The sequence below is a fragment of the Leucoraja erinacea genome, chromosome 38 (genome assembly GCF_028641065.1).
Source record: "Leucoraja erinacea ecotype New England chromosome 38, Leri_hhj_1, whole genome shotgun sequence".
Taxonomy (NCBI): Eukaryota; Metazoa; Chordata; class Chondrichthyes; order Rajiformes; family Rajidae; genus Leucoraja; species Leucoraja erinaceus.
This window is the reverse complement of record NC_073414.1, coordinates 10,192,299-10,264,387: the sequence shown is the minus strand read 5'-3', so window position 1 is coordinate 10,264,387 and position 72,089 is coordinate 10,192,299. Positions and strand designations below refer to the sequence as shown.

The window sequence follows — 72,089 nt, the reverse complement described above, 5'->3', positions numbered from 1 at the left end:
GGGCAGATGGGACTAGTGTAGAAGGGCCACCTTGGTCGGTCTGGGCAAATTGGGCCGAATGGCCTGTTGCCGTGCTGTGTCATCTTGTGACCATTTAATTCAGGCTGATACGGAGATTTGCATTTATATAGCAACCTTTGTTCTCAGAATGTTCACCGCTTTGAATGGGCTGAACCACAGGCTGTGGTGTAAAGCAAGCACGGAAAATAGGTGCAAGAGTAAGTAGGCCATTCGGCCCTTTGATCATATGATCGTGGCTGATTATCCAAAATCAATAAACCCCATTCCTGCTTTCTCCCCATATCCCTGGATTCCGTTGGTCCTAAGAGCTATATCTAACTCGAGAGAGTACATCAAACACATTGCAGGACAGATGGTAAGGACTCGGGAGTCTCTATTTGTATTTCCTCTATAAACTGAGCATAAAACAAAAGGTTTGCTGGCTGGAGTTACTCGTTGGAGTAATGTCAGAGTAATCTTTACCCAAGACGCAAGTGACAGCTAACAACAACTTCATTCACAATAACCCGTCAGACAAGAAAAGCAGGATGAAGAAGGGTCTTGACCCGAAATGTCTCCCATTCCTTCTCTCCAGAGATGCTGCCGGTCCCGCTGAGTTACTCCAGCAGTTTGTGTCTATCTTCAAGCAGACTCAAGACATGCTACATTTAAACATAGTTTTTCATTGCAAGATCAGCCGTGGACACTTGTTTGCAAGGTTAGCTATTGTGACCCTGCATCCAGTAACTTCCCTCTCAAAATCATTCCTATCACCAAATAAAACAAGTTCATCGCAATCAGACATGTTTAGCCTGGTACAGAAGGGAAAATTCACTGGAGCAAAGGTGTAAGACGGAACTGCAGATGCTAGTTTAAACCGAAGATAGACACAGAAAGCTGGAGTAACTCAGCGGGACATTTCGGGTAGAGACTGAAGGGTCTTAACCCGAAACGTCACCCATTCCATCTCTCCAGAGATGCTGCCTGTCCCGCTGAGTTAATCCAGCTTTTTGTGTCTATCTTCACTAGAGTAAAGTTTGTTTCCCAAAGTATGAAGTGCTGGCCATGTTCATGACAAGATAAGCTAGACACAGCTCTGAGGGCTAAGAGTTAGATAGAGCTCTGAGGGCTAAGAGAATCAAGGGATATGGGGAGAAAGCAAGAACGGGGTACTGATTTTGGATGATCAGCCATGATCACATTGAATGGCGGGTACTGGCTTGAAGGGCCGAATGGCCTACACTTGCAACTGTTTCCTATGGAATAGCCCAGTTCCCATAGTACCTCTTCTTTGTTGCGATGGTGGAGTTGGCTGCTGATTTCCTCTTGACGGCGATGATGGGATCTACCCCAGGGCTCACTGCTTGCTGCCGACACACTGTGGAGGACAGAGAGACACGGCACAGCATAACACCTCAAACCATGAACCAAGCAACCTGGCTGCCAAGGCAAGCAATCCTTCTTCCCAAATACATACATCCTGACTACACTTCCATCACCATGCTGTGCCAATCAGACCATGCACAAGTACAACAGGTAGGGCAAACGAGAAAACAGAGTGCAGAGTGCTATGGAGGAAGAGCAGATTTTAAAAAGTGCAAGTGCTGCAGTGAGGTAGGTTGGAGGATCACAAATTAACCTCGAGCATACGAGGGGTGACTTCAAGATCAAAATCTGCCGCCCACATCTCCTTTAAACTTTGCCCCTCTCACCAAAAAAATTGTGCCCTCTGGAATTTGATACATCCACCCTGGGAATAAAGGTTGAGACTGTCTACCCTATCTATGCCGAGCAAGTGATAGGTGGAGGCAGGCAAATTAAGATATAGAAAAGGCAGATGGGGGTAAGAGATGGGTAAAGGATGAGGCATTGGCCATACGATTCCCAACCACAGGTGAAAAGGCAAGCATAATAAAACTCTGAAGACAATCTGCCAATCTTTTTACTCAGAATCTACTTTGGTCTTGCAAGAAGGAAAGGAATACATTGTCACATGTGACAAGGCACAGTGAATTACATACTTGCATACACAAGGTATACAAATAGTCACCATATAAAGGACGCTGGCAAGATACAAAGTACACGGTGGCTCCTTTGTTCCCCCCCTCCCCCCACACAGTGGTTTCCCCCACCATGTCCCCATTTTCCATTGTTCCTCCCCTCCTCCCCCTCAGTGCCCCCCCCCCCCCCCCCCCACACACACTCATCGACTGCTGACCATGGGTCGAACCTCGAGGCTTCACCGCTGCCACCAAGACCTCACCGTCACCAATGCCAAGGCTGATGGCATTTGCCTAAACGTATCTCTAAAGTCAACTTCCTTCTAACTCACTGGTCCCATCCACTGCCCTCTCCTCACACTTAATTGAGTCACTGAAAGATGTACAACAATAATGTTTAACGTGAGCAAAAAAAAATAGAAGAGTTAACTTTCGAGGAAAACATTTTTCACACAGAGAGTGGTGAATCTCTGGAATTCTTGGCCGTGGAAGGTAGTTGAGGCCAGTTCATTGGCTATATTTAAGAGGGAGTTAGATGGGGCCCTTGTGGCTAAAGGGATCAGGGGGTATGGAGAGAAGGCAGGAACAGGATACTGAGTTGGATGATCAGCCATGATCATATTGAATGGCGGTGCAGGCTCGAAAGGCCAAATGGCCTACTCCTGCACCTAGTTTCTATGTTATTAATAGAAATAATATCCCAATAGTCCAGAAATCCCACCAACCCGACACCAAACTCCTGTATGTTCGTTTATCAGTGGTTTATGGATCAGTCTAGTTTATTGTCACGTGTACTGAGGTACAGTGAAAAGCTTTTGTTGCGTGCTATCCAGTCAGCAGAAAGGCAATACATGATTACAATCGAGCCGACCACAGTGTACAGATGGGGTGGAAGATTGCAACCTTCGCGTGTTTCGAATAATGCAACCAACTCGACATGCACAAACGCAAGATCAAATAGAACAAGTTGTCCAACAACTTTAGGCTGTGCACGCCACACAAAAGAAGAAGTGTACAGATTCATGATAAGGGAATAACGTTTACTGCAAGGTAAAGCCAGCAAAGTCCGATCACGGATAATCCAAGGGTCACCAATGAGGTAGATAGCAGTTCTGGACTGCTCGCTGGTTGTGGTAGGATGGTTCAGTTGCAGAATTGGAGAAGTGGTTTGAACTTGTTTTGCCAATTCTTGAAGCCCTTGTGCTCTGAACATCACGCACTTCACTGTGTGGTGAAGTCAGTTGGGGAACTGCGGAGATCGGACCACATGAGCTAAAGGATGTTGCCAGGACCCGAGGGTCTGAGCTATAGGGAGAGGTCGAGTAGGCTGGGTCTCTATTCCATGGAGCGCAGGAGGATGAGGGGTGCTCTTATAGAGGTTTACAAAAGCATGAGATGCATGGATCAGATAGACTCACAAAATCTCTTGCCCAGAGTAGGGGAATCGTGGACCGGAGAACATAGGTTCAAGGTGACGGGGAAAAGATTTAATAGGAATCCGAGGGGTATATTTTTACACAAAGGGCGGTGGGTGTATGGAACAAGCTGCCAGAGGAGGTAGTTGAGGCTGGGACTATCCCAACATTTAAGAAACAGTTAGACAGGTACATGGATAGGACAGATTTGACGGGATATGGACCAAACGCGAGGAGGTGGGACTAGTGTAGCTGGGACATGTTGGCCGATGTGGGAAAGCTGGGCTGAAGGGCCCATTTCCACACTGTATCACTCTATGACTAAGACCCCTGGAACCCGGGAACGATGGGATGGTGGGGATGGGATGCAGAGGGAGGCACCAGGATACAACGCACCTGTGGGTTTGTCCGCATGTGGAGTGATGGACATCTTCAGTCGGCTCAGCGCTCCGCTCACAAAAACTGTGGAGAGAGACAGAGAGAACTAGACATTGGAACCTCTCCCCGTCAGGTTATCACCTCCAACAGACAATAGACAATAGGTGCAGGAGTGGGCCATTCGGCCCATCGAACCAGCACCGCCATTCAATGTGATCATGCCTCATCATCCCCAATCAGTATCTCGTTCCTGCCTTCTCCCCATATCCCCCGACTCCACTATTTTTAAGAGCCCTATCTAGCTCTGTTGAAAGCATCCAGAGAACCGGCCTCCACCGCTCTCCGAGGCAGAGAATTCTACAGACTCACCACTCTCTGTGAGAAAAAGTGTTTCCTCGTCTCCGTTCTAAATGGCTTACCCCTTATTCTTAAACTGTGGCCCCTGGTTCTGGACTACCGCAACATCGGGAACATGTTTCCTGCCTCTAGCGTGTCCAAGCCCTTAACAATCTTATATGTTTCAATAAGATAGCCTCTCATCCTTCTAAACTCCAGAGTGTACATGCCCAGCTGCCCCATTCTCTCAGCATATGACAGTCCGCCATCCCGGAAATTAACCTGGTAAACCTACGCTGCACATTCACACTTTAAGAATTCAGCGATATGGTCTCACGGTGGCGCAGCAGTAGAGTTGCTGCCATACAGCACCAGAGAACTCCAAGAAGACCAAGGAGCTCATTGTGGACTACAGAAGGTCCAGGGGCGGCATGCACACCCCCATCTACATTAACGGGACAGAGGTGGAACGCGTTTCTAGCTTCAGGTTCCTGGGTGTTAGCATCTCCGATGACCTCTCTTGGACCCACAATACCTCAACTCTGGTCAAGAAGGCTCACCAGCGTCTCTTCTTCCCGAGGAGACTGATGAAGGTCCATCTGTCTCCTCAGATCCTGGTGAACTTCTACCGCTGCACCATCGAGAGCATCCTTACCAACTGCATCACAGTATGGTACGGCAACTGCTCTGTCTCCAAACGGAAGGCACTGCAGAGGGTGGTGAAAATTGCCCAACGCATCACCGGTTCCTCGCTCCCCTCCATTGAGTCTGTCCAAAGCAAGCGTTGTCTGCAAAGGGCGCTCAGCATCGCCAAGGACTGCTCTCACCCCAACCATGGACTGTTTACCCTTCTACCATCCAGGAGACGCTACAGGTCTCTCTGTTGCCGGACCAGCAGGTCCAGGAACAGCTTCTTCCCTGCGGCTGTCACTCTACTCAACAACGTACCTCGGTGACTGCCAATCACCACCCCCCCCCACAGGAAATACACACTGTATATATGCTAATGTAAATATTTATTCAAATCACATGCTATGTCGCTCTTCCAGGGAGATGCTAAATGTATTTCATTGTCTATGTACTGTCCACTGACAATGACAATTAAAGTTGAATCTGAATCTGAATCTGAGACCCGTGTTCAATCCCTACTACGGGTGCTGTCTGTATGGAGTTTGTACGTTCCCCCTGTGGATTTTCTCTGAGATCACTGGTTTCCTCCCACTCCTGTGGTGTGTTACAGAGTAGCGGGATCTAGGATGGCAGGTACATAGTTCTGCATAGTTCCCTCAAAACGACGTCACAGGTAGATAGGGTGGTAAACAAAAATGCTGGAGAAACTCAGCATATGGTTCGATGGGACATCTTGGTTGGCATGGATGTGCAGGGCTGAAGGGCCAGTTTCCATGACAGAGTTGCCAAGGAGACCATAAGTGAACTTTGACCTCCGGCAGGAGAGGCAGCGGGGGAAGCAGCAACTCCCCACCGCTGGTACTGACCGCCAACACTGCGCCGAAGCCCCTTCCTCCGCTTGACCGGGACACTCTGGTCAGCCGCATCGTCAGGGGCAACCACACGGCCAACATCCAGGCCCACAGGGGCAGCGAGCCTGTCCAAAACACACTGTGGAAGGTGACCTGGGGAGGGGAGCAAGAAAATGGAGAACCACAGGTAAACATACACACGGAGCACCAAGACCAACTGCAACCATCTTCTCAATGTCAGCGTTTAGCCCAGATCCCCGAAAACATTCCCTATCCATGTACCTGGTTGAATGTTGTTGAACTGTTGTTTTAACCAGATCGTGCTCAGTTCTGGGCACAATGTTACAGGGAAGATATTGTCAAGCTTGAAAGGGTTCAGAGAAGATTTACGAGGGTGTTACCAGGACTAGAGGGTGTGAGCTATAGGGAGAGGTTGAGTAGGCTGGGTCTCTATTCCATGGAGCGCAGGAGGATGAGGGGTGAACTTATAGAAGTTTACAAAATCATGAGAGGAATAGATCGAGTAGACGCACAGAGTCTCTTGCCCAGAGTAGGGGAATCGAGGACCAAAGGACACAGGTTCAAGGAGTCAGGGTTCTGGGCTATAGGGAGAGGGCGAGTGCAATGGGATTGGATTCACCGATTCCATGGAGAGCAGAAGAATGAGGGGTGATCTTATTGAGGTGTATAAAATCATCAGAGTCTCTTGCCCAGAGTAGGGGAATCGATGACCACAGGACATTGGTTCAAGGTGAAAATGAAAAGATTTAATAGGAATCCGAGCAGTAACTTTTCCACACAGAGGGTGGTGGGTGTATGGAACAAGCTGCCAGAGGAGGTAGTTGAGGCTGGGACTACAGCAACGTTTAAGAAACTGTTAGACAGGTACTATGACACTGTGAATGACAGTTGTAGCACCTGTAAAACTCATCTCCCAATGAGGGATTTGAACCCCAGACTCGGCAATGATAGGCGGGATGCTAACCACTAACCGCATGCACTCTCTATATTCAAATGTACCCAGGTTTGAACTGTCCACGTCCAACCCGATGGACCCATCCTCACTATGTTCAGCCAGCAATGGGGACCACAGAGCTGGAGAAACACAGCAGGTGAGGCAGCAACTCTGGAGGACAGGGATAGGTGACGTTTAATGTCGGGACCCTTCTTCACACCCTCATCCATGTCCTTCATAGATATTGCCTGACCCCACCGCAGAGTTACTCCAGCACTTTGTATTCTACACTAGGTTGCAGCACCTGCAGTTACTTGCGTCTCCACACTACAGCTCACTAACCATGCAACACTAACATTGAGGTGGTGTGTTGGGCTAGGGTCTATCAGTGGGCTGTGAAGTCGTGACTGTGTGAGTGTACCGAGGGAGGAAAGCAATAATCAAAACTAACATTGCACCAAATCTAATTAGACCCAGAACATGACCCGATCCCGACAGAAGCAGGTGTTGTCCACCCAGCAGTGGGAGACCAGCCAACATCTCTGCACACAAGGAGAATGGTTACCTTACGGGTTGGGATCCCACTTCCAGCATCCTCAACCACCCCTCCACCCACTTCCAGTTAAACAACACCCACTATCACCAGTATTCCAGGGATTCTGTATTGCTGGTGTGATAGAGGGAGGGAGGGGGGGGGGGGGGGGGGGGAGAAGTGGAAGATTTGAATTACTAATCAGGGCAAATGTGGGCGGCCACGTTGGCGCGGCGGCACAGTTGCTGCCTCACAGCGCCAGGAACCCGGGTTCGATCCCGACTACGGGTGCTGTCTATACGGAGTTTGGACATTGGATTTCCTCCGAGATCGTCGGTTTCCTCCCATACTCCAAAGACATACAGGTATGTAGTTTAATTGGCTTGGTGTATGTGTAAATTGTCCCTAGTGTGTAGGGTAGTGTCAGTGTGCAGGGATTACTGGTCAGTGAAGACTCGGAGGGCCGAAAGGCCTGTTTCCCTAAAACTTAAAAAAGTCAAATCAGCACTCATGGGGGGTGGGGATTATCCGCTGAGGCGAAATGGGTGGAACTTAGATATAAGAAAGGCGCAAGCACTCTAATGGGATTGCACCATAGGCCCCAAAAAAGGTGGTCGATAGAGGAACAGAAAGGAAGATGCCAACGCAACAGGGTTGTCATAGTTGGTGACGTTGACAGTACTGACTGGCACTTGGTCAGTGCCAATGGCTTTGACGGTGCAGAATTTATGAGGTGTACCCAAGAGTGGGTACACCTCATATGTGGATGTGGATCGTCCAACGTGAGAAGGGAACGTGGACCACCTTGTGTTGGGGAAACGAATGGGGATACAGCAAGTCTGGAGTTGGCACAAAGGCACTAAATTGGCAGGACAGGTCCACCATAGATTCTCCGGCACCCTTGGTTCCAGAGCCTTGCCGTTTTCCTGGTCCAACACAGGTCACGGCCTTGGGAGGGGGCGAGATACTGGCCGGCAAAGACTGCCGAGGAAGTCGGCTACAGGAACAGATCGGAGTTCTCGGGCCCCAGCCGCAGGGGGCAAAACCGACCCTCCGAGCCACATTTTCTGGGGTGGAGATTTCAAGTGCGCATTCGTAATTTCGTCCGGATTAAAGGAGGTGCCGTACCACCAGTTGCAGGATAATCGGTGGTGGAGATACAAAGACAAGTTACCAGGTGATTCGCCAGGAGCTCGGGAGGGTACACTGGGAGCTGTTGCTAACGGCCAACTGGGCGATTCCGGAGAGTCGATGAGGGTGCCGACCCACGGATGAGGTCGGACCACGTTGAAGCGAGGACGCCACTGCCGGGGGTGAGTAACAATGGAGGAGCTGGGGTGTGGGGGGGGGGGGGGGGGGGGGGGGGGGGGGGGGGGGGGGGGGAGGGGACTGCCATGGGGGCAAGGGGAGGGGGTCCTGGCGCGGATACTTTGCAATCACCCTATATGTGGGGATCATGACAAAAGCCTCTTCCAAGGAGCGTCACGAGGAGACGACGCGATGCACTCCAAGACTCGTCGGGCGACAATTCTGTCAACATGTTGGATGACGACAGAAGTCAACAGCGAGCTACATCGTCTGAGACACGGGCGAACTAACCAGCCCTTTATGTGGCAACTCTTTGCATACCTTGAGTATGCAAGCAAAAGATTTCACTGCAACTTGTCACACGTTGCAGAGAAAGAGGGGGGAGCACGAGGTGACCAAAACAGTCGCAAATTTTGTCACAAAAGCGGGCGCAAGGTTCAGGAAGATAGATTCAGACAGGGTCTTTGAGGGATATAAAGCCAGGAGGAAATAACTCAGGCAGGTGATTAGACTGGTTGAAAGGAGCCATTCATCATCCGCTCACACGAGTCCCATGTTATCCCACAAATTGGATTAAAGAAAACCCCAAGGATTGAGAGGGGGAGATATCAACTCACCGAATAGTGAAAGGCCTGGATAGAGTGGTTGTGGAGAGGATGTTTCCACTAGTGGGAGAGTCTAGGATCCGAGGTCAGAGCTCCAGAATTAAAAGAGATACCTTTAGGAAGGAGATGAGGAGTAATTTCTTTAGTCAGAAGGCAGTGAATCTGTGGAATTCATTGCCACAGAAGGCTGTGGAGGCCAAGTCAATGAGCATTTTAAGGCAGATATTGATAGATCCTCGATTAGTACAGTTGTCAGAGGTTACGGGAAGAAGGCAGGAGATAGATCAGCCATGATTGAATGGTGGAGTAGACTTCATGGGCCTAATTCTGCTCTTAGAACTTATCAACATGACAAAAATAGACCCGAGTTTTAGGGCATTGACGTTGTACAGGGTGTCGTGACCCGGACTCACCAATGCTCTGGGCCCGAGCGATGAGGGTCTCCGTGGTGAGGGTCAGCAGTGGGAGGTCCTCCCGCATCCTCCCCGCTGGCCCGCCACACCCCGCAGGGAGCTGGAACAGGTTGGGAGTGAAGACCACCGCCAGGTTCTGGATCCCCATCTTATTCTCCGTTGATCTAAATGAGGACAGGAAATAGCTGTCATGTGGAGCCACCATACCCCATTAAACAATAGACAATAGGAGCAGGAGCAGGCCATTCAGCCCTTCGAGCCAGCACCGATCCCCAATCAGTACCCCGTTCCTGCTTTCTCCGCATATCCCCTGACTCCGCTATCTCCAAGCACAGCAAATTCACACACGGTCCCCTTAACTCGGTCTATCAGTGGCCCTCACACACGAACTCGCACATAACAGGGCACAGGCAGAGAGGGACAGGTGCATATCCAGTCCACATCGAAGGTAGACACAAAAAGCCAGGGTAACTCAGTGGGACAGGCAGCATCTCTGGGGAGAAGGAATGGGTGACTTCAGATCAAGACCCTTATTCAGACCCGAAACGTCACACATTCCTTCTCTCCAGAGATGCTTTCTGTCCCGCTGAGTTACTCCAGCATTTTGTGTCTATCTTCGGTTTCAACCAACATCTGCAGTTTCTTCCTACACATCCAGTCTGCATCGTCTGTGAGGCTTCATTGATACAGCATGGAATCAGGCACGGACATTGAGGGCTGAAGGGCCTGTTCCTGTGCTGTTTCCCAGTTCTGTTCCAATTCCACACTTGGCCCTCGGTGCTGTTCCATTCTTGTTCGATACCGAATCTTCCCACCCGCCCACGGAGTCACTCCAGCTTTTTTTGTCGATCTTCGGTTTAAACCAGCATCTGCAGTTCCTTCCTGGATTCATGGAGTGATACAGTGTGGAAACAGGCCCTTTGGCCAAACCTTCCCACACCAGCCAACATGTCCCAGCTACACTTGTCCCATCTGCCCGCTTTTGGTCCATATCCCTCCAAGCCTGTCCTATCCATGTACAATCCTAACTGTTTCTTAAACGTTGGGATAGTCCCAACCTCAACTACCTCCTAGAAACATAGAAATTAGGTGCAGGAGTAGGCCATTCGGCCCTTCGAGCCTGCACCGCCATTCAATATGATCATGGCTAATCATCCAACTCAGTATCCCGTACCTGTCTTCTCTCCATACCCTCTGATCCCCCAAGCCACAAGGGCCACATCTAACTCCCTCTTAAATATAGCCAATTAACTGGCCTCAACTACCCTCTGTGGCAGAGAGTTCCACAGATTCACCACTCTCCGTGTGAAAAATGTTTTTCTCATCTCGGTTTTAAAGGATTTCCCCCTTATCCTTAAGCTGTGACCCCTTGTCCTGGCAACTTGTTCCATACACCCACTATCCTCTGTGTGGAAAAAGTTACCCCTCGGAATCCTATTGAATCTTTTCCCCTTCTCCTTGAACCTATGCTCTCTGCTCCTCGATTCCCCTACTGTGGGCAAGAGATATTGTGAGTACCTGATCCATTCCTCAACTACCTCCTCTGTTCCATACACCCATTGTGTGAAACAGTTACCTCTCAGATTCCCATGAAATCTTTTCCCTTTCACCCAGACCCTATGTTCTTCCTACACCCCTCTCCTCAGATGCTGACTGACCCACTGAGTATTTCCAGTGTTGGTGGCAGCAACTTTGGAAAGACTCACACCACAAGACTGCGAACATCCCAGAGGGCCAGTGATCTTCACCAAACCTCCGAAGACAGTGACATCCTCAGCGACACTATCCCTTCCCACACTGCAGTGCTGTGTGTGAGTGGTCAGCACTGAGCTTGTAATCAAGTCACCAACCAGCCCAGCTCAGACCATGCTGCATGGAACACAGAATAGCACAGGAACAGGTCCTTCGACCCACAATGTCTATGCTGAACACGACACCTGGTTAATCTAATCTCTACCTGCATGTCATCCCTAACCCTCCATATTCATGCGCCCACTAGAATCAAACAGTGGGTAGCACAGTGGTGCAGCGGTAGAGTTGCTGCCTCACAGCGCCAGAGACCCAGGTTCGATCCCGACTACGGGTGCTGTCTGTACGGAGTTTGTACGTTCTCCCCATGACCACGTGGGTATTCTCTGATCTTTGATTTGCTCCCACACTACAAAGACGTACAGGTATGTAGGTAAATTGGCTTGGGTTAAATATAAAAACTGTTCTTGGTGTGTGTAAGATTGTGGAAATATGCAGGGATCACTGGTCGGTGCAGAAGGGCCCGTTTCCACACTATATCTCTAAACTAATTAAACCAAACAGGCCCTTTGGCCCAACTAGTCCATGCTAACCAAGATGCCCCCCATCAACAATAGTCCCATTTGCCTGCATTTGGTCCATATCCCTCCAAACATTTCCTATCCATGTACCTGTCCAAGTGTCTTAAATGTTGTAATATTACCTGCGTTAACTACCTCCTCTAGCAGCTCATTCCGTTTACCCACCCTGTAAAGATATTGCTCCTTAGGTTGCATTAAGTCTTTCCTCTCACACCTTAAACGCAAACCTGCTGGATTTTGATTCACCCTCTTAGCTAAAAACCATAAACCTGTGCATTCACCCGATCTATTCTCCTGATTTTATACATCTCTAGATCACCCTCAGCCTCCTGCACTCCAAGCTATAGTCTGAGCCTGCTCAACCTCTCCCATCAAGTCCCGACAACCTCCTCTTAAAGCCTCTTGAACGCCACTATCATATCTGCCACCACCACCCCTAGTGCCCACTACCCTCTGTGTAACAAAAACGTGCCCTGCTCATCTCCTTCAAACTTTTCCCATCTCATGTTAAGTAAGTAAGTACGTTTATTGGACAAGTATTCACATACAAGGAATTTGCCTTGGTGCTCTGCCCACAAGTAACATGACATAGTGACAGTTACAAATGACTCAGAAAACACTAAACATTAATAATAATAAAATATTAATGATAAAACACCATTGATCAAGCAGATGAACCAACAAAATACCAGATCAAAGGGAGGCTACAGATTTTTTGGCTGTTGAGTAGAGGATAAAAACTGTTTTTATGTCTGGCTGTGGCAGCTTTGACAATCCGGAGTCGCCTTCCAGAGGGAAGTGATTCAAAGAGTTTGTGGCCAGGGTGAGAGGGGTCAGAGATGATCTTGCCCGCTCGCTTCATGGCCCTTGCAGTGTACAGTTCATCAATGGAGGGAAGGTTGCAGCCAATAACCTTCTCTGCTGATCGGACGATTCGCTGCAGCCTCCAGATGTCGTGCATGGTGGCTGAGCCAAACCACACCATGATGGAGAAGGTGAGGACAGACTCTACGATGGCCGTGTAGAATTGGACCATCATAGCCTGTGGCAGATTGTGCTTCCTCAGCTGCCGTAGGAAGTACATCCTCTGTTGTGCCTTTTTGACTAAGGCTAAGTCTTTGATATTTGCATGGTGGGTAAAAGGCTGTCTACCGCACCTATATTACTCATAATTCTGTACACTGCTATCAGATCTTGCCTTGCCCTCCAGCATTCCAAGGAAAACAATCCAGGTTTGTCCAACCTCCCTCTATAGCTAATATCATGTAATCCAGGGACATTTTGCTAAATCTGCACCCTCTCCAAAGCCTGTGTTATCCTTCCTATACTAGGCAGTTTTCTCTCACCCAACTGTGTGTTCATAGCTACCCAACGTTATCCTTGCAAGCTGTGCTCCTCAGCTTAGACAGTGATTCGGAATCCTGATGAAGCCACATGAAGTTGTTTCGGTTAAATTCAGCGACTTGTCCCACTGAGGTAGTCTCCCCGCTCCTGTCCGGCAGAAGGTGCGGAAGTCTTAAAGCACCAACCACCAGACTCAGGAACATCTTCTTCCCCTCTGTAATCAGGCTTCTGAACGGCCCTTCCATAAGCCAGGGTACTGTCCGATTCACCTCTCCCCCATTGCGGACATTGGACTTTGTCTGTGGAACTGATGCGCTACAATGCTGACAATTGTATTCTACACTCTGTATCTTCCCCTTTGCTCTACCTATAGTGCTTGAGTTTAGCTTGATTGCTTATGTATCGTATTATCGGATTTAGGTTTAGATTTTAAGTTGTCACGTGTATCGAGGTACAGTGGAAAGCTTTGCATGGTAGCTAAACACATCAGATATAATTTACACACTATATTTCTAAACTAAATACACTACTACACTGTTTTCCACTCCACCACGGCTTACATGGCAGCAGCAAACATGCAGGAAGGAACTGCAGATGCTGGTTTACATCGAAAATAAATGATAAGCTGGAGAGTCTGAAGAAGGGTCTCGACCCGAAACATCACCCATCCCTTCCCTCCAGAGATGCTGCCCGTCCCGCTGAGTTACTCCAGCTTTTTGTGTCTATCTTTAATCGTAAACGTGACTTTGGTTTCGTTTAGAGATACAGCACAGAAACAGGCCCTTCGGCCCACCGAGTCAGCACCAGCGATCCCTGCATATTTACGCCCCTTGGGAAACTTGAACGGAAATCTCTGGAGACTTTGCGCACTAGTCAAGGTTTCCGTGTGGTTCCCGGAGGTTTTTGTCAGTCTCCCTATTGGGCGAAAGTGGTCGATGCTAGTTGCAGGTGGTTGCCGGGGGTTGCCGGTAAGACCTTCCACTACCTGCAACCTCCGGCAACCACCTTCAGCTAGCATCGCAACTGGCTTCGACTAAAAAAATTACTGATTTTTAAAACTGCAACTTAATTTTAGTCGCGGCTGGTTTAAAATTTTTTTTTTTTTTAAATAATCGCCGGAACATAGAAGAAGCGGAAACCACTTTCGAGCACGAGGGAGACTGACAAAAACCTCCGGGAACCTTGGGTGGGGCGCAAAGTCTCCAGAGGTTTCAGTTCAGGTTTCCTAAGTGGGACAGGGACATTACACCATCCTACACACACTTGGGACAATTTACATTTATACCAAGCCAATTAACCTACAAACCTGTAGGTCTATTGAGTGTTAGAGGAAACCGAAGATCTTGGTGAAAACCCACGCAGGTCATGGGGAGAATATATAAACTCAGGGTAGACAAAATTGTTGGAGAAACTCAGCGGGTGCGGCAGCATCTATGGAGCGAAGGAAATAGGCAACTTTTCGGGCTGAAACCCTTCTTCAGAACTCAGTACAGACAGCACCCGTATTCGGGATCGAACCTGGATCTCTGCGAGGCAGCAACTCTACCGCTGAGCCACCGCGCTGCCATGAGGAAGGACCTTGCTGAGGTGCGGCAGTGAGACAGGGTGTCGTACCTGGCAGCCACGGTTTGCAGGAAGGAGAGGAGGTACCTCAGGGTGCCCACGCTGGCACTGGGTATGAGGCAAGTCAGCAGGATGGTTACGGCACTCCGCTCCTCATCTGCCAACATGCGCTGGGCCTGGCACAGGGGCCCGTGGAGTGCAGCTGGAACAATGGGCTCTGGCAACTCCCGGAAGAACTGCTTCAGCAGGCCGGCAACATCAGACACAGACGAGAGCTCCAGGGAGCAAACTCCCTGCTGCAGCTTAGCCTGGGGGGGAGAAAGGAGAGGAGAGGAACACTGAGTCACAGCCACCAGATTTTTCCATAGCCTCCCACAGGCCAAGAAAAACAATCCAAGTTTGTCCAACTCCTTATAGCTAACATAGAGTGATACAGCATGGAAACAGGCCCTTCTGCCCAACTTGCCCACACCGGCCAACAATGTCCCAGCTACACTGGTCCCACCTGCCTACGTTTGGTCCAAATCCCTCCAAACCATATAACAATTACAGCACAGAAACAGGCCATCTCAGCCCTTCTAGTCCGTGCTGAACACTTATTCTCCCCTAGTCCCATCTACCTGCGCTCAGACCATAACCCTCCATTCCTTTCCCATCCATATAACTATCCAATTTATTTTTAAATGATAAAAATCGAACCTGCCTCCACCACCTTCACTGGAAGCTCATTCCACACAGCTACCACTCTCTGAGTAAAGAAGTTCCCCCTCATGTTACCCCTAAACTTCTGTCCCTTAATTCTCAAGTCATGTCCTCTTGTTTGAATCTTCCCTACTCTCAGTAGGAAAAGCTTATCCACGTCAACCCTGTCTATCCCTCTCATCATTTTAAAGACCTATCAAGTCCCTCCTTAACCTTCTGCGCTCCAAAGAATAAAGACCTAACTTGTTCAACCTGTCCTATTCATGTACCTGTCTAATTGCTTCTCAAATATCGGGATAGTCCTAGCCTCGACTACCTCCTCTGGCAGCTTGTTCCATACACTCACCACCCTATGTGTGAAAATGTTACCCCTCAGACCCTCTTAAATCTTTTCCCCCTTACCTTAACCCTGTGTCCTGTAATATCTTGTAATCCAAGATCATTTTGGTAAACCTTCTCTGCAACCTCCCCAAAAGCCTCCAATGTCTGTGTTATCCTTCCTGAGTAGGGCCACAAATACACTTACAACTAACTCCAACCCCTCATCCCTTCGAGAGAGGAAGTAAAAGGCAAAATATACCACACACACACGCACGGGCTGGCTCGGTGGCACAGCGGTAGAGTTGCTGCCTCACAGCACCAGAGACCCGGGTTCAATCCCAACTACGGGTGCTGTCTGTACAGAGTTTGTACATTCTCCCTGTGACCTGCGTGGGTTTTCTCAGAGATCTCCAGTTTCCTCCCACACTCCAAAAACGTACATGTTTGTAGGCGAATTGGCCTGGTATAAATATAAATTTCCCCGAGTGTGTGGATAGTGTTAGTGTGCGGGGATCGCTGTGGGCCGAAGGGCCTGTTTCCATGCTGTATCTCCAAGTTTTGACCACCTCATCTATCTGTGATGCCACTTTCAAGGCACCATGTAGCAGTACTCCTAGATCCCTCTGCTCTACAACACTCCCCAGAGCTCTACCATTCACTGTGTAGGTTCTGCCCACTTTAGTGCTCCCAAAATGCTAATCCCATGGTTAATTCCATGCTAAAACCCACTACTTCAATAACATTATCACCACTCTGAAAATTACCAAATACATCAAATGGCTTCAACAACTTATCGCCATGGCAACCATGGCCGCACCCTATCAGGGATATTCCCTTTGGCCTGCCCAACAAAATGGCTTCCTAGTTCTGATGAAGGGACATTGACCAGAAACATTAACTCTGTTTCTCTGCAACAATGCTGCCTGAAGTACGAGGGGGGATCTTAGAGAAGCACAAAATTATAAAAGGACTGGACAAGCTAGATGCAGGAAAAATGTTCCCAATGTTGGGCGCGTGGGCAGATGCATGGCAGATGCAGTATAATATACACAAATGTGAGGTTATCCACTTTGGCGGCAAAAACAAGGTGACAGATTATTATCTCAATGGGGTTAGATTGGGTAAGGGGGAGGTGCAGCGAGACCTGGGTGTCCTTGTACACCGGTTACTGAAAGTTGGTGTGCAGGTACAGCAGGCAGTGAAGATAGCTAATGGAATGTTGGCCTTCATAACAAGAGGATTTCAGTATAGGAGTAAAGAGGCCCTTCTGCAGTTGTATAGGGCTCTGGTGAGACCACATCTGGAATATTGTGTACAGTTTTGGTCTCCTAATTTAAGGAAGGACATCTTTGTGATTGAGGCAGTGCAGCGTAGGTTCACGAGATTGATCCCTGGGATGGCGGGACTGTCATATGAGGAAAGATTGAAAAGACTAGGCTTGTAGTCACTGGAGTTTAGAAGGATGAGCGGGGAATCTTATAGAAACATATAAAATCATAAAAGGACTGGACAAGCTAGATGCAGGAAAAATGTTCCCAATGTTGGGCGAGTCCAGAACCAGGGCCCACAGTCTTAGAATAAAGGGGAGGTCATTTAAGACTGAGGTGAGAAAAAACTTTTTCACCCAGAGAGTTGTGAATTTGTGGAATTCCCTGCCACAGTGGGCAGTGAGGCCAAATCACTGGATGGATTAGAGAGTTAGATAGAGCTCTAGGGGCTAGTGGAGTCAAGGGATATGGGGAGAAGGCAGGCACAGGTTATTGATTGGGGACGATCAGCCATGATCACGATGAATGGGGTGCTGGTTCGAAGGGCCGAATGGCCTCCTCCTGCACCTATTGTCTATGTCTATGTCTATGATCCACCTAATGTTGCCAGCATTCTTTTCGTTAATGTTGTCAACATTACGCAGCAAGATTGTTGTGTAATTGGACAGCAGTAGCTGTTGGACTGTAGTGCAACAGTAGCTGAGCCTCTTCATCGGCTGAGCAGTGCACAGTCAGCTCCAGCAGCTGCAAGCAGTTCATTAGTTGCTGCCTCACAGCGCCAGAGACCAAGGTTCAATCCTGACCACGGGTGCTGTCTGTACGGAGTTTGTACGTTCTCCTCATGATCTGCGTGGGCTTTCTCTGGGTTCCACCCACAAAGACGTGCAGGTTTGTAGGTTAATTGGCTTGGTGTAAATGTAAAATTGTCCCGAGTGTGTGTCAGTTAAGGTCCTGTCCCACTTCCATGAGATTGCGTGCGTTTGGCGCAACCAACCAGAAGTGGAGTTCGCGCTAAGTTCGCCCGTGACGTCATTTACATCATGCTTACAAATCAGCTGGGCAGGAGGCGGGCCAATTGAATTTGGGCTTTGCATAGTGTCGGGCGGTGACATCATCACGCAACACCACAAGCTAGGTGTACGCCGTCAAGACGCTGCGTACGACCGCAATGCGCCTGCGTGCATACACGGGCCGACAGGCCTTTGGCGTACGAAGATTTCGGTCACTGCAGGATTTTCGGAGCTCCGCACGATGTCGGGACCAGCCCCGCACAACTCCGTGCTTCTAAGTTGGACCGGCCCCGTACTGTGTCCGTACGCCTCAAGCGACCACGAGGGCGGGTAATTTGCGAGCCAAGGTCGCGCAAGTGGGACAGGCCCTGTGCGTGGGTCTCAGTGGGCCGAAGGGCCTCTTCTTGTACTGTATCACTAAACTAAAGCTAAACTGAAGCCCAGTGTGGCAACTTCTCGCTGTGACCCGGGTACTTTCTCAACGCACTTGTGTAAATCCTGTCTGCGTCACGTAACAACGGCACTTCCTTCCGCTTCCAGACAGCGGGCCCACAACAACAAGCCTCTGTCACTGCTCCACCTACACTACTTTGCAAAGAGGACACTTCAATTTCAAGCTGAGCAGGGACGTCGCAGAGAGGAAATGAAACCGTGCGCTCGGCACACGTCACTGCCCCTGCAAACTCAGCTTACAGCTGTGGGCACCGGTGACCCAACACTGGGCCATGCAAGCTGTGCCCCCTGGCACAGAGCTGGCATACAACATAGAACAGTACAGTACAGGCCATTCGGCCCACTATGCCAGTGCCAAACATGATGCCAAGACACTAATCTTATCTGTCGACACATAGAACACAGGACAGTTCACTACAGGAACAGGCCCTTCGGCCCAAATTGCCCATGCCAGTCCAAACTATCATCTGTTTCACCAACACTCCTTTGCAAGTGGGGACAGTATTTAAGTGGAAATGTTAATGTTATTCCCTTTATCCTGTATCTGTGCACTGTGGATGTCTCAGGCTGCGGAGACCAAGTCAATGGGTTTTTAAGGCAGAGATTGACAGGTTCCCGACTAGTACACGCGTCAGGGGTTAGGGGGAGAAGGGAGGAGAATGGGGTTGAGGGGGAGAGATAAATCAGCCTTGATTGAATGCTGAAGTAGACTTGATGGGCCGAATGGCCTAATTCTACTCCTAGTACTTAAGATGTCACAGGGGTGGCTGATGCTGTTGGGAGCAGTCTGGATTGGTTAGTGTGTGTTTGTTTTGTGAATGGCACACAATGCAGGCGTGGTGCAGAGGCAATGTGCATGGTGGTGGTGGTGGATTGGGTGTCGAGCAAGTGTAGTAAGGAGCGCTAAGGAAGCTTCCCGACCACTGAAGGCAGCACGGTGGAGCAGCGGTAGAGTTGCTACCTTACAGGGCCAGAGACCCAGATTCGATCCCGACTATGGGTGCTGGCTGTACGGAGTTGCCACAGAATGCCCAGCCTCTGACAGACACAAAAAGCTGGAGTAACTCAGCAGGTCAGGCAGTATCTCTGGAGAGAAGGAATACTGTAGGTAGCGTTTCGGGTTGAGACCCTTCTTCAGACTGAGAGTCGGGGGAAAGAGAAACAAGATATAGGCTGTGATGTAGAGAGACATGGAACAGATGAATGAAAGATACACAAAAATGTAACGATGATCAAGGAAAGGCAGAGCCCACAATGGTTCATTGTTGGCTGTGGGGCAGGTGATAATGAGTTTTACAGACAGTGTACGATGACTCGGGTGGGGGAGTTCCAGAGATGCTGCCTGACCCGCTAGGCTACTCCAGCACTTTGTGTCCATATAACAATTACAGCACGGAAACAGGCCATCTCGGCCCTTCTAGTCCGTGCCGAACACTTACTCACACCTAGTCCCATCTACCTGCACTCAGACCATAACCCTCCATTCCTTTCCCGTCCATATACCTATCCAATTTATTTTTGAATGATAAAAACGAACCTGCCTCCACCACTTCCACTGGAAGCTCATTGCACACAGCTACCACTCTCTGAGTAAAGAAGTTCTCCGTCATGTGGCCCCTAATTTTATCCCATAATTCTCAAATCATGTCCTCTTGTTTGAATCTTCCCTACTCTCAATGGAAAAAGCTTATCCACGTCAACTCTGTTTATCCCTCTCATCATTTTAAAGACCTCTATCAAGTCCCCCCTTAACCTTCTGCGCTCCAAAGAATGGTTTTTGAATCTGATAGTTCCAAGTTTCTTGCTGTGTCACCCTGCTACTGTGCCAAACTGCCCCAAAGTGCAACCACTCAGCCATGCAAACTGCCCCATAGAAACATACAACACAGAAAGATAGGTGCAGTAGGCCACTCGGCCCTTCGAACCAGCACCGCCATTCAATATGATCACAGCTGATCATCCAGAATCGGTACCCCGTTCCTGCTTTCTCTCCATATCCCATGATTCTATTCGCCCCAAGAGCTAAATCTAACTCTCGAAAACACGGCCTCCACTTCTGTGGCAGAGAATTCCACAGCTCTCTGGCTGAAAATGTTTTTCCTCATCTCAGTCCTACATGACCTGCCCCTTATTCTTAAACTATGACCCCTGGTTCTGGACTCCCACAACATCGGGAACAATTTTCCTGCATCTAGCCTGTCCAATCCTATAAGAATTTTATATGTTCCAACTCAGCTGACTGGCTCTCTCTCAGGCTCAGAGAGAACAGAGAAATGTGAGGTGTTACTAACATGGTCTAGACCAACACGGTGAAAGGTCGGGCTCTGGGGAGTGTTGTGGGCAGTGGGATCTAGTAGGACAGGTACATCATTCAGAAAGTGGAGTCACAGGTAGATCGGGTGGTCAAAAAGGCTTTTGGCCTTCATCAGCCGAAACATTAACAAGTTGGGAGGTCACTTTGCAGTTGTACAAGACGTTGGTGAGGCCGCATTTACAGCATTGTGTTCAGTTCTGGGCACCATCTTTGAGGAAAGATATTGTCAAACCGGAAAGGGTGCAGAGAAGATTTACGAGGATGTTGCCAGGACTCGAGGCCAAGAGCTATAGGGAGGTTGAGCAGGCGAGAACTCAGAGGTATATAACATCATGAGAGGAATAGATGTACAAAGACTAAGGCAAATCCAGAACCAGAGAACATAGGTTTAAGGTGAAGGGGGAAAGATTTAATGGGAATCTGGAGGAGTAACTATTTCACACTAAGGGTGGTGGATGTATGGAACAAGCTGCCAGAGGAGGTAGTTGAGTCTGAAACTTGAGACTACCCTAACATTTAAGAAAGTTAGACAGGTACATGGATGGGACAGGTTTGGTGGGATATGGGGCAAATGCAGGCAGGAGGGACTAGTGTAGCTGGGACATTGTTGGCTGGTGTGGACAAGTTGGGCCGAAGGGCCAGTTTCCACACTGTATCACTATGACTAACAGAAAGTCACGATACAATCTCGCCTGCTTCACCCTGCATCCCTTCTTCCCGGCGATCAGCAGATGCAGCTCACCGCTGACTGCCCCACAAGCTCACAAGTTATAGCAGTCGAATGAGGCCATTCAGCCCATTGAGCCTACTCCACCATTCAATCATGGCTGATCTCTGCCTCCCAACCCCATTCTCCTGCCTTCTCCCCATAGCCCTTGGCACCCGTTCCGATCAAGAATTTGTCTATCTCTGCCGTAAAAATATCCACTGACTTGGCCTCCACAGCCTTCTGTGGCAATGTGTTCCACAGATTCACCACCCTCCGACTAAAGTTCCTCCTCACCTCTGTTCTTTAATTCTGAGGCCATGACCTCTGGTCCTAGACACTCCCTCGAGAAACCAAGACCAGCTCCAGATACATCTTGTCCAACAAGCCCAGTCGAGCGCATTGCCACACGCACATGTACTGGTAGAAATATTGCTGCAGCAGCATCACAGACACAGACTCCGACCACACACAAAAACGTGAACTGTACATAAATTACACAGAAACGCCACAAGACTGTGGCGAGAGGAGACAGAATGAGAACTGAAGCTGACACAAGCAACCGCAGAAGCTGGAATCTTGGGTGGAATACAAAGTGCTGGAGTAACAGCGGGTCAGCCGGCATCTGTGGAGAACATGGACAGGTGATGTTTCGGGTCGGGACCCTTCAGACTTTTCGGGTGCTGATCAGAAACATCACCCGTCCATGTTTTCCCAGAAACTGTGCATTAAGGGCATTCATACAAAAATACACTATTGTAAGACAAGTCCACAGGAATGCACGAGGTGTCCAGTATAGTTCGGTGGCCGAGGTAGGATTAGTTCTGCGGGTTGGTACACATGGAATAATAAATCAATACCAATATTATACACTTGTGCAAGATCGGGCCCGAGCCTCCTTTGTCCCAGAAAAACAAGTGCAGTTTATCCAATCTCTTCCCATAACTGAAGTCCTCCAATCCCAGGAACATCCTGGTGGCAACCAACATCAAGGACCCACACCATCCTGGCCACACACGCCCATCTCTCCGCTGCCATCGGGTGGAAGGTACAGGAGGTGGACAAAAGTGCTGGAGAAACTCAGCGGGTGCAGCAGCATCTATGGAGCAAAGGAAATAGGCAACGTTTTGGGCCGAAACCCAAAGGTACAGGAGCCTGAAATCTGCAACATCCAGGTTCAGGAATAGCTGCTTCCCCACAGCCATCAGGCTATGAAACTCACCTTCAAACAAACTCTGAACTGTAACAGCCTATTGCACTTTATCTGTTTATTTATGTGTATATATATAGAAACATAGAAACATAGAAATTAGGTGCAGGAGTAGGCCATTCGGCCCTTCGAGCCTGCACCGCCATTCAATATGATCATGGCTGATCATCCAACTCAGTATCCCGTACCTGCCTTCTCTCCATACCCCCTGATCCCCTTAGCCACAAGGACCACATCTAACTCCCTCTTAAATATAGCCAATGAACTGGCCTCAACTACCCTCTGTGGCAGAGAGTTCCAGAGATTCACCACTCTCTGTGTGAAAAAAGTTCTTCTCATCTCGGTTTTAAAGGATTTCCCCTTTATCCTTAAGCTGTGACCCCTGGTCCTGGACTTCCCCAACATCGGGAACAATCTTTCCGCATCTAGCCTGTCCAACCCCTTAAGAATTTTGTAAGTCTCTATAAGATCCCCTCTCAATCTTCTAAATTCTAGAGAGTATAAACCAAGTCTATCCAGTCTTTCTTCATAAGACAGTCCTGACATCCCAGGAATCAGTCTGGTGAACCGTCTCTGCACTCCCTCTATGGCAATAATGTCCTTCCTCAGATTTGGAGACCAAAACTGTACGCAATATACACAAGGTCTATGCTATAGACACTCTGAACTGTTCTGTATTTATTTATGCTTATGATATTCTATTGTGCTGCAGCAAGCAAGAATGTCATTGTCCTATCTGGGACCCATGACAATAAACTCTTGATTCTATTAACTCGACTCTAATGTGCCGACCAGAACTGCTGGCAATACTCGGGTGTTGCCTAACCAACAACATCCATCCCACACAAGTGCCAGTGTACTTTCTGCATTCCCAACGACTGCCCCTGGATTGTACCGCTACCCGACCTACCAGGGGCAATTTACAGAGGGCCAACCAACCTACAAACGTGCACAGCTTTGGGATGTGGGAGGGAAACCGGAGCAGCCGGAGGAAACCCACGCAGTCGCAGGGAGAACGTGCAAACTCCACACAGACAGCACCCAAGGTCAGGATCGAACCGGGGTTTCGAGCGCTGCGAGGCAACGACAGACAGCATTGGAAGTTTGGACAGAAAATAGACAATGGACAATAGGTACAGCAGTAGGCCATTCGGCCCTTCGAGCCAGCTGCCATACAATGTGATCATGGCTGATCATCCCCAATCAGTACCCCGTTCCTGCCTTCTCCCCATATCCCCCGACTCCGCTATTTTTTAAGAGCCCTATCTAGCTCTCTTGAAAGCATCCAGAGAACCTGCCCCCACCGCCCTCTGAGGCAGAGAATTCCACAGACTCACCACTCTCTGTGAGAAAAAGTGTTTCCTCGATTCCGTTCTAAATGGCTTACTCCTTATTCTTTAACTGTGTGGCCCCTGGTTCTGGACTCCCCCAACATCAGGAACATGTTTCCTGCCTCTAGCGTGTCCAAACCCTTAACAATCTTGGTGTTCTTGGTGGCCAGATCAAGGGGGGGGCAGCAGCACTACCTGCTGCGCCACTGCCCCATCCAATCACCTGTTAAAAACCAGGTGGATCTGACGGCCGTGTTGCCTCCCTGTTGCTGACGTTATACAGGCGACCTCATTACAAATATCCTCCTCTAGTTACAAAGTGCTGTCAGCATTTGGCAAAGGTGCTATAGAAATGCAACTCTTCAGGAACTAAAACCGAAGACTCGTTCAGAACAAGGGGTCACAGTTTAAGGATAAGGGGGAAATCTTTTAGGACAATTTCAGGAAAACTTTTTTCACACAGAGAGTGGTGAATCTCTGGAACTCTTTCCCGCAGAAGGTAGTCGAGGCCAGTTAATTAGCTATATTTATGAGGGAGTTAGATGTGGCCCTTGTGGCTAAAGGGATCAGGGGGTATGGAGAGAAGGCAGGTACGGGATACTGAGTTGGATGATCAGCCATGATCATATTGAATGGCGGTGCAGGCTCGAAGGTCCGAATGGCCTACTGTACCTATTTTCTATGCTTCTAGGTTTCAGACACAAGTGAAGGCAGGTCAGAGGCCAAGAGACCAAGATGGCCACTATCTGGAGCACCACGTTACAAACCAAGCTAGAAGGCACAGCGAACGCGGGCAGCACAGTGGCGCAGCAGTAGAATTGCTGCCGGTACAGAGTTTGTACGTTCTCCATGCGACCTACATGGGTTTTCTCTGAGATCATCGGTTTCCTCCCACACTACAAAGTCAAGTCCAGTCAAGTCTAGTATGTTTGTCACATACACATACACGATGTGCAGTGTAATGAAAGTGTCAATGCCTGCGGGATTGTGAAAAAAACTGCAGAACAGAATAGAACAGAATCAGTATTTACATATTAGAAAAAAAACAATACAGGCTTGTAGGTTAAATTGCTTTGGTATAAATGCAAATTATCCGTAATGTGTGTAGGATAGTGCTAGTGTGTGGGGACCGCTGGTCGGCACGGTCTCGGTGGGCCGAAGGGCCTGTATCCACACTATCTCTAAACTATAAATATCATAGAAACTTAGAAAATTGGTGCAGGAGTAGGCCATTCAGCCCTTTGAGTCAGCACCACCATTCAATGTGAGCATGGATGATCATCCACAATCAGTAACCCGCTCCTGCTTTCTCCCCATATCCCTTGATTCTGTTCGTCCCAAGAGCTATATCTAACTCTGTTGAAAGAATCCAGTGAATTGGCCTCCACTGCCTTCTGTGGCAGAGATTTCCACAGATTCACAACCCTCAGGGTGAAAAGGTTTTTCCTCATCTCAGTCCTAAATGTCCTGCCCCTTATTCTTCAGCTGTGAATTTTAATGAGAATATCGTTGAACAAACTGTCGTGGGATAAGCCAACAGTCAAAGGAAAAATTCAAGACAGGTTCTGGAATATTTGCAAGCAGGCTGCAACGCCCCAGCCCGAGGGACAATCCTTTACAGACACAAAAAGCTGGAGTAACTCAGCGGGACAGGCAGCATCTCTGAAGTGGAAGGAATGGGTGACGTTTCGGGTCGAGACCCTTCAGACTCAAAACGTCACCCATTCCTTCTGTCCAGAGATACTGCCTGTCCCGCTGAGTTACTCCAGCTCCATGTCCATCTTTGGTTTAAACAGGCAGCTGCAGTTCCTTCTTACACACATACAATCCTGACCCTTTGTCCTGGGCCAGGGAGGACTGTTGATTTGGGGGATGGAGCCAGTGTATCCCCTGCCTATGCTGGAGATTAGACACTGATCTGCACGTTCACAGTGGTGCTCAGTGCAGGCAGTGACTAAAAACTGGGTCAATTGGGCCGTCACCAAGTTGCTGAACATCACGTCACATTGCCTGCTCCCTTCTCTGAGCAGCCTTTGTCCAATCTCTTTCCCACCCTCCTGACAAAGACCGTTACTGACCTTAACAAAAGCTCCTGTACACAGAACCGTCCGTGCATGGCACTGATTAGCGAAGCAGTGACCGTTAACAGGAGAACTGGCCTGACATTAATAGTTTAGTTTAGAGATAGTGCAGAAACAGGCCTTTCGGCCTACCGAGTCCGTGCCGACCAGCGATCCCCGCACACCAACACTATCCTACACACACTAGGGACAATTTGCTCATTTCAACCACAGCCAATTACCCATCAAACCCTGCACGTCGTGTGTCTGTGGGTCTGTGGGTCTGTGGGTCTGTGGGTCTGTGTGTGTGGGGGGGGAGAGAAACTCTCCAAAGCCTCAATTTCCTTCCTGTAAGGGGGCGACTGGAAGCGTCAACTCTAAACAAAACCGTACAAAGCCCAGTAAACCTGAAGCAGACACTTGGTAGCAACTTTGGACACTGTACCCCCTTAAACAATGATGTGCGGGTCTCGGCAGCCAACGAGGTCTAAAAACTACACTTGTTCCCTGGAAGTGGACAAGACAGGCAATGTCCATCCGCCCCCAACTGCAGCTGTTTGTGGCCACACCCCAGACCATCACACAGACCAACCTCCCTTCCATTGACTCCATCTACACCTCACGCTGCCTCGACAAGACCAGCAGCATCATCAAGGACCAGTCGCACCCCGGCCACTCCCTTCTCCCCTCTCCCATCGGGCAAAAGGTACAGAGTGTGAAAACACACACACCTCCAGATTCAGGGACAGTTTCTTCCCAGCTGTTATCAGGCAACTGAACCACAACTAGAGAGTGGTCCTGAGCTACTATCTATCTCATTGGAGACCTTCGGATTATCTTTGATCTGACTTTACCTTGCACTAAACGTTATTGATGTTATTCCCTTAATCATGCATCATATTGTCTTTCCAGTTAGTTAGTTAAACCAGTTAGAGGGTGGCAAATGATGTGCCTCTTTTCAAAAATGGCTGCAGGGAAAATGCTGGGAACTATAGGCTGGTGAGCTTAACATCTGTAGTTGTAAAGTTACTGGAGAGTATTCTGAGGGATTGGTTATACAGGCATTTGGATGGGCAAGGGCTGATTAGGGATAGTCAGCATGGTTTTGTACATGGGAGGTCGTGTCTCACAAACTGATTGATGTTTTGAAAACGTGACCAAAAAGGTTGATGAGGGCAGAGCTGTAGATGTTGTGTACATGGATTTCAATAAGGGGTTCGACAAGGTTCCACATGGTAGGCTGTTCTGGAAGGTTATAAGCGATAGGAGCAGAATTAGGCCATTCGGCCCATCAAGTCTACTCCGCCATTCAATCATGGCTGATCTATCTCTCCCTCTCAACCCCATTCTGCTGCTTTCTTCCCATAACCCCCGACACCCGTACTAAATGGGTGTGTGAGAGAGTGAGGCTAGGGATGACTTCACTGCAGTGTTGCCTTCCAACTCCATGTATCGTAACGCAAAGCCTACAAGGCCAACTTTCCTGCATCCCAATGACCTGGGCCTCAGGATCCTTCCCGAGTCTCCTTGTCCCTGCCGTAGGGTGCTAAACCAGATGGCCAGGCACATCAAGCTTGGAGAGTCAACCAGCGCAATGGTAGAGTTGCTGCCTCACAGCGCCAGAGACTCGGGTTCCATCCCGACTACGGGTGCTGTCTGTACGGAGTTTGTACGTTCTCCCTGTGACCTGCGTGGGGTTTCTCCGGGTGCTCCAGTTCCCTCCCACACTCCAAAGACATACAGGTTGTAGGTTAAGTGCCTTTGGTAAAAATTATAAATTGTCCCTAATGTGTGTATGAAAGGGCCAGTGTGCAGGAATCGCTGGCCGGCACGGACTCGGTGGGTCGAAGGGCCTGTTGCTGCACTGCATCGCTAAAGTCTGAAGTAAAATCTATCGGGTTCTTGGACCAAATTGTATAACTCTAATCCTACCTCGGCAAGAGTAAAGTCTAAAGTTCATAGTCTTTAGTAAACAGTAAAGGTTAAAGTTCAATGGCAGGCCGAGCTCCCCGTCACACGCCACACCCCCCCCCCCCCTCTGCCCCAAACCCCCCCCCCCCCCCCCCACACATCCACCCCCCCCCCCCCCTCCACTCACCTCCCCTCCCCCCCCAACCTGCCATCTCCACTCACCTCCCCTCCCCCTCCCCACCCCTCTCTCCCTTCACCCCAGTTAACACATTCCCACCCAGGCCACCCCTCACCACTTCCCCTTCCCCACCCCCAGCCGCTCTTCCTGCCACATTCCCAGCGACCTACCCTCAGACTCTTCATCCGGAGGGCCGATCCGGATTTGCGGAAGATGCCCTCTGTGTGGACGTGCTGGCTGAGGAAGCTGCAGGCCTCCATCAGGAACCTGCGGGGGAGCGGGCAACAGTGGCATCAACAGACACATGGAACACACCAGAGGCTGCACCAGGATGGGCGGAGGTGGATGGCCACTCAATTATAAAACGCTGCCTGCTGGAGGAACCGCTGATGGGCACCGCAGCGGTAGAGCTGCTGCCTCACAGTGCCAGATACCCGGGTTGGATCCTGGCTACGGCTGCTGTCTGTACGGAGTTTGCATGTTCTCCCTATGACCTGTGTGGGTTTTCTCCGGGTGCTCCGGTTTCCTCCCACACTCCAAAGACGTACAGGTTTGTAGGCCAGTTGACTTTGGTCAAATTTGTCCCGTGTGTGTGTGTGTGTGTGTGTGTGTGTGTGTGTGTGTGTGTGTGTGTGTGTGTGTGTGTGTGTGTGTGTGTGTGTGTGTGTGTGTGTGTGTGTGTGTGTGTGTGTGTGTGTGGTCGTGTTAGTGTGCGTGCGGTGGATCACTGGTCAGCACGGACTCGGTGGGTCGAAGGGCCTGTTTCCGCTCTGTATCTCTAACCTAAACTGTTAGGTCAGGCAGCATCCATGGAGGGAAATTCTGTTCTATCATAGTCTGCGGTCCTGAGCTCCAAGGAGAATCTCGGACTATCTTGGTTCAGACTTTACTCAACTTAACCTTGCACTTTCCCTTCATCGTGTATCTGTACACTGTGGACGGCTCGATTGTAATCATGTATTGTCTTTCCGCTGACTGGTTAGCACGCAACAAAAGCTTTTCACTGTACCTCGGTACACGTGACAATAAACTAAACTCAGTCAGAGTGGTGAACACTGCCCGGTCCATCGCAGGCTCCGACCTCCCCACCATCGAAGGGATCTACAGGACTCGCTGCCTCAAACAGGCAGCTAGCATCGTCAGAGACCCACACCACACCTGGCCACACTCTCATCTCACCCCTGCCATTGGGAAGAAGGTACAGTACAGGAGCCTGAAGAATGTAACGTCCAGGTTCTTCCCTATAGCCATCAGGCTCATGAACACTACACAACGCAAACCTCACCAACCAGTTTAATGTATTGATATGTGTGTCCTATTGTGAACAATGAACTTCAATGGATTGTCTTTGGTTGCAGGAAGAACATCAGCTTTTCTTAAAATCTCTCTCTCTTGCATTGCATGGATTGCATTTAGGGACTTGCTATGCTGCTATGAATAAGAATGTCATTTTTAGTTTAGAGATACAGCGCTGAAACAGGCCCTTCAGCCCATCGAGTCCGCTCCGACCAGCGATCCCCACACACTAACATAATCCTGCACACGCTAGGGATAATTTACATTTATATTAAGCCAATTAATGGACAAACCTGCACATCTTTGGAGTGTGGGAGGAATTTGAAGATCTTGGAGAAAACCCACGCAGGTCACGGGGAGAACATAGAAACATAGAAAATAGGTGCAGGAGTAGGCCATTCGGCCCTTCGAGCCTGCACCGCCATTCAATATGATCATGGCTGATCATCCAACTCTGTATCCTGTACCTGCCTTCTCTCCATACCCCCTGACCCCTTTAGCCACAAGGGCCACATCTAATTCCCTCTTAAATATAGCCAATGAACTGGCCTCAACTACCTTCTGTGGCAGAGAATTCCAGAGATTCACCACTCACTGTGTGAAAAATGTTTTTTTCATCTCAGTCCTAAAAGATTTCCCCCTTATCCTTAAACTGTGATCCCTTCTTCTGGACTTCCCCAACATCGGGAACAATCTTCCTGCATCTAGCGTGCAATTCCAGAATGTGCAAACTCCGTACAGACAGCACCCGTAGTCCGGATCGAACCTGGTCTCTGTTGCTGAAAGCGCTGTAAGGCAGCGACTCTACCACTGTGCCACTCCTGCGGTTGGTATACATGACCATTAAACAACATCAACTCCGTCTCCCGACTCTCTCGGCAACGTGGCGCATCTTTAGGAGTGGCGGAGAGGGGAGTAACGGGATCTCTCACTGCTACTCACCTCGGGATGCTCCCACTTCCATCGGGCAGCGAGTACTGAGGCAGCGCGTGCAATGAGTTACCGAACACCAAGCCACTCGACGGTCTCCTCTCCTGGAAACAGCAACAGAGGGAATCGATTATTTGAGGGCATGCCGAGCATGCTGCTCACACTAAACACTTTTTAGTTAACGGTCGTTGTATGGAAAATAACCACAGTTATGGAAAAATAGTTTGCAGCAAGCAATATTTCCAGTCACCTTGCAATAACATTTTAATGCAAGCTGCCACAGTCAAAGAAATGACTGCAAACAATTCAGCAACGTCAGGTGTGGCACAACGCCAGGTCCCCAGGTCCAAGTTTCCCACCATGGAGATATTTGACCAAGAAGATTTATAAGGGAAGCTTTGTAGATGTTACCTCCATGGACTTTAGCAAGGCCATCCACAAGGTACCACATGGCAGGCTGACCTGGAAGGTTAGATCACCTGGGATCCAGGGCGAACTAGCTAAATGGAGGGACATTGGTTATGAAACACAAGATACACGAGACATAAAATTAAAGTGACGAGTGGAAAGGCTTGGGCGGTGTGCAAAGATTGGGGAGGGGTGGGGGTGGCGGAATAGTCAGTCTCAGTCTACGCTTTAAAGATTTGGATACAAATGGAGATGGCGTGGCTCGAAGCTTGTGGACAACACTAACATAAGTGGTGCATTGGACAGTAAAGGTGGTATCTCAGATGACCAGGAATTCTTGATCCACTGGGACATTGGGCTAAGGAATGGCACACAGAGCTCAGATAGAATTTCACAGTTAAGAATCTCATTGTTCTATCTGGGACATACGATAATAAAACACGCTCGAATCTTGATAGATTTAAGCAAGAGACAGATTGCTGATTAGTGTGGGTTATAGGGGGAAGGCAGGAGGATGGGGTTAGGAGGCAAAGATAGATTGGCCATGATTGAATGATGGAGTAGGCGGATGGGCCAAATGGCCTTATTCTGTTCATATCACACGACCTTATGACATGCTGACAAGGTATAACATTTTGGTAAAGACAAACCAGACCTGGACTTGCATAGAAACATAGAAAAAGGTGCAGGAAGAAGCCATTTGGCCCTTCGAGCCACCACCACCATTCATTGTGATCATGGCTGATCACCCCCAATCAATAATCCGTGCATAGCTTCTCCAAATATCCCTTAACTCCACTAGCCCCTAGAGCTCTAGCTAACTCATTCTTAAATCCATCCAGTGACTTGGCCTCCACTGCCCTCTGTGACAGGGAATTCCATAAATTCACAACTCTCTGGGTGAAAAAGTTTCTCACCTCAGTCTTAAATTACCTCCCCTTTATTCTAAGACTGTGTGGTCCTGGTTTCTGGACGTGCCCAACATTGGGAACATTTTTCCTTGTCCAGTCCTTTTATAAGTTTCTATAAGATCCCCCTCATCCTTCTAAACCAGTGAATACAAACCTAGTCTTTTCAATCTTTCCTCATATGACAGTCCCGCCATCCAAGGGATCAATCTCGTGAACCTACGCTGCACTGCCTCAATCACAAGGATGCCCTTCCTCAAATTAGGAGACCAAAACTGTACACAATACACCAGATGTGGTCTCACCAGAGCCCTATACAACTGCAGAAGAAACACGGTAAACAGTCAGGCACTGGGGCATGATGTAGAATAGAGAGACCAAGGATTGCCGGAGCATAGTTTCATGAAAGTGGCCACACTGATAGACAGGGAGGGGAAGTTGGCGAGTTGGGCCGAATGGTCTGTTTGCATGCTGTATAGCTGCACAACCAAAGGACTCATTCATTTTTAGATACAGCTTAGACACAGCACGGAACCAGGCCCTTCGGCCCACCGAGTCCACGCGACCAGCAATCCTAGCACGCCAACACTATCCTACACACACTGGGGACAATTTTACTTTTATACCAAGCCAGTTAAAGTACAAACTGGCACGCCTTTGGAGTGTGGGTGGAAACCAAAGATCTTGGAGAAAACCCACGCAGGTCACGGGGAGAACGTGCAAACTCTGTACAGACAGCACCCGTAGTCAGGATCAAACCCGGGTCATAGAAACATAGAAAATAGGTGCAGGAGTAGGCCATTCGGCCCTTCAAGCCTGCACCGCCATTCAATATGATCATGGCTGATCATCCAACTCAGTATCCTGTACCTGCCTTCTCTCCATACCCCTGATACCTTTAGCCACAAGGGCCACATCTAACTCCCTCTTAAATATAGCCAATGAACTGGCCTCAACTACCTTATGTGGCAGAGAATTCCAGAGATTCATACGTGTGAAAAATGTTTTTCTCATCTCGGTCCTAAAAGACATCCCCCTTATCCTTAAACTGTGACCCCTTGTTCTGGACTTCCCCAACATCGGGAACAATCTTCCTGCATCTAGCCTCTCCAAACCCTTAAGAATTTTGTAAGTTTCTATAAGATCCCCCCTCGATCTTCTAAATTCTAGCGAGTACAAGCCGAGTCTATCCAGTCTTTCTTCATATGATAGTCCTGACATCCCAGGAATCAGTCTAGTGAACCTTCTCTGTGCTCCCTCTATGGCAAGAATGTCTTTCCTCAGATTAGGAGACCAAAACTGTACGCAATGCATGCGGGTCTCTGGCACTATAAGGCAGCAACTATATCGCTGCATTGTGCAGCTTCAGTTTCCTATACATAGGCTGGCTGGGTGGATGGCGGATGTAAATTGACCCCTAGTGTTCAGGGGGCGTTGATGGGCAAGTGCAGGGAATGAAATGGGATGCGTGCAAGTGGGTACTGGATGGTCGGTGCGACTCAACATGTGGCCGACATGTCTTAGATAAATAACTAACTTGCGAATATCAAGGCGTTTGTGCAAGAAGCAACAGCAAACAGACACAAAATGCTGGAGTAATTCAGCGGGACAGGCAGCACCTCTGGAGAGAAGGAATGGGTGACGTTTCAGGCCTCTAACTTCAAGGAGAAACATAAAAAATAGGTGCAGGAGTAGGCCATTTGGCCCTTCGACCCAGCACCTCCATTCATTATGATCATCCAGAATCAGTACCCCATTCCTGCTTTCTCCCCATATCCCTTGATTCCGTTAGCCCTAAGAGCAAAATCTAACTCTTGAATACATCCAGTGAATTGGCCTCCCCTGCCTTCTGTGGCAGAGATTTCCACAGATTCACAACCCTCAGGATGCAAAGGTTTTTCCTCATCTCAGTCCTAAATGGCCGACCCCTTATTCTTAAGCTGTGACCCCTGGTTCAGGCCTCCCCCCAACATCGGGAACAATTTTTCTTGCATCTAGCCTGTCCAATACCTTAATTTTTATATGTTTCTATAAGATCCCCTCCCATCCTTCTAAATTCCAGTGAATATAAGCCCAGTCGATCCATTCTTTCATCATATGTCAGTCCCACCATCCTGGGAATTAACCTGGTGAACCTACGCTGCACTCCATCAATAGCAAGAATATCCTTCCACAAATTAGGAGACCATACCTGCACACAATACTCCAGGTACAGTCTCACCAGGGCCCTGTACAACTACAGTCGGACTTCCTTGCTCCTATACTCACAATGCTGGCCAACGTGCCATTTGATTTCTTCACTGCCTGCTGTACCTGCATGCTTACTTTCACTGACTGATGTACAAGGATACCCAGGTCTTGTTGCACCTCCCCTTTTACTAATCTGACACCATTCAGATAATAATCTGCCTTTTTGTTCTTGCCACCAAAGTGGATAACCTCACATTCATCCACATTATGTTGCATCTGTCATGCATCTGCCCCCTCACCCAACCTATCACGTCACCCTGCAGCCTCATAGCATCCTCCTCCCCAGATCTGCTCAGCAGAGCAGAGAGAATCTAGTCGCACATCTGTACACCAGCAACTAGGAACTGTGGACACAAAATGCTGGAGTAACTCAGCAGGGCACCCATCCTTCTATCCAGAGATGCTGCCTGTCCCACGGACTTACTCCAGCATTGTGTGTCTATCTTCAGTGTAAACCAGCATCTGCTGTTCCTCCCTACACACCTGTGAGCTGTTTACAGCGTGGAGCACACAGGTGGCACATGCACCCTCACACACTGGCATACAGCGTTCACTCTCAGCCCAGTGTTAAATCCCTGTCCCACTGTACGAGTTCATTCAAGAGTTCTCCCACGTTTGCCCCGATTCGAACTCGGAGATTTACGGTAATGGCCACTCGTCGGTACTCAGGGCTCTCGTGGACATTTTTCAACATGTTGAAAAATCTTCACGAGTCTTCCCGAGCTTACCGTGTTTCCCCGAGTACCTGCCGTTAGCGTTACGAACCGCTAAGAGACTTCCCCGAGCTCCGACGTACCGGCTACGTACATTCTACGTGCCCACCATGAGTTTGATTTTGTTTTACTCTTGAATTAACTCGTACAGTGGGACAGGGCTTAGAGTGTAGGACAGACTATATGGAGTGAGATAAACACAGGAAAGTCAGAGGTAAACTCCTTCCAACTGAGGAAGGATCTTGCTGTCCTTAGCATTGGAGTCAAGGCCTTTATCTTTTCTGTAGGAAGGAACTGCAGATGCTGGCTTAAACCGGATATATAGACACAGCAAGCTGGAGTAACTCAGCGGGGCAGGCAGCATCTCTGGAGAGAAGGAATGGGTGGCTTTTCGGGTCGAGACCCTTCTTCAGACCCAATCCGAAATGAAACGTGACCCATTCCTTTTCCGCAGAGATGCTGTCTGTCCCGCTGAGTTACTCCAGCTTCTTCAGACTGGTTAGGGATAAGGGAAACGAGAGATAGATGGTGATGTGGGGAGATAAAGAACAATGAATGAAAGATACGCAAAAAAGTAATGATGATAAAGGAAACAGGTCATTGTTAGTCGTTTGCTAGGTGAGAATGAGAAGCTGGTGCGACTTGGGTGGGGGAGGGATAGAGAGAGAGGGAATGCCGGGACTACCTGAAGTGAGAGAAATCAATATTCATACCACTGGGCTGTAAGCTGCCCAAGCAAAATATAAGATGCTGTTCCTCCAATTTGCGTTTAGCCTCACTCTGACAATGGAGGAGACCGAGGACAGAGAGGTCAGTGTGGGAATGGGACGGAGAATTAAAGTGTCCAGCAACCGGGAGATCAGGTTGGTTCAGGCGGGCTGAGCGAAGGTGTTCCGTGAAACGATCGCCCAGTCTGCGTTTGGTCTCGCTGATGTATAAGAGTCCACATCTTGAACAACGGATACAGTAGATGAGGTTGGAGGAGGTGCAAGTGAACCTCTGCCTCACCTGAAAGGACTGTCGGGGTCCTTGGACAGAGTCGAGGGAGAAGGTCTAGAGACAGGTGTTGCATCTTCTGCGGTTGCAGGGGAACATACCTGGGGAGGAGGTGGTTTGGGTGGGAATGGATGAGTTAACCAGGGAGTTGCAGAGGGAACGGTCTCAGCAGGAGGTGGAAAGGGGTGGAGATGGGAAGATGTGGATAGTGGTGGGATCCCGTTGGAGGTGGCGAAAACTTTGGAAGATTCTGCGTTGTATGCGACGGCTGATGGGGTGGAAGGTATGGACTAGGGGGACTGTCTAGAGGGGGAGGGGGAGCAAGGGCAGAGCTGCGGGGTACCGAGGAGACACGAATGAGGGCCTCATCCATGATGGGAGAGGGGAACCCCTGCTCCCTAAAGAATGAGGACATCTCGGATGTTCTAGTATGGAACATCTCATCTTGGGCACAGATGCGGCGTAGACGGAGGAATTTGGAGTAGGGGGATAGAGTCTTTGCAGGAAGCAGGGTCGGAAGAAGTGTAGTCGAGATAGTTGTGGGAGTCAGTGGATTTGTAATAGACGTCAGTCCTGAACCCATGCAGAACTCATGGACTTCATCACCAATTTTCATCCTGCACCCAAATTTAATTAGACCATCTCCGACACCTTCTCCCTTTCTTGATCTCACCGTCCCCATCACAGGAGATAGACTATCGACTGACAATGTTGCTGTGGGCAGAGAGATGTAAGATAGTAAGATGTCATAGAGGGAGTACAGAGAAGGTTCACCAGACTGATTCCTGGGATGTCAGGGCTTTCATATGAAGAAAGACTGGATAGACTCGGCTTGCACTCGCTAGAATTTAGAAGATTGAGGGGGGATCTTATAGAAACTTGCAACATTCTTAAGGGGTTGGACAGGCTAGATGCAGGAAGATTGTTCCCGATGTTGGGGAAGTCCAGGACAAGGGGTCACACAGTTTAAGGATAAGGGGGAAATCTTTTAGGTCCGAGATGAGAAAAACATTTTTCACACAGAGAGTGGTGAATCTCTGGAAGTATCTGCCACAGAAGGTAGTTGAGGCCACAGTTCATTGGCTATATTTAAGAGGGAGTTAGATGTGGCCCTTGTGGCTAAAGGGATCAGGGGGTATGGAGAGAAGGCAGGTACGGGATACCGAGTTGGATGGATGATCATATTGAATGGCAGTGCAGGCTCGAAGGGCCGAATGGCCTACTCCTGCACCTATTTTCTATGTTTCTATGTGATTTCTGGTCTCGACCAGAGACGTCACCCATTCCTTCTCTCCAGAGATGCTGCCTGTCCCGCTGAGTTACTCCAGCATTTTGTGTCTATCTTCAATGTAAACCAACATCTGCAGTTCTTTCCGTGCATCGGTGAAATGTATACAGGGTGCAGCTCAAAGGCAGCACATGCACCCTCTCACACACTGTCAAGGAGTTGCCTGTGTGGCAGGGAGTGGGTTAAGGTTACCACCAGCCTCCTGCACACCTTCAAGCGGTCGAAAACAAAGCAGGGAGAAGCCACAGGGTGGGCGAGGCCACACTAACAAGACAAACGAGAGAGTGAGTCACCTCGATTCCCAGCGATGCCGTTTAGTTCAGGTTAGTGATACAGCGTGGAAACAGGTCCTTCAGCCCATACCAACCAGCGATCCCTGCACATTAACACCATCCTATACACACACACACACACACACACGGGACAATTTACATACAAACCAAGCCAATTAACCTACACGTGTTCAGAGTGTTGGAGGAGACCAAAGATCACAGAGAAAACCCACGCAGGGCACGGGGAGAACGTGCAAACTCCGCACAGACAGCACCTGTAGGCAGGATCGAACCCGGGTCTCTGGCGCTGTGAGGCAGTAACTCTACTGCTGCGCCACCCCATTTGCAGCACTAGTTGTTCAGAGTAAGAGAGTGTGCCAATCTAAAAGCCTCTTATACACATCTATCATATCTGCCTCCACCACCACCCCTGGCAGTGCGTTCCAGGCACGGGAGAAACAAAAATCCTGCCCCGCACATCTCCTTCAAACTTTGCCCCGCTCACCTTAAAGTTACTCCCTCTAGCCCTTGCCCTTTCCAACCTGGGGGGGGAAAAGGTTCAGACTGTCTACCCTATCTGTGGCCGTCATCATTTTAGATACTATCTGGTCTCCCTTCAACCTTGTGCGTTCGGGAAAAAACAATCCCAGTTTGTCCAAACTCTCCCAGTAGCTAATACCCACTAACCCGGGCAGCATTCTGGAAAGATATACGCAAAATGCTGGGGTAATTCAGCGGGTCAGGCAGCACCGTTGGAGAGAGGAAATAGATGACATTTGGGGTTGGGACCCTTCTTCAAAACACGACCAGAAACATCACCCATCTTTTTTTCGCCAGAGATGCTGCCTGATTGCTGTATCGCCAAACTAAACGAAAAAGTTCGATCCAATATTGCCTTGGTCATACTGTCAAGTCAAGTCAATTTTATTTCTATAGCACATTTAAAAATAACTCTCGTTGACCAAAGTGCTTTACTTCAGTGCAGGTACTAACGTTCTACATACAGTGGTACATAGATCTAACAATACACACACATAAATAAATACATACAGCGCTCCCTCAGAGGACCTCAAGAAACGCTTGCGAGTAGAAATAGGTTTTAATTCTCGACCAAGAGTCGATGGAGGGGGCAGTTCTGATGAGAAAAGGGATGCTGTTCTACAGTCTAGGAGCTGCAACCGCCCGAGCTTAGACCTGGACCGTGGGATAGTCAGTAATCCCAAGTCGGCCGATCTGAGGCACCTGGAGGTGGTATGGTGGGTTAGCAGATTTTTGATGTAGGTTGGGGCAAGCCATTAAGGGCTTTGTATACATAAATGAGGAGCTTGAAATTGATTCCGATGATAGAAATAGTCTTATATCCTAACCCATGGTGTTCTGCAAGGATCAATAATGGGACAACAAACAGTACATGGATCCAGGAAAGATACATTTCAAGAGCTAGATTTAGCCATTAGGGCTAAAGGAATCAAGGGATATGGAGAAAAAGCAGGAACGGGGTACTGATTTTGGATGATCAACCATGATCATATTGAATGGTGGTGCTGGCTCGAAGGGCCGAATGCCCTACTCCTGCACCTATTTTCTATGCTTCTATGAAATATGAATTGGATGAAAAATAATGAGCCTGTCTGCAGAGGATGCAGAGTTGAGTGGATTTGTGAATGGTGAAGGTAGTCAAGAGATAGTGAATGGTGGTGCTCTAGGAAGTATTGTGGAGCAAAGGAACCTAGGAGTACAGGAACATTGCTCCTTGAAGGTGGCGTCACAGGTAGATCGGGTGGTCAAATAGGCTTTTAGCACACTGGCCTTCATTAGTCAGAGTACTGAGTATAGAAGTTGGGAGGTCATGTTGCAGTTATACAAGATGTTGGTAAACATGCAGGTACAGCAGGCAGTGAAGAAAGTAAATGGCATGTTGGCCTTTACAACAAGAGGAATCGAATATAGGAGCAAAGAGGTCCTTCTGCAGTTGTACAGAGCCCTGGTGAGACCACACCTGGAGTATAGTGCGCAGTTTTGGTCCCCTAATTAGAGGAAGGACTTTCTTGCTATTGAGGGAGTGCAGCGTAGGTTTACAAAGTTAATTCCCAGGATGACGGGATAGTCATAATCTGAGAGAATGGAGCAGCTGGGCTTGTACACACTGGAGTTTAGGAGGATGAGAGGGCATCTCATTGAAACATATAAAATTGTTAAGAGCTTGGACACGCTAGAGGCAGGAAACATATTCTCGATGTTGGGGGAGTCCAGAACCAGGGGCCACAGTTTAAGAATAAGGAATAAGCCATTTAAAATGGAGACGAGGAAACACTTTTTCTCACAGAGAGTGGCGAGTCTGTGGAATTCTCTGCCTCAGGTGGAGGCAGGTTCTCTGGATGCTTTCAAGAGAGAGCTAGATAGGGCACTTAAAAATAGTGGAGTCCAGGGATATGGGGAGAAGGCAGGAATGGGGTACTGATTGGGGATGATCAGCCATGATCACATTGAATGGCAGTGCTGGCTCGAAGGGCCAAATGGCCTTTCATGCATCTATTGTCCATTGGTGAGGCCTCATTTAGAGTATTGCGTCCAGTTCTGGGCACCATGTTATAGGAATGATGTTAAGTTGGAAAGGGTGCAGGGAACGTTTACAAGGATATGCCCAGGACAAGGGTCGGAACAAAATGGAGAGGTTCAGCAGGCTAGGACTCTATTCCTTGGAACGCAGGAGGATGAGGGTGATCATACAGAGGTGTATAAAACCATAAGAGGAATAGATCGGGTAGACGCACGGAGTCACTTGCCCAGAATAGGGGAATCGAGGACCAGAGGACATAGGTTTAAGGTGAAATGGGAAAGATTTTATAGGAGTCCAATGGGCAACTTTTTTCACAAAGGGTGGTGGGTGTATGGAACAAAATGCTGGAGGAGGTAGTTGAGGCAGGGACTGCCTGCTTGGAAGCAGTGCTTAGGATTGCAATGCTTAGGAAGCAGTTAGACAGGTACATAGATAGAAGATCGACACAAAATGTTGGAGTAACTCAGCAGGACAGGCAGCATCGCTGGAGAGAAGGGATGAGCGATGTTTCGGGTCGAGACCCTTCTTCAGTCTGCAGTCTGAGGAAGGTTCTCGACCCGAATTGTCACCAATTCCCTTTTGTTATATTCCGGACAGCAGAATGAATAACAACTTACACGCAGGTTGCCTGGATCACAAGAGAGTTGTATTACCCAACATCCACTAGTTATATACAACACCAACTCATTAGCATATACATGAATATGCATGAATGCATTACACCTTTCTCCAGAGATGTTACCAGTCCCGCTGAGTTACTCCAGCATTTTGTGTGTATCTGCGGTTTAAACCAGCATCTGCAGTTCCTTCCTACACAGGAACATGGATAGGGCAGGGTTAGAGGGAGACTCGTGTTGGTTGGTATGGGCAAGTTGGGCCGAAGGGCATGCTATCACACTGTATGACTCCACGATACAGAAGGTTAGTTGGGCATCTGCACCCCAACTCTGCACAAGCCACATCAACAAATGGGCCGGAGGAAATAAATGCAATATTTCCAAATTCACTGATGACACAAAACTAAACGGGAAGGAGAGTTGTGATGAAAGGCACGGAAGCTTCCAGATGTGGACACAATGAATAAGAAGGCGGTAATGTAAATGATAAATACACCATGGAAACAAATCTGTTAGCCACTTAGTAAAAAATTATTATTTGGTTTAAAGCCGTGTCCCACGGTACGAGTTCATTCCAAGAGCTCTCCCGAGTTTTAAAAAAATCAAACTCGTGGTAAGCACGGAGAATGAACGTAGCGGGTACGTCGGAGCTCGGGGATGTCTCTTAGCGCTAACGGCAGGTACTCGGGAAGGTTCGCTAACGGCAGGCAAGCACGGGAAGACTCGTGAAGATTTTTGAACATGTTGAAAAATGTCCACGAGAGCCCCGAGTACCGACGAGTGGCCATTACCGTAAATCTCCGAGTTCGAATCAGGGCAAACTCGTGAGAACGCTTGGAATGAACTCGTACTGTGGGACAGGGCTGTAAGTTTAGAGGTACAAGCCCTCAATCACCCCCCCCCCCCCCAATCATTGATCAGCCGTTCACACTAATTCTGTTATCCCTCTATCTAATCCACTCCCTACTCAAGTGGCCAGTTAATCTACACACCCGCACGTCTTTGGAATGTGGGAGGAAACCGGAACACTGGGAGGGTCACAGATAGAACGTGCCAACTCCACACAGACAGTACCTGAGGTCAGGATCGAACCCGGGTCTCTGGTGTTAGGAGCCAGATTTTGACCACTTTGAGAAACTGGGTTGAATGTGTGTCAGTGCTGGTGGACATTAAGAAGCATGGCATGCGCCTTTATTGATAGAGAGCTTAGCACGGTGACGCAGTGGTCGAGTTGCAGCCTCACAGCGCCAGAGGCCCGGGTTCCATCCTGACTGCAGGCCCTGTCTGTACGAAGTTTGTGCATTCTCCCCGTGACCTACATGGGCTTTCTCCGGGATCTCTGGTTTCCTCCCACACTCCAAAGATGTGTGGGTTTGTAGGTTAAGTGGCTTGGTATCGGTATAAATTGTCCTGAGTGCGTGTCAGATAGTGTGAAGGGGCCTGTCCCACTTGGCGATCATTTATGCGTTACGCAGACGGCGCGTGAAGATTTTGTACATCACAAAATCCTGCGACGTCGCGTGTCACTGCCTATGTCATCGCGCGCATCACGTGCGTGTTACGTCGTAAATGATGTCACGTAATTTACGTGCAAATGACAGCCAAGTGGGACAAGCCCTTTAGTGTGCGGGGCGGTCGGCATGGACTCGGTGGGCCGAAGGGCCTGTTTCCCTGTTGAACCTCTAATCAAAACTCGAGCACAAGAGTAAAAATGTCTAATCGCAATTGCATTTCTCTAATGAGACTGCAGCTGCAGTATTGTGTACACCTTTAACCCCTTTACCTAGACAAGGATATACCTGTACACAAACAGGGAGGGCAGTACTCACTAGATGGGTTCCTGGAACAGCAGGCTGGTCACACCAGGAGAGATCAAGTCAATTAGGGACCTCTTAGAACATTATAGCACAGGAATAAGCCCTTCAGCCCAGTGTTATAAGGAATAAGAGTAAAATTAGGCCATTCGGCCCATCAAGTCTACCCCGAATCCATGCTGAACATGATGCCAAGAACTCTCATCTATCTGCACATAATCCATATCCCTCCATATACAAAAGTTCCTTAAACACCACAAAAGTATTTGCCTCCATCACCACCAATGTGTTCCAGGCACCCACCAACCCTTGTGTAAAAACACTTGCCCTGTACACCTCCTTTAAACTTTGGCCCTTCACTTTAAAGTGATGCTTTCTGGTGTTTGATATTTCCATCCTGGGGAAAAGGTTCTGATTGTCTACCCTATCCATGCCTCTCAACTTTATATACCTCTATCAGGTCTCCCCGCAAATTCCTGTGTCCCAGAGTCTGTCTGACCTCTCCCGATAGCCAATACATCCTGTTCTCCAGAGTTGAAGGGCACTCATTGAAACACACCACATCCTTAGATGAATAAATGTGGAAAATATGTTATCCCCCATGATTGAAGAGTCCAGAACCTGGGAACGTGGTCTCAATCCGTGTACCTGTCTAACTGTTGCTTAAATGTTGCAATAGTCCCAGCCTCAACTACCTCCGCCGGCAGCTCGTTCCATACAACCACCGCCCTTTGTGTGAAAAAGTTACCTCTCAGGTTCCCATTCAATCTTTCCCCCCTCTCACCTTAAACCTATGTCCTCTGGTTCTCGATGCCCTTACTCTGGACAAAATACTCTGTGCGTTCACCCGATCTATTCCGCTCGTGATTTTGTACACCTCCATAAAATCACCCCTCATCCTCCTGCATTCCAAGGAATTAAGTCTTAGACTGCTCAACCTCTCCCTATAGCTCAGACCCTCGAGATCTGGCACCATCCTCTTAAATCTTCTCTGAACCCTTTCAGGCTTGACAACATCTTTCCAATAACATGGCGACCAAAACTGAACACAATATTCTAAATGTGGTGGCAATATTAAAGTGGTGGATCTTTGGGGTCTGCTTTCAGAAGGGCTGTGTTTAGTTTAGTGATAGAGCATAAAACAGGCCCTTCAGCCCACCGAGTCCACTGCAACCAGCGATCCCCGCACACTAACACTATCCTACACACACTAGGGACAATTTACATTCATACCAAGCCAATTAACCTGCAAACCTTCACATCTCTGGAGGCTCCATCACTGACCGATTGGCCAAGTAGAGGTTGGCTCCAAACCCACCTGCCCCATGCATAGAGGGTTTGGGGGGGGGAGGGAGAGGAGGATTCTATTTTCTATATTTCAGCCCACTTTTTTGACATTCCTTTTCCTACAAACAGCCTACTCCAACCAACAAGCGGATTTCTTTCTCATACCCTCAAAGTTGGCCTTCCCCAATTTACTAATTCTGAACTTGTAGGGAAGCACTGGACATGTGGCGACTCTCTATACTGACTGAGTGTAACCTGCTATTCCAACACTAATCGAGTTTAGAGATACAGCGTGGAAACAAGGCCCTTCGGCCCACCGAGTCCGAGCCGACCGGCGATCCCTGCACGCTAATACGATCCGTAAAACCGGACAATTTATAATTTCGGCAAACTCGTTTGTCTTTGCAGTGCAAGAGGAAACCAGAGCACTCGGAGGAAACCCATGCAGACACAGGGAGAAGGTACACACTCCGTACAGACAGCACCTGTAGTCAGGATGGAACCCGGGTCTCTGGCGCTGTGAGGCAGCAACTCTACCACCATGCCCCTTGTACTCGAGTGATTATACCCTTGTATAGCAAGACTTTTACTGAGCGGGATGCACACAAGGCGTTTCACTGTACCTCAGTACATGGCAATAAAGTGCCATCACACATACACATCATATATGTATTTATATGTATATGCAAGGATGTGTATATATGCACACACTATTCTTTCTCTCATGTATTATTTTGGTTACAGTGTACCATGTTTACACATTCTGTTGTGCTGCTGCAAGTAAGAATTTCATTGTCCTATCTGGGACATATGACAATAAATCTCTCGACTCCACAACAAAAATGAGGGCACTGATCAGAGCAAAGAACCCCGTTTAGTCAGAGGGTGGTGAATCTGTGGAATTCTTTGCCACAGAAAGCTGTGGAGGCCAAGTCAGTGGATATTTTAAAAGCAGGGATTGATAGATTCTTGATTAGTACGGGTGTCAGGGGTTATAGGTAGAAGGCAGGAGAATGGGCTTAGGAGGGAGAGATAGATCAGAGAGAGGGAGATTGATTGAATGGTGGAAGGTAGACACAAAATGCTGGAGTAACTCAGCAGGACAGGCAGCATCTCTGGAGAGAAGGAATGGGTGGCTTTTCGGGTCAAGACCCTTCTTCAGACCCAATCCAAAATGAAACGTGACCCATTCCTCTCTCCAGAGATGCTGCCTATCCCGCTGAGTTACTCCAGCTTTTTGTGTCTGTCTTCGGTTTAAACCAGCACCTGCAGTTCCTTCCTACACATTGAATGGCGGAGTAGACTTGACAGGCCGATTGGCCTAATTCTGCTTGTATCATTTAGGTAATGAAACATGTCGGAGATGAAGGCAAGTACCTGCTACTGATGTTCACTTGAATCAACATTTAAAATCCAACACTGGTATTTCAGCGCAGAGTTTCAGTTCTGCTATCTGTGAAATCACCCCTTCACCAAAAGCAGAGAAACTAAATCATTAAATGACTACCCAATGGAAGAGTCTGCCTTTAGCACAGTTTCAGAATGGCTTGGTTCATGAAAATAATGCCGTTGCAAGGCACAAGTGAACGCGGTGTTGATCACAAGGCAAGGGGAAATTCCCCCTCAGTCTCAGAGTATGAACACATTCTCAGCTATGAACGTTCCCTTGCTCTGCTTATCTCCCCCCCCTTCTCCCTCCCTCCAATACCATTTCACTGGAATTCACTGCAACGACCTATGACGGGTGTCAGCAGTCACCAAAAAAGTTGCGTAAGTGGGACAGGCCCTTTATTTTGCATGTGGAATATGGCTATCAAGAATTACAGCAGAACCTTGATCAGCCGGGTAAGTGGGCCGAGCCATGGAGTTTAATGCAGATAAGTGTTTTGGAAAGTCAAACTAGGGCAGGACCATCACAGTGAACAGTCGGGTCCTGGGAGTGTTGTAGAGGAGAGGGTGAGCTCGGAGCATTGCGTTCAGTTTTGGTCACACTGCTAGTCTTTAAACTAGAAAGGGTGCAGAGAGGATTTACAAGGATGTTGCCAGGATTCAAGGGCCTGAGCTACAGAGGGATGTTGGGCAGGCCAGGAACTAATTCCTCCAGTGACCTTGCAGAGGTGTACAAGAGGACGAGGGAAATAGATTGGGTCTTTTCTTCCCCCAGGATAGGAGAATCAAAAGCTACAGGGAATAGTTTGAAGGTGAGAGAGGAAAAGATTTAACACAAACCCCAAGAAGCAACTTTGTCCACTCGGAGGTGGCGGTTGTATGGAGGTAGTTGAGGCAGGAACGATCATAACATTTAGTTCAGAGGTAGACAAAAAATGCTGGAGAAACTCAGCGGGTGAGGCAGCATCTATGGAGCGAAGGAAATAGGCAACGTTTCAGGCCAAAACCCTTCTTCAGACTGATAGCTTACGGATGCAGCTTGGAAAGAGGCCCTTCGGCCCTTTGAGCCCATGCCGCCCATCAATCACCCATACACCTTGGGAGCACAATGGCGCAGCAGTAGAGTTGCTGCCTTACATCGTTTGCACCCGGGTTCGATCTGGACTACGTGTTCTGTCTGTACGGAGTTTGTACGTTCTCCACATGACCTGCGTGGGTTTTCTCTGAGATCATCGGTTTCCTCCCACACTCCAAACATGTACAGGTTTGTAGGTTAATTGGCTTTGCATAAATGTAAATTGTCCCTAGTGTGTGTAGGATAGCGTTAATATGGGGATCATTGGTCGGCGCGGACTCGGTGGGCCTCAGGGCCAGTTTCCTATCTGTGTCTCTAACCCAAACTAAAAGTTCCATCCTACACACTAGGGACAATTTACATAGAAACATGGAAACGAGGTGCAGGATGAGGCCACTCGGCCCTTCGAGCCAACACCGCCATTCATTGTGATCATGGCTGATCGTCCCTATCAATAACACGTGCCTGCCTTCTCCCCATATCCCTTGATTTCATCAGCCCCTAGAGCTCTATCCAACTCCCTTAAATCCATCCAGTGACTTGGATCCATCCATCCATCCACCATCCACTGCCCTCTGTGGCATGGAATTCCACAAATTTTGGATGAAAATTTATTTCTGACCTCAGTCTTAAATGGCCTCCCCTTTATTCTAAGCCCCTGGTTCTGGACTCGCCCAACATTGGGAACATTTTTCCTGCATCTAGCTTGTCCAGCCCTTAACAGAAGCCAATTAACCTAGAAACCTGAACGCCTTTGGAGTGTGGGGGGGGGGAGGATCCCGAGCACCCGGAGAAAACCCACACAGGTCACGGGGAAAACGTACAAACTCTGTGCAGACAGCACCCGTAGTTAGGATCGAACCCGGGTCTCTGGCGCTGCAAGGCAGCAACTCTTCTGCTGCCTTGTGAGAAGACAATTAAAATACATTTGGACAAGTTCATGGATAGGAAATGCTCAGTGGGATACAGGCCAAACGCAGGCAAATGGGACTAGCTAAGATGGGGCATCTTGATAGGCCTGGACTAGTTGGGCCGAAGGGCCTGTTTCTGTGCTGTATGACATCCCATTCTTTTTCACCAAGCCTCCAGTTCTCTGTGCCACAGTCCTCGAGTTCCTTAGCTAGATTATTTTCACTGTTTGGCAACTTGGTCCATTTTGCATCAATCCAAAATTGCATTGTTACAACAGCATTGCCCAAAGTGATACATTTAAATGCAAAATTCATTGGAATTTAAAAGGATGAGAGGGAATCTTATCGAAAGATATACAATTCTTAAGGAAAGATGCAGGAAAAATGATACTGATGTTGGGAGAGTCCAGAACCAGGGGTCACACAGTTTAAGATTAAGGGGTAGGCCATTTAGGACCGACATGGGGAAAAACTTTTTCACCCAGAGAGTTGTGAATCTGTGGAATTCGCTGCCACAGAAGGCAGTGGAGGCCAATTCACTGGATGTATTCAAGAGAGAGTAAGGGCAAAAAGAATCAAGAGATATGGGGAGAAAGCAGGAACGGGGTACTGATTCTAGATGATCATATTGAATGGCAGTGCTGGCTCCAGGCCAAATAGCATGCCTCTGTGTCTTTCACTCAGTGGGACACAGCATGTGTGATTTAGAACTCCACATGCTGGTTTAAATCGAAGATAGACATACAAATTCTGGAATTACTCAGCGGGACAGGCAGCATCTCTGGAGAACATGGATCACACGAGTCTCACCTTCTTCAGACCCGAAACGTCAAAGTCCAAGAGCGTTTTATTGTCATATGTCCAAGATAGAACAATGACATTCTTACTTACAGCAGCACAACAGAATATATAAACATAATACACTGTAAACAATATAGTAAACGAGAAAAATAATGTGTGTCCATATACAAATACACACTACACGCACACAAACAATGCAAAATGACTAAACAAATACCCCTACTCTCTCATTCAACACCATCTCCCTTTGCCTGCACTTGGACACGACCCCCTGAAACTAGGCATATATATTTACAACGCTCCCCAGCTTGTGTCTTCTTGTGTCCCCCTCCCACCATGCCGCCCCCTCCCCCCGTGTCCCTCTTCACCTCCCTTCCTCCACCCCTCTCACCGTGTGGTGTTTCATGTGTTTCACTTTGATGCCCAGCGTCTTCAGGTACTGGAGCAGTGAGCAGGAGAGCTCGGTCCCCTGATCCGCCCCGGCCCTGACGGCTCCGTGAGGGCAGCTCGACCCCGGCATTGGGTCAAACCCAGGCGCTGGAGGCCACCCCGACTCAATACACCGACACCTTCACTCTAGCGGGGAAGCTGCACGTCCCGGCACTCACTGCCTCTCTCCTCATATTAAATCAACCACTCCTCCAATTAACACCACTCCACCAATTAACTCACTCACCCACCCCCTCATTAACTCATCCCCTCATTAACCCATCCCCTCATTAACCCATCCCCTCATATTGACCGCTCAACCCCATTTTATCCGTTTCCCTCAAATTAACTCACCCCTCCAGTGAGTGGTGAATCTGTGGAACTCTCTGCCACAGAGGGTAGTTGAGGCCAGTTCATTGGCTATATTTAAGAGGGAGTTAGATGTGGCCCTTGTGGCTAAAGGGATCAGGGGGTATGGAGAGAAGGCAGGTGCGGAATACTGAGTTGGATGATCAGCCATGATCATATTGAATGGCGGTGCAGGCTCGAAGGGCCGAATGGCCTACTCCTGCACCTATTTTCTATGTCTCTATGCTCCTATCCCATGCCACACGTGCAGAGGGGCCGCGGCCGGGGATTGATGCAAGGTGGTTTGTGTTTGACAACTATGTACATTGGGCCGTGCATCCCGGGGCACGGTGTGGTAAACACGCTGCCGATACAACTGTGGGCGTGGGGACACTAACTAGCTGTGTCTGACTGCGGCGAGTGGCAGCCCGGGGCGGGTGGATGAGGGGTGGCGGCTACCGTGGGTCATGGGGAGAACCTGCAAACTCCGTACAGACAGCACCTGTGGGCGGGCTCGAACCCGGGTCCCTGGCGCTGTGAGGCAGCAACTCTACCGTGCATTCTCCCCAACATTTCAACCAGTCTCTCTCTCCCCCACCCCACCCCGCCCGCCTCCTGCCTCTTCACTCCCCCTCCCTTCACGGAGCGGACCCCAGGGTCTGTGATCCCCGCCCTGACCCGCCCCAGCAGCCGGGGGAGGGGGGAGGGGAGGGGTTGGGTTGAGTTGGGTGATAGTTCGGGGGAGGGGAGAGGTTGGGGGGAGGTGAGGGTTGGTGGGGGGAAGGGGTTAGGGGGGGGGATAGTGGAGTGGAGGGGGGGGATGGGTTGAGTGGAAGGGGGAGTGGATAGTAGAGGAGGGAGGGGGTAGTAGAGGAGGGAAGGGTTGAGTGGAGGGGGAGGGGGATAGTAGAGGAGGGAGGGGGATAGTAGAGGGGGGAGGGGGAGGGGGATAGTGGATGGAGGGGTTGAGTGGAGGGAGGGGGGATAGTAGAGTGGGGGAAGGGGGATAGTAGAGGGGGGAAGGGGGATAGTAGAGTGGGGAGGGGTTGAGTGGAGGGGATAGTAGAGGAGGGAGGGGGGTTGAGTGGGGGGGGAAGGGGATAGTAGAGTGGGGGGGTTGAGTGGAGGGGGGAGGGGGATAGTGGAGGGGGGAGGGGAGGGAGGGGTTGAGTGGAGGGGGGAAGGGGATAGTAGTAGGGAGGGGTTGAGTGGAGGGGGGGGGAGGGGGATAGTAGAGGAGGGGGAGGGGTTGAGTGGGGGGGGGGGGAGGGGGTTAGTAGAGGAGGGAGGGGGGTTGAGTGGAGGGGGGAGGGGATAGTAGAGGAGGGAGGGGTTTTGAGGGGAGGGGGGAGGGGGTTAGTAGAGGAGGGAGGGGGATAGTAGAGGGGGATAGTAGAGGAGGGAAGGGGATAGTAGAGGGGGGAGGGGTTGAGGTGAGGGGGAGGAGTTGCGGCAGAGACACATTAGAGAAGTAGCCGAGGTTGGCATCTTGTTCGGGCAGCAGCGACAGCGAGCATAGATTAATGAGCGGGCGGCGGGCAGGGGAGACAGCGCCTCCATACTTCACCCCAGGCTGTTTCGAGGACTCGGCAAAGATGAATCGCAGAGACAGCAAGAGGTGAGTGCGGGATTCAGCAGGTTCCGGCTCCTCTCCTCTCTCTCTCTGTCTGTCTGCACCGGCTACTCGCTGTTCATGTACATCTAACTCTGCATAGACCCGCTGTTGTGTGAGTGAGATGGTGAGTGTGTGTGTGACTGTGTGTGTGTGTGAGAGGGAGATGGCGAGTGTGTGTGTGACTGTGTGTGTGTGTGAGTGAGATGGTGAGTGTGTGTGACTGTGTGTGAGAGGGAGATGGCGAGTGTGTGTGTGTGTGCGTGTGGGAGATGGTGAGTGTTTGTAGCTTACAAATGGTACAACTTTTGCAGTCAGCATTCAGAAGGCAGGATGGTAAACCACACGTACAAAATAGAGGTTTGGCGAGGTTGCATAGGCAGGAACTGCAGATACTGGTTTACACCGAAGATACACAAAATGCTGGCGTAACTCAGCGGGACGGGCAGCATCTCTGGTGAGAAGGAATGGGTGATATTTCGGGTCGAGACCCTTCTTCAGACTCGAAACGTTCTCCAGAGATGCTGCCTGTCCCGCTGAGTTACTCCAGCATTTTGTGTCTATCTTCAGTGTTTGAGAGTTTGTCAGCCACTTTGACATAACATCTTCTCATGGTGGTGCAGCGGTAGAGTTGCTGCCTCACAGCACCGGAGACCCGGGTTCGATCCCGACCACGGGTGCTGTCTGTACGGAGTTTGCACGTTCTCCCCGTGACCTGCGTGGGTTTTCCCCGAGATCTTCTGTTTCCTCCCACACTCCAAAGACGTACAGGTTTGTAGGTTAATTGGCTTGGTATAAATGTAAATTGTCCCTAGTGTGTGTCGGATAGTGTTAGTGTGCGGGGATCGCTGGTCGGTGTGGACTCGGTGGGCCGAAGGGCCTGTTTCCGCGCTGTATCTCTAAACTCTGCTGTAACGCCGTGCTACACTGTGACAACTCATCAGGACACAACTCCTCCCCACAGCACCCACTTCCTCCTCTCACACCCGAAGCTCTCTCTGGTCGTTAGAGGGCACAGGCTAGAGAGCTTATCTTTAAAGGGATACTTGCAGTCTTGGATGGAGCTGTTCACAAACCAAGCTGTTATGTATCCCGATCAAATGCTTTCTCCAGGGGATGGTGACGCTCTCTCTCCCTCTCTCTCTCTCCCCACGGTGTATATAATAGGGAGTGATTTTACCAACACTGGCTGTGCAGGTGACAGGGACTTGTGGCTGCAGGCTGTGTTTGCACCAGCTGCATGTTCCCAATGCTGACCTTGTGTGTGTGTGTGTGTGTGTGTGTGTGTGTTTGTGTGTGACACTAAGTATTACAGCAACGTGTCTGTAAGGAGCCTGGTTCTACACCCAATATAACATGAGAGGCTATCTAAAGGATAGATTCCGATTCAAACTTATTGTCATTATACAGTGTACAAGTACAGAGACAACGAAATACAGTTCGCATCTCACCCAGAAGTGTGAACACAGAATAATGGAACAGTAAAATATATATATATGTGTTTATACAGTAGCAGGGGGGAGATCAGTCACTGAGGGAAGGAGTGTCTGGGAGGGGTTGACTGGCAGTCACCAAGGTCCGGCAACGGAGAGACCTGTAGCGCCTCCCGGATGGTAGGAGGGTAAACAGTCCATGGTTGGGGTGAGAGCAGTCCTTGACGATGCTGAGCGCCCTCCGCAGACAACGCTTGTTCTGGACAGACTCAATGGAGGGGAGCGAGGAACCGGTGATGCGTTGGGCAGTTTCCACCACCCTCTGCAGTGCTTTCCAGTCGGAGACAGAGCAGTTGCCATACCATACTGTGATACAGTTGGTAAGGATGCTCTTGATGGTGCAGCGGTAGAAGTTCACCAGAGTCTGAGGAGACAGATGGACCTTCTTCAGTCTCCTCAGGAAGAAGAGACGCTGGTGAGCCTTCTTGATCAGAGTTGAGGTATTGTGGGTCCAAGAGAGGTCATCGGAGATGTTGACCCCCAGGAACCTGAAGCTGGAAACGCGTTCCACCTCCGTCCCATTAATATGGATGGGGGTGTGCGTGCCACCCCTGGACCTTCTGTAGTCCACAATGAGCTCCTTGGTCTTCTTGGAGTTAAGGGCCAGGTTGTTGTCAGCGCACCATGTTGCTAGGAGCTGGGCCTCTTCCCTATAGGCGACTCACTAGGTTCATCTCTGGGAAGGATAATGTCCCATGAAGAGGGGCTGGAGAGTTTTTATAAGAAACATAGAAAGTAGGTGAAGGAGTAGGCCATTCGGCCCTTCGAGCCAGCACTGCCAGTGACCACCCAAGAAAGATGTTATCAACCTGGAATGGGCGCAAGGAAGATTTTCGAGATGTTGCCAGGACTCGAGGGTCTGAGCTATAGGGAGAGGTTGAGCAGGCTGGGACTATTCCTTGGAGCGCAGGAGGATGAGGGGTGATATTATAGAGGTGTATGAAATAATGAGAGGATAGCTAGTTTTGTATAAATAGTTATACTTAAGAGGGAGTTAGATGTGGCCCTTGTGGCTAAAGGGGTCAGGGGGTAGGGAGAGGTACAGGATACTGAGTTGGATGATCAGCCAGGATCAAATTGAATGGCGGTGCCGGCTCGAAGGGCCGAATGGCCTACTCCTGCACCTATTTTCTATGTTTCTATGAATAGATCGGGTAGATGCACAATCCTTTGCCCAGAGCAGGGGAATCGAGGACCAGAAGACACAGGTTTAAGGTGAAGGGGAAAAGATTTAATAGGAATCTGAGGGGGAACATTTTCACACAAATGTTGGTAGCTGTGTGGATCGAGCTGTCCGAGGAGGTGGTTGGGGCAGGGACTATCCCAATGTTTAAGAAGCATTTAGACAGGTGCTAAACTATCAGCCTGTGTTAACTGACTATGTGTCAGTGTGATTTTGTGCTAGCCTGCTAGTGTTTAAGGCCATCACAGTTTAAATAGGAGGGAATGGATACGCCATGTTTCGAGGTACATGGGTCAAACGCAGGCAGGTGAGAATGGTGTAGTTGGGACATGTTGGCCGGTGTGGGCAAGTTGGGACTGTTTCAATGCTGTATGACTCAATGACTATATCACTCGATGACGCTGTGCTGGAGTAACTCAGCAGATCACGCATCATCTCTGGAGAACATGGGCAGGTGACGTTTGCGGTCGAGACCATTCTTCATGCTTGAAGACCAGAAGATTGAGCAGTGACCTTTCTCATGACTGGGAGAGTTACCACCAAGCGAACTTGTTGCGTAATAAGGGGCCAGTCGTTAAAACTCTGTTACGTGGTCATTTCTTGTCTCGGAGGGTGGAGAATCTCTGAAACACTCTGTCCGTGTGGCTGGTGGTGGCCAGCGGTAGAGTTGCTGCCTCAGTCGCGGGTTCGATCCCGACTATGGGTGCTGTCTGTATTGGAGTTTGTACCTTCTCCCCGTGACCTGCGTGGGTTTTCTCCAAGATCTTCGTTTTCCTCCCACACTCCAAAGACGTGCAGGTTTGTAGGTTAATTGGCTCAGTGTAAATGTAAAATGTCCTCGGTGTGTGTAGGATAGTGTAAAGGGCCTGTCCCACTTGGCGAATTTTTTTGTCGACTGTTGGTATCATTCACTGACATATCACGTCACAGAAAAAGTCGCGGCGTGATGCGCCGTGATGACAATAAACAATAGACAAATGGTGCAGGAGGAGGCCATTCGGCCCTTCGAGCCAGCACCCGCCATTCAATATGATCATGGCTGATCATCCCCAATCTCTACTCTCCCTACTTCTCTATTCTCAGGTGTTTCCCACTGAGAGTAGGGAAGATTCAAACAAGGAGACATGACATGAGAATTAAGGGACTGAAGTTTAGGGGTAACATGAGGGGGAACTTCTTTACTCAGAGAGTGGTAGCTGTGTGGAATGAGCTTCCAATGAATGGTGGAGGCAGGTTCGTTTTTATCATTTAAAAATAAATTGGATAGTTATATGGATGGGAAGGGAATGGAGGGTTATGGTCTGAGCGCAGGTATATGGGACTAGGGGAGATTATGTGTTCGGCACGGACTAGAAGGGTCGAGATGGCCTGTTTCCGTGCTGTAATTGTTATATGGTTATTATATTATATGGTTAATCAGTACCCCGTTCCTGCCTTCTCCCCATATCCCCTGACTCTGCTATTTTTAAGAGCCCTATCTAGCTCTCTCTTGAAAGCATCCAGAGAACCTGCCTCCACCGCCCTCTGAGGCAGAGAATTCCATAGACTCACCACTCTCTGTTAGAAAAGGTGTTTCCTCGTCTCCGTTCTAAATGGCTTACTCCTTATTCTTAAACTGTGTGGCCCCTGTTTCTGGACTCCCCCAACATCGGGAATGTGTTTCCTGCCTCTAGCATGTCCAAACCCTTAACAATCTTATATGTTTCAATGAGATACCCTCTAAACTCCAGAGTGTACAAGCCCAGCTGCTCCATTCTCTCAGCCTATGACAGTCCCGCCATCCCGGGAATTAACCTTGTAAATCTGTGCTGCACTCCCTCAATAGCAAGAATGTCCTTCCTCAAATTAGGGGACCAAAACTCCGCACAACGTACGCAACGTACGTAGTGACGTGCGGCGTTTCCTCAAGTGTCGCAATATTTTTTTTGTCGGCGTTAGATTTTGAAATGTTCAAAATCTTGTCAGCGACCCTGATACGTCAGTCAATGATGCCGACAGTCGCCGAAAAACTCGCCAAGTGGAACAGGCCCTTAAATGTGCAGAGATGTTGCCTGTCCTGCTCAGTTACTCTAGCATTATGTCTCTGTCCTCGGTGGTCCTGACATGCTTTGCTCTCCCAGTTCAGTTCAGTTTAGTTTATTGTCACATGTATTGAGGTACAGTGAAAAACCTTTTTGCATTATAACCAGTCAGCAGGAAGACAATACATGATTACAATTGATCCAACGCAATGTACAGATACATGATAACGAAATATCGTTTAGTGCAAGGTAAAGTCAGCAGAGTCCGATCAAGGATAGTCCACTGGCACCCTTTCAGCCTGAAACATGGCCTGGCCAATCTCTCCACAGATGCTGCCTGGCCTGCAGAGTTTTTACTTCTAGTTTAGCGATACAGCATGGAAACAGGGCCTTCGGTCAATCAAGTCTGCGCCGACCCCGTACAACGGTTCTATTCGACACACTGGGGACAATTTACAGGGCCCAGTTAACCTGGAAAGCTGTGCGTCTTTGGACTGTGGGAGGAAACTGGAGCACCCGGAGCAAACCCACTTGGTCACGGGGAGAACGTGCAAACTCCACACAGACAGCAGCTGTTGTCAGGATGGAACCCGGGTCTCTAGCACTGCACCATTGTGCCACACACTTCCTTCTTCCAGCACTCGGGATTCCAGCATCTGCGGTCCCTTGCGTTGGCCTTTAGTCTTGGCACGGTGCCAATTTTGGGTCAACAATGTCACTGGGATTTACCAAGGGCGGTGCGATGCATGGGGGAGTAACCATCGATGTTTGAGGGCAGGTAAGGTGATTACCAAGAATTAGCACCGGGGTCAAAGTGAGTGAGCCTGGGGCAGGCTCTCACTTTCACTTCAGTGCTGTGTCACAGCAAGGAAAGGGTTAAAGTGTCTCTCCATCACACACTGTGTAGCTCCTGAACCGACCGTTTCATAAGGTCTTGAGTGATGGGAGCGGAATTAGGCCATTCGACCCGTCAAGTCTACTCTGCCATTCAATCGTGGCTGATCCCGACTGCGGGGGCTGTCTGTACAGAGTTTGTACGTTCTCCCCATGACCTGTGTGGGTTTTCTTCGAGAACTTCAGTTTCCTCCCACACTACGAAGATGTGCAGGTTTGTAGGCTAACTGGCTTGGTATAAATGTAAATTGTCCCCAGTGTGTGTAGGATAGTGTTAGTGTGTGGGGATCGCTGGTCGGTGGGCCGAGGGGCCTGTTTCTGCGCTGTGTCTCTAAGCCAAATGTTCCCAACCTGGGGTAAATTTCACCTACCCTGGGGGTAAATTTGTAGATTCTGGATTTGTACATATTTTTTCTCATTGACTGATTGTGTTTGGTTCTGGTATGTGTACGGTATCTGTTCATCATTAGTTCATAAATAAGTGAAGGAACATTGTTATGTGCTATTAAAGTTGTGTGGGGGGGGGGGGGCGGGAACGAGACGAAACAGGTTAGGAACCCCTGCTCTAGGCTATAGTTTAAATAAAAAATGTATAAGGTGTGACTAGTAGGTTTTCAGATGATACTAAAATAGGTAGTATTTAGTGTTATCTGAAGAAGGGCCTCGACCCGAAACGTCACCCATTCCTTCTCTCCAGAGATGCTGCCTGTCCCGCTGAGTTACTCCAGCACTTTGTGTCTGTCTTGGCTAATATTATCGATAGTGAAGATGGTTATCATAAAATGACATGTGGCTCTTGGTCAGCTGGGCAAGTGGTGCTGTGGAATGGAGTTTAACTAAGAGGTGTTGCATATTGGAAAGTCAAAGCCAGGACAGGACTTTCACAGTGAACATTAGGCCCTGTGGTGTCTTGTAGAGCACAGGTTCAGATTTATTATCGGCACGTACCAAGGTACAGCGAAAAGCGTTGCTTTGCATGTTATCCAAAACCGATCAGATGTACTGTACTGAGATATTATCAGGTCAAACCAGACGACAACAGCTAGAGCAAAGGGGAAGATACAGAGTGCAGAATATAGGTCTCGGCATTGTTGTGCATCAGTTCCAGAGACAAAGTCCAAGTGTCTTAAAGGACGAGTCCCCCCTCCCCCCCCCCCCCCCCCCCCCCCCCCCCCCCCCCCCCCCCCCCCCCCCCCCCCCCCCCCTACCCCCCCCCTCCCTCTTCTTCCCTTTCCCATCAGGCAAAAGATACAGACGTGTGAAAACTCACACCTCCAGATGTCAGTTTGAAGAAGGGTTTCGGCCAGAAACGTTGCCTATTTCCTTCACTCCATAGATGCTGCCTCACCTGCTGAGTTTCTCCAGCATTTTTGTCTACCTCCAGATTCAGGGAACAGTTTCTTCCCAGCTGTTATCAGGCAACTGAACCATCCTACCACAACCAGAGAGCGGTCCTGACCTCCCATCTACCTCATTGGTGACCCTCGGACTATCCTTGATCGGACTTTGCTGGCTTTACCTTGCACTAAACGTTATTCCCTGATCATGTATCTGTACACTGTGGACGGCTCGATTGTAATCATGTATTGTCTTTCCGCTGACTGGTTAGCACGCAACAAAGGCTTTTCACTGTACCTCGGTACAAGTGACCAAAGCATGGATGGGAATCTTGGTGGGCATGGATGAGATGGGCCGAAGGGCCTGTTTACGTGCTGCATGGCTCTCTGACTGGTTTTCTCACATCACTGCCAAATGTCCCAGGCACAATGCTTGGCCCGTGGAGAACCTTTGGTGGTGCAGCGGTAGAGTTGCTGGCTTACAGCGCCAGGGACCCGGGTTCGATCCCAGCTACGGGTGCTGTCTGTGCGGAGTTTGTACATTCTCCACTTGACCCGCGTTGGTTTTCTCCAAGATCTACAATTTCCTCCCACTCTCAAAAGATGTACAGGTTTGTCGATTAATTGACATGGTTTAAATGTAAATTGTCCCCAGTGTGTGTGTAGGATAGTGCAGGAAGGAAGTGCAGATGCTGGTTTAAACTGAAGATAGACATAATATGCTGGAGTAACTCAGCAGGACGGGCAGCATCTCTGGAGAGAAGGAATGGGTGACAATCCTTCATCGGACTCAAGTGATTCAGGATAGTGTTAGTGTGTGGGATCGCTGGTCAGCATGGACTCGGTGGGCCGAAGGGCCTGTTTCTGTGCTGTATTTCTAAACTAAGCCTTCATGTGGTGGTTCTGGGAGGGACTGGGAGGAGGAGGGGGGGGGGGTGGAATGGGAGCCTGTTCCCCACAGATAGGCCAAGAATCCACAGCCATGGATCAGATAAGGTCCCACTTTCTGTTTATCTTGCTGCTGAGCCCTTGGCAGCAGGGTTCCACCCAGTCTCGTGCTTCTTCTTCAATGCCAGGGATAAAGTAGGGCACAGTTTTAGTGCTGCCTTCCTGCACGCTGTCTGGAGTTCTTTAACTTGGGCGCTATCTGTTATTTGGCAGGATGGCAGGGTGGTAACACAGAGGGAGGAGGGCATTCCCCAGAGAAGCCACAGTGCCAGCAATTTCCCATCCTCAGCCCCTACTCAGTATCATTTCAAGTGGGCGCCATAAGGGCCTGTCCCACTTTCACGACCTAATTCACGACCTTTTTTACTCGTGGACATTTTTCATCATGTTGTAAAAACGCCCCGACCTACTTGATGCCACGAGTACCTACGACCAGCATCACGGCCCGCTACGACCTCGTGACGACCATGCTGCGAGTACGAGTCAAGGGCAAACTCGGCAGAGGCCGTGAATTAGGTATGAAACTGGGACAGGCCCGTTACACACCAGCGATATTAATATTGATTTCTCTAACTTCAAGTAGCCCTCTCTCTCTCTCTCCGTCCCCTCCCCCACCCAAGTCGCAGTGTATCAGCTTCAAAGTCGGCTTGTTCAGTCTCATTGTCTGTAACCCATTTTCACCTAGAACACGGCTAACAATGGCCTGTCTCCTTTATCATCATTACTTTTTTTTTGCATATCTTTCATTTGTTCCAACTTAAGAAACAACTGCAGACGCTGGAATAATCGAAGGTGGACAAAAATGCTGGAGAAACTCAGCGGGTGAGGCAGCATCTATGGAGCGAAGGAAATGGGTGTCGTTTCGGGTCGAGACCCTTCTTCGAAGGAATAGGTGACGTTTCGGGACGAGAAACGTGAATAGGTGACGTCACCTATTCCTTTACTCCATAGATGCTGCCTCACCCGCTGAGTTACTCCAGCATTTTGTGTCTGCCTTTTATTTCAACTTAGTTTAGTTTAGAGATCCAGCACGGAAACAGGCCCTTCAGCCCACTGTGGCCACGCCGACCATCGATCACCCGTTCTAATTTATCCCACATAAGATTAAGGTGAGAGGGGGAAAGATTTAATAGGAACTTGAAGGACAAGTTTTTACACAAAGGGTAATGGGTGCATGGAACTGGCTGCCAGAGGAGGTAGTTGAGGCAGGGACTATCGCAAAGTTTTAGAGACATTTGGACAGGTACATGGATAGGACAGGTTTTGAGGCAGAGGGGCCAAACGGCGGCAGGTGGGACTAGTGTAGCTGGGACATATTGATCGGTATAGAGAAGTTGGGCCGAAGGGCCTGTTTCCACACTGTATCACTCACGTTATGTGCGAGGAACCCTGGAGCACCCGGCCCAAACCCACGTGGTTATAGGGGGAACGTGCAAACTCCACACAAACAGCACCCGAGGTGAGGATCAAACTCTGAGGATCTGGCGCTGAGAAGCAGCAGCTCTACCCGCTGCGCGACTGTGCCGCCAAAAGGTTTCAGGGCAGAAAATAAGCAAGGAAATGGTAAGGGCGGGGGGGGGGGGGGGGGGGGGAGAGGGTCTGGTGTGAGGGACACTGGCCCGAGACATGGGGGTGGTCCAGAATGGAACGGTGCTCTGGACTTGGTTAGGGTCATTTGCCCTGGGTGGGATGGTGGGGTGGGGGATTGGGGTCAATAGACAATAGACAATAGGTGCAGGAGGAGGCCATTCAGCCCTTCGAGCCAGCACCGCCATTCAATGTGATCATGGCTGATCATCCACAATCAGTACCCCGTTCCTGCCTTTTCCCCATATCCCCTGACTCTGCTCTTTTTAAGAGCCCTATCTAGCTCTCTCCTGAAAGTATCCAGAGAACCTGTCTCCACCGCCCTCTCAGGCAGAGAATTCCACAGACTCACCACTCTCTGTGAGAAAAAGTGTTTCTTCGTCTCCGTTCTAAATGGCTTACTCATTCTTAAACTGTGTGGCCCCTGGTTCTGGACTCCCCCAACATCGGGAACATGTTTCCTGCCTCTAGCGTGTCCAAGCCCTTAACAATCTTACATGTTTCAATGAGATACCCTCTCATCCTTCTAAACTCCAGAGTGTACGAGCCCAGCTGCTCCATTCTCTCAGCATATGACAGTCCCGCCATCCCGGGAATTAACCTTGTGAACCTACGCTGCACTCCCTCAATAGCAAGAATGTCCTTCCTCAAAATAGGGGACCAAAACTGCACACAATAGTCCAGGTGTGGTCTGTCTGGCGTGGGTAGCTGGCTGGGTAGCTGGGGAGGGATGCTGCTGTTGCCTGGGTTAGCATTGTTTGCCCATGGTGGGATGGGCTTGGTGTGGGTTCTTTGTCCCAGGGTGGGTCAATCATTGTGATCAAGGCTGATCGTCCCCTATCAATAACCAGTGCCTGCCTTCTCCCCATATCCCTTGACTCCACTAGCCCCTAGAGCTATATCTAACTCTCTCTTAAATCCATCCAATGACTTGGCCTCCACTGCCCTCTGTGGCAGGGAATTCCATAAATTCACAACTCTGGATGAAAAAGTTTTTTCTCACCTCAGTCTTAAATAACCTCCCCTTTATTCTAAGACTGTGGCCCCCAAGTTCTGGACTCGCCCAACACTGGGAACATCTTTCCTGCATCTAGCTTGTCCAGTCCTTTTATAATTTTATATGTTTCTATAAGATAACCCCTCATCCTTCTAAACTCCAGTGAATACAAGCCTAGTCTTTTCAATCTTTCCTCATATGACAGTCCCGCCATCCCAGGGATCAATCTCGTGAACCTACGCTGCACTGCCTCAATCACAAAGATGTCCTTCCTCAAATTAGGAGACCAAAACTGTCCACAATACTCCAGATGTGGTCTCACCAGAGCCCTATACAGCTGCAGAAGGACCTCTTTACTCCTATACTGAAATCCTCTTGTTATGAGTTGGGTGTGTGTTGAGGTTAGTGTGCACTGAATTGTGAGTGTCCTAGTGTACTGAGTGTGTGCACTGTGTGAGTTGAGTGTGCCCCAGTGTGGTGTGTGCATACAGTGGAGCAGGCACTAATAGTGTGAGCTAACACAGGCCAGTTCTCGACCTTTGCTTGTGAAAATGCTGGTATTTAGAGCGGCTGAGACTCTAGTTCCTTCCTGCTTATCTTGCTGTGATCGCTGCTGCCACAGTTTCATTATTGATTGCACCAGCGCGCCCCAGATACCGAGGCAATGTGCGGTCTCTCGTTTCATGTCAGCTCAGGACCTCTGGCTGCGGCCTCCACCATTGGATATCAGTCGTGTTGGTGTGTGTGGGTGTGTGTGTGTGTGCGCGCGCAGGAAGGAACTGCAGATGCTGGTTTAAACCGACTATAGACACAAAAGGCTGGAGTAACTCAGCGGGACAAGCAGCATCTCTGGAGAGATGGAATGGGTGACGTTTCGGGTCGAGTCCCTTTTCAGATTAGTGAGGTGTCTACCCGAAAGGTCACCCATTCCTTCTTGCCAGAGATGTCTTTTATCTACCAATGTCACTTTTATATTTTTTTACCTTAACTTAATCCTTGTAGTATTATTGCTGAGGTGACCCTTGTCTTGTCAAACACATTTCATTGTACGGTTGACCCTGTGTCAATAGACAATACACAATCGGTGCAGGAGTAGGCCATTTGGCCCTTCGAGCTAGCACCGCCATTCAATGTGATCATGGCTGATCATCCCCAATCAGTACCCCGTTCCTGCATTCTCCCCATATCGCCTGATTCCGCCATCTTTAAGAGCCCTATCTAGCTCTCTTGGAAGTATCCAGAGAACTGTGAGACTGGTTAAAGGATGAGAGTGCAGGAAGCATACAAGGGGGGAGGGGAGGGGGAGTGGAGGGGGACGTCGGTAGAAGTTACTTAAAGTTAACGGCCTGTCCCACGTGGCCGTCATTTGCGACTCATTTACGCGTTATATGTAAATTAGGTGAAGCATGGGTTGCGCATGGTGTGTCGTGGAATCGTATGCGGTGGCACGCGGTATCGAGCGGGGCTCCAGGATTTAGTACAGGAACGAATCCTCGTGCGCCACCTGCATGATGTATCACGTACGCACACGCTGACGCATTGGGTATGCACGCTGACATCCCGACGTATCGCGTGGTGACGCATGGTTACGTCCCCGTGCGTCAACGTCCTTGCATCGACATCCTGCCGTGCGCCGCGGGATATCCTAATGACATCACGCGCACCAGACGGCTGTGCTGACACGTGATTTGCGCACTAAGTCGCACATCACGACGCGTCGACCTATTTTACATATGACACGGCGCAAATGATGGCCAAGTGGGACAGGCCCTTTAGAGAATTCAACGTTAGACACTGCTGGGTTGCTAGCTGCCCATGATAAATATGTGGTGGTGTTCCGATGAGAAATGTGAGGGGTATGGGTGGGTGAGGTCGGATGGAGAAGGAGAAACGTTAGCTCCCAGTGGCACATGGAACTACAGATCCTGGTTTACAAAACCAGACGAGTGGGTGGCACGGTGGCACAGCGGTAGAGTTGCTGCCTTAACGTGCTTGCAGCACCAGTGACCCGGGTTCGATCCTGACTACGGTTGCTGTCTGTACGGAGTTTGTACATTCTCCCCGTGATCTGTCTGGGTGGGATTTCTCCGAGATTTTTGGTTTCCTCCCACACTGCTGAGTTCTGAGGTAACAAAGTTGCCCGGAGTTATGGGGAGAAGGCAGGAGAATGGGGTTGAGAGGGAAAGATAGATCAGCCATGATTGAATGGCGGAGTAGACTTGATGGGCCGAATGGCCTAATTCTACTCCAATTGTTATGACCTTGTGACTTGTGCAGCTGTATCATGTTGTGACACCTTGCGTCCCTCAATGTCCGTTGTGACTTAAACCTAGAGCCTTGTTCAACCCCAACCGCCACACAGTAAAGTCCAAAATACTGTTTGCCTTCCTGAGCACCAGCAGTATTTGCATGTCTCCTCTCTGTTCAGTGCAGTTTATTGTCACGTGTACCATGGTGAAGTGACGAGCTATTGTTGCGGGCTAACCAGTCAGCAGAAAGACAATACACGATTACAATCGATCCATTTATAGTTTATAGACACATGAGAAGGGAATATCGTTTAGTGCAAGGTAAAGCCAGCAAAGTTCAATCAAAGATATTCTGAGGGTCACCAATGAGGTAGATAGTAGGTCAGCATTGCTCTCTGGTTGTGGTTGGATGATTCAGTTGCCTGATAACAGCTGGGAAGAAACTGACCCCAAATCTGTTTTCACACTTCTGTATCTTTTGCCAGCTATTAATCATCCGTTCACACCGGTTCATGAGTCATAGGCGCATTCAAGAATCTATCTCTGTCTTTAAAATATCCACTGACTTGGCCTCCACAGCCTTCAGTGGCAAATAATTCAACAGATTCACCACCCACTGACTAAAGAATTTCCTCCTCATCTCCTTGCAAAAGGAACGTCCTTTAATTCTGAAGTGTGGAACCACAGCGAGTGTTCTAGAACAGAGAGATCTGGGAGTGCAGGAGCGGGGTTCCTGAAAGTGGGGTCAGGTGGACAGGGTGGCAAAGGTGGCATTTGGCATGCTTGCCTTCATTCGGAAGGGTATTAAGTACAAAGGTTGGCACATCATGATGCATGGGTACAAGTTGTTGGTGAGACCACTCTTTCAGTATTGTGTGCAGTTCTGACCACCCAGAGTTTTAGACTTTTGCTTTAGATTGGAGGCACGGTGGCGCAGCGGTAGAGTTGCTGCCTCACAGTGCCAGAGACCAGGGTTCGATCCTGACTACGGGTGCTGTCTGTACGGGGTTTGTACGTTCTCCCTGTGACCGCGTGGGTTTTCTCCGGGATCCCCGGTTTCCTCCCATATTCCAAAGACATACAGATTTGTAGGTTAATTGGCTTGGTATAAGTGTAAATTGTCCCGTGTGTGTGTGTGGGGATCGCTGGCACAGACTCGATGGGTTGAAGGGCCTGTTTCCGTGCTGTATCTCTAAACTAAACATACAGGGCAGAAACAGGCATTTTTGCCCACAGACCATACCGACCACTGTTTTCCCCCCCCCCCCCCCCCCCCTTTTTCCCCCCCCCCCCCTCCCCCCCCCCCCCCCCCCCCCACCCACACACACCCGCACCCCCCCCCCCATCTAATACTATCCCACGCACACTATCCTACACACAAAGGACAATTTACCAACTTCTGAAGACAATTAACCCAGAAATCTGTTCATCTTTGGAGTGTGGGAGGAAACCGGAGCACCCGGAGAAAACTCATGCAGGTCACGGGGAGAACATGCAAACTCCGTACAGACAGCACCCGTAGTCAGGATTGAACTCTGGTCTCTGGCGCTGTGAGGCAGCAACTCTACCGCTGCACCACCCCAGCTGCAGGAAGGGTGTCTATGATGGAAAGGGTGCAGAAGAGATTCACCAGGACTTGCGGGCTTGAGTTATAGGGAGAAGTTGGATAATGGTGATACGCCATGGAAGCAGGCCCTCCAGCCCAACCTGCCCACACTGACCAACAGGACCCATCACTGAGGAACGGTTTCGGCCCGAAACGTTGCCTATTTCCTTCCCTCCATAGTTGCTGCTGCACCCGCTGAGTTTCTCCAACACTTTTGTCTACTCTAGGTCCCATCTACACTAGTCCCACCTGCCTGCATTTGGCCCATATCCCTCTAAACCTGTGCTATCCATGTACCTATCTAAATGTTTCCTAATCGCTATCTTTAAGAGCCCTATCCAGTTCTCTCTTGGAAGTATCCAGAGAACCGGCCACAACCGCCCTCTGAGGCAGAGAATTCCACACACTCACCGCTCTCTGTGAAAAAAGTGTTTCCTTGTCTCCGTTCTAAACGGCTTACTCCTTATTCTTAAACTGTGGCCCCTGGTTCTGGATTCCCCCAACATCGGGAATATGTTTCCTGCCTCTAGCGTGTCCAAGCCCTTAACAATCTTATATGCTTCAATAAAATCCCCTCTCATCCTTCTAAACTCCAGAGTGTACAAGCCCAGCTGCTCCATTCTCTCAGCATATGACAGTCCCGCCATCCCGGGAATTAACCTTGTAAACCTACGCTGCACTCCCTCAATAGCAAGAATGTCCTTCCTTAAATTAGGGGACCAAAACAGCACACAATACTCCAGGTGTGGTCTCTCTAGGGCTCTGTACAACTGCAGAAGGACCGCTTTGCTCCTATACTGGGCTCCTCTTGCTATTAAGGCCAACTTGCCATTCGCTTTCTTCACTGCCTTCTGTACCTGCATGCTTACTTTCATAGACTGATGAACAAGGACCCCTAGATCCCTTTTCCCAACTTGACACCATTTAGATAGTAATCTACCTTCCTGTTTTTGCCACCAAAGTGGGTAACCTCATATTTATCCGCATTAAACGTCATCTGCCATGCATCTGCCCAACCTGTCCAAGTCACCCTGCATTCTCATAGCATCCTCCTCACAGTTCACACTGCCACCCAGCTTTGTGTCATCTGCAAATTTGCTAATGTTACTTTGAATCCAAATACAATAGTAGCATCTTTATCTACAATGCGCTCTTCCCCCCCCACCCCTGGCGGCGACCAGCGTTGACGGAAGACCTCCAGAGTCCCCGTGGACACTGTGTTCCCCCTCCAGGGACACGCGGGCACGGACGTAGGCCCGGTAGAGGGGCAGGCAGCCGACTCTCGTGTGACCATTGACCGCCAGCTGCCTGGACCCATGGATGGTCCACCTCTCTCTCTCATGTTGTAGGAATTGTACAGGGGCATAAGTTGCTGCTTTGTGCATGACCCTGCATCTCCATCCCCATCACCTGTCCAGGTGTAGCTCAACCATGGACCTACCTGGCACAAAGACATACACAGTGGACACATCACCAGATGTCCATTGAAACAGTCTTGAAGATCAGAAGCACTTGAGTGGCACGGTGGCGCAGCGGTAGATTTGCTGCCTCACAGCGCCAGAGACCCGGGTTCGATCCCGACTATGGGTGCTGTCTGTACGGAGTTTGCACGTTCTCCCCGTGACCTGCGTGGATTTTCTCCAAGATTTCGGTTTCCTCCCACACTCCAAAGACGTGCAGGTTTCTCGGTTAGTTGGCTTGGTATTAGTGTAAATTGCCCCTAGGGTGTGCAGGGTAGTGTTAAGGGTCTGTCCCACTTTCACAACCTAATTCACGACCTCTGCCGAATTTGCCCTTGACTCCTACTCGCAGCATGGTCGTCACGAGGTCATAGGAAGGTCACAGGTAGGTTGTGATGGGGGTTGGACAGGCTAGATGCAGGAAGATTGTTCCCGATGTTGGGGAAGCCCAGAACAAGGTGTCACAGTTTAAGGATAAGGGGGAAATCTTTTAGGACCGAGATGAGGAAAACATTTTTCACACAGAGAGTAGTGAATCTGTGGAACTCTCTGCCACAGAAGGTAGTTGAGGCCCGTTCATTGGCTATATTTAAGAGGGAGTTAGATGTGGCCCTTGTGGCTAAAGGGATCAGGGGGTATGGAGAGAAGGCAGGTACAGGATACTGAGTTGGATGATCAGCCATGATCATATTGAATGGCGGTACAGGCTCGAAGGGCCGAATGGCCTACTCCTGCACCTATTTTCTATGTCTATGTTTCTATGTAATGCTGGTCGTAGGTACTCGTGGCATCAAGTAGGTCGGGGCGTTTTTCTAGCCTGATGGAAAAATGTCCACGAGTAAAGATGTCGTGAATTAGGTTGTGAAAGAGGGACAGGCCCTTTAATGTGCGGGGATCGCTGGTCGGCATGGTCTCGGTGGGCCGAAGGGCCTGTTTCCACGCTGTATCTCTAAACTTTCAGCCTCGCTGAGAATTTGATTAAAATGGTTGCAAAGTGGCTTTGCCGAGAAAACTGAGTGTAAACAGATTTTGTGCAGAGATTGTGGGTTAGATTTTAGAAAAAAAAAAACACTTCACGGCCTCTACTCACTGACTTCCACGAGCAAAACCAATTTAGTATCTGGCTTGCCGTCTGACTGTAGGTTCCAAGAAATGTAATCTTTTGGGCAGCTACTGTGCAGAATCTAGTCAAATGCTTTTCTAAAGGACATGACGACACCATCTATTACCCCAACACCCTCCACAATCTAATTCATGACCTTCTCAAAATATTCAACAAAAGTTGTGGGGCAGGACCTCTCTCACACACTAAGATAGACACAAAAAGCTGGAGTCACTCAGCGGGACAGGCAGCATCTCTGGAGAGAAGGAATGGGCGACTTTTCGGGTCGAGACCCTCCTTCAGAAGCTTCAGAGTTTAAAGTTGTGAGTCGAGACCCAAAACGTCACCCATTCCTTCTCTCCAGAGATGCTGCCCGTCCTGCTGAGTTACTCCTGCTTTTTGTGTCTATCTTCGGTGTAAACCAGCATCTGCAGTTCCCTCTAACACATACTCTCTCGCACTAAACTGTGCCGACTATCCCTGATGAGTCCATTGTGGCGGCCTGCATCACACTGCCACTTGGTGGTGCCGGCAGAAACCATAGTGTAGTTTGAGAAGATGTTGGATGGGCACATGGATTTACAGGCACTGGAGCGATGGTGAGATCAGATCAGCTTGGCATCAAGTCTGGCACAAACAATGTGGGCCGAAGGGCCTGTTTCTGTGCTGTACTGTTCTATGGCCTATGAAAGAGTTGGGCTGAAGGGCCTGTTTCCACTGCTCTATGACTCTTATCCAGGGAACCACTAAACTCTATCTGGATGCCCTTTAAAAGACCCCGTGTTTTACGGTAGAGTTGCTACCTCACAGCCCCAGAGACCCTGACTACAGATGCTGTCTGTACGGAGTTTATACGTTCTCCCCGTGACCTGTGAGTTTTCTCCGGATTCCTCCCACACTCCAAACACGTGCAGTTTTGTAGGTTAATTGGCTTGGTATAAATGTAAGTTGTCCCTAGTGTGAATTGAATTGAAGGGCCTGTTTCCATGCTATATCTCTAAACTAAACTAACCTATAACATATAACAACCATTTAACAATTACATCACGGAAACAGGCCATCTCGGCCCTACAAGTCCGTGCCGAACAACTTTTTTTCCCTTAGTCCCACCTGCCTGCACTCATACCATAACCCTCAATTCCCTTCTCATCCATATGCCTATCCAATTTATTTTTAAATGATACCAACGAACCTGCCTCCACCACTTCCACTGGAAGCTCATTCCACACCGCTACCACTCTCTGAGTAAAGAAGTTCCCCCTCATGTTACCCCTAAACTTCTGTCCCTTAATTCTGAAGTCATGCCCTCTTGTTTGAATCTTCCCTATTCTCAAAGGGAAAAGCTTGTCCACATCAACTCTGTCTATCCCTCTCATCATTTTAAAGACCTCTATCAAGTCCCCCCCTTAACCTTCTGCGCTCCAGAGAATAAAGACCTAACTTATTCAAACTATCTCTGTAACTTAGTTGTTGAAACCCAGGCAACATTCTAGTAAATCTCCTCTGTACTCTCTCTATTTTGTTGACTAACCTGGCCCTACCAGTTGTTCTTTAACTTGCGTGACAGGGTCTCCATGTTCCCCTCAGACCCACCAATTGCTGCAACCCATTGCTCTGCCCCCACTCTCACCCTGCCACCTCCCACCCCCCCCACACTCCCACCTTTCCGCATTCCCACCCCCAAGCCCCCCACCCCCAAACCACACCAGCTTAAAACTGTCTGTGAAGGAGAATTCATTCCAGGAGGAATGGGATTGATGGAATTGTCGTGCAGGGTCTTGATGGGCCAAACGACCTCCGCCCTCTGTCTCAGTCAGTTCGAGGGAAGTTTCTTCCAAGATGGCGCCCACCCCAGGCTGGCTAATGGCGAGCTGGCAGATCCCTTCTTACAATCGCTTCACGCTCTTAACTCTCAGCTCCTACAGAAACATTACTTGTACCCTGTAAATGGCTCGATTGGAAACATGTATTGTCCTTCCGCTGACTGGATAGCACACAACAGCTTTTCACTGTACCTCGGTACACCTGACAAACTAAAATGTAACTAAAATTAAGAGATTGGACAGGATAGATGCAGGAAAAATGTTCCCGATGTTGGGCGAGTCCAAAACCAGGGGTCACACAGTTTAAGAATAAGGGGTCGGCCATTTAGGACTGAGATGAGGAAACACTTTTTCATCCAGAAAGTTGTGAATCTGTGGAATTCTCTGCCACAGAAGGCAGTGGAGGCCAATTCACTGGATGTATTCAAGCGATATAGCTCTTCGGGCTAACGGAATTAAGGGATATGGGGAGAAAGCAAGAGCAGGGTACTGATTCTGGATGATCAGCCATGATCATATTGAATGGTAGTGCTGCCTCGAAGGGCCGAATGGCCCACTCCTGCACCTGTTTTCTGTTGCTATGTTTCAATGTTTAACTGTAGCTCCACTGGCTCACAAAGAGCTGGAGTAACTCAGCATCTTTCAGCATGTTCAGCATCTTTCCAGAGATGCTGCCTGACCCGCTGAGTTACTCCAGCTTTTTGTGTCTATCTTTGATTTAAACCACCATCTGCAGGTCTTTCCTGCACATCTACACTGGCCCATTGTGCAGCAGGTAGTGCTGCTGCCTCACAGCGCCAGAGACTCTGGTTCAATCCTGACTTGTGGTGCAGTCCGTGTGGAGTTTGCACCTTCTCCCCGTGACTGCATGGGTCTTCTCCGGGTGCTCCGGTTTTTATTAGGTGGGTGACAATAGACAATAGGTGCAGGAGTAGGCCATTTGGCCCTTCGAGCCAGCACCGCCATTCAATGTGACCATGGCTGATCATCCACAATCAGTACCCCGTTCCTGCCTTCTCCCCATATCCTCTGACTCCGCTATTTTTAAGAGCCCTATCTAGCTCTCTCTTGAAAGCATCCAGAGAACCGGCCTCCACCACCATCTGAGGCAGAGAATTCCACAGACTCACAACTCTCTGTGAGAAAAAGTGTTTCCTCGTCTCCGTTCTAAACGGCTTACCCCTTATTCTTAAACTGTGGCCCCTGGTTCTGGTCTCCCCCCAACATCGGGAACATGTTTCCTGCCTCTAGCGTGTCCCTGGGGCCAGTTGATGAGAATGTCGGGAGCAGGAAATGGGACGAGTGCTGGATCGGTATGTATCGGTGCTTGAAGGACATTCTTGTCATAGAGGGAGTACAGAGAAGGTTCACCAGACTGATTCCAGGGATGGCAGGACTTTCATATGAAGAAAGACTGGATAGACTCGGCTTGTACTCGCTAGAATTTAGAAGATTAAGGGGGGATCTTATAGAAACGTACAAAATTCTTAAGGGGTTGGACAGGCTAGATGCAGGAAGATTGTTCCCGATGTTGGGCAAGTCCAGAACAAGGGGTCACAGTTTAAGGATAAAGGTGAAATCCTTTAGGACCGAGATGAGAAAAACATTTTTCACACAGAGTGGTGAATCTGTGGAACTCTCTGCCACAGAAGGTAGTTGAGGCCAGTTCATTGGCTATATTTAAGAGGGAGTTAGATGTGGCCCTTGTGGCTAAAGGGATCAGGGGGTATGGAGAGAAGGCAGGTAATGGATACTGAGTTGGATGATCAGCCATGACCATGTTGAATGGTGGTGCAGGCTCGAAGGGCCGAATGGCCTACTGCTGCACCTATTGTCTATGTTTCTAACATGCACTCAATGGGCTGAAGGGCCTGTTACTTGTGGTTTAGACACTTTTCCACACACTTAGCACGCAAAGCAGTAACATGTTTGCATTAAAATTTGCTTCTGAAATTTGGTCTTATCCATATTGCGTGTCTAATATTACCAATGCAAATTTCTGGCTTCTCCTCACCTCAATGTAAGGTCAAATATCACTGCTTCATAAATAAGATTATCGGTTGAAAAATACAGCAGGGAAACAGGCAACAGGCCCTTCACCCACCAAGTCCATGCTAACACCCACCAAGTCCATGCTAACCATCGATCACCAGTTCACACTTGTTCTATGTTATCCCATTTACACATCGAGACCCTTCTTCAGACCCTAGTCCGAAACGTCGCCTATTTCCTTCGCTCCATAGATGCTGCCTCACCCGCTGAGTTTCTCCAGCATTTTTGTCTACCTTCGATTTTCCAGCATCTGCAGTTCCTTCTTAAACATTAGTTCCATGTTATCCCAGTCAATATACAGAAGCCTTTAGACTTTAGAGATAGCGCGGAAACAGGCCCTTCAGCCCACTGAGTCACTGCAGACCAACGATCACCTGTACACTAACACTATCCCACACACTGGGGACTGTGTGCAGAAGCTGATTAACCCGTACGTCTTTGGAGTGGGGGAGGGAAACCGGGCACCCGGAGAAAACCCACGTGGTCCCACCTTTCAAATTCTGACCAATATTTTAATACTTTTTAAATTTGAAAAAAAAAACATGAAATTTTTTTAAAATATTTTTAATAGACAAAAATGTAGATGTCTTTCATCAGCTTCGATGTTAATTTGCTCGGAACCAAAAGTATCAGGGTAGACGAGACAATATAGAAACTATACTGTTTGCTAAAAGAGCATCGCCAGAAACATCGAAACATAGAAAATAGGTGCGGCAGGAGGCCATTCGGCCCTTCGAGCCAGCACCGCCATTCAATATGATCACGGCTGGTCATCCAAAATCAGTACCCCGTTCCTGCTTTCTCCCCGTATCCCTTGATTCCGTTAGCCCTGAGAGCTAAATCGAACTCTCTTGAAAACATCCAGTGAATTGGCCTTCACTGCCTTCTGGTGTACCACCTTTCTGTCCTGGGTATCATCAGTCTGAAGAAGGGTCTCGACCTGAAACGTTGCCTATTCCTTCGCTCCATAGATGTTGCCTCACTCGTTGAGTTTCTCCAGCAATTTGGTCTACCTTCCATTTTTCCAGCATCTGCAGTTCCTTCTCAAAACACAAAAAGCTGGGCTAACTCAGCGGGACCGGCAGCATCTCTGGAGAGAAGGAATGGGTGATGTTTCGGGTCAGTCCATAGAAGGGTCTCGACCCGAAACGTCACCCATTCCTTCTCTCCAGAGATGCTGCCTGTCCCGCTGAGTTACTCCAGCATTTTGTGTCTATCCGGTTTAAACCAATATCTGCAGTTCCTTCCTACACTTTGGATATGGAGGGATATAGATCACAAGTAGGTGGTGGAGAATGTATCTTGGCAT

At 49.1% G+C, this 72,089-nt stretch overlaps 2 protein-coding genes across 2 annotated transcripts in view; one reads left to right on the top strand and one right to left on the bottom strand.

Annotated features, from left to right (window-relative positions):
* Positions 1 to 14,197: 14,197 nt before the first annotated feature.
* On the bottom strand, positions 14,198 to 48,159 carry LOC129714066 (inactive Rho GTPase-activating protein 11B-like). The gene is made up of 5 exons (XM_055663523.1): positions 48,031 to 48,159; positions 37,106 to 37,177; positions 30,363 to 30,454; positions 28,295 to 28,391; positions 14,198 to 15,163 (listed from the first exon to the last, which is right to left on the bottom strand). The coding sequence occupies exons 1-5, from the start codon at positions 48,157 to 48,159 to the stop codon at positions 14,582 to 14,584; spliced, it is 972 nt and encodes a 323-aa protein (XP_055519498.1). The 3' UTR covers positions 14,198 to 14,581.
* Positions 48,160 to 49,890: 1,731 nt separating this feature from the next.
* Positions 49,891 to 72,089, top strand: part of rasgrp4 (RAS guanyl releasing protein 4) — a 127,953-nt gene continuing 105,754 nt past the window's right edge. The window contains exon 1 of the mRNA XM_055663824.1: positions 49,891 to 50,034. Within this exon, the coding sequence (XP_055519799.1) occupies positions 49,940 to 50,034 (95 nt within the window). The 5' untranslated portion in view covers positions 49,891 to 49,939. The remainder of the gene's footprint in view (positions 50,035 to 72,089) is intronic.

Bases quoted from the DNA above. Each gene is read 5' to 3' on its own strand.
- LOC129714066 (XM_055663523.1), bottom strand. From the start codon at position 48,159: ATGCCGGGGTCGAGCTGCCCTCACGGAGCCGTCAGGGCCGGGGCGGAT. The intron at 30,455-37,105 runs GTAACCTTAACC...TGCTGTTTCCAG, and splicing joins AGGTGTGCAGGAGGCTGGTG to GAGAGGAGACCGTCGAGTGG. The intron at 15,164-28,294 runs GTAGGTCGCTGG...ACGTAGGCAGGT, and splicing joins TCCGGATGAAGAGTCTGAGG to GGGACCAGTGTAGCTGGGAC.